Below are 72089 nucleotides of genomic sequence, written 5' to 3' on the forward strand. Positions count from 1 at the left end.
TGCTTCTGATCCTGGGAGGGATGAGGTGAGTGGGTGCCATACCCACTGGCTCTGGAGGGGGCATCGTGCACTGTGCTTCTGATCCTGGGGAGTGCAAGGTCACAGTCTCTCAGCTAGATGTCATACCCACAGGATTTGCAGGGGGCAGGCCGTACAACAGCCCATGGAGACTGGTCTAAAGAATGTCCGCTGGTGGTGACCGCTGCTCAGTGGTAGTAGTGGTGCTGCTGGTGGTGGTTGTGGGGGGAAGCTCCAGCCCATCCCACGCAGCCTTGGACAGCTGCCCACTGCTGGTGGCGTTGCTGCTGGTGGTTGTGGGGGCGAAGCTCCAGCCCATCCCCTGCAGCCTCGGACACCTGCACATCCATGGTTGTTGGTGGGGGCTCGACTGAGTCCCTGCACCAGGCCCCTTCTCCTTCTTGCCTGCTGGTACAGGCCCCTTGCCCTTCCTGGCTGCAACTGGGGATCGCTGCTTGCTCTTCAGGGCAGCAGCTGGTGCAGGCCCCTTACCCTTCCTGTCAGCAGGTTGGGGTGGCCCCTTGCCCTTCCTGGCAGCAGCTGGGGATGGCTCCTTGCCCTTCCTGGGAGCAGCTAGGGATGGCCTCTTGCCCTACCTTGCAGCAGCTGGGGATGCCTCCTTGCCCTTCCGGGCAGCACCTGGGGCAGGCACCCTTTCCATGTGGCTGGCTGGTGGCCTGGATCCTTTACCACCATGAGTTGCTGTGGACACTACAGTGCCCGCGGACTGGGTGGCTGAGGTCCTTGCCTGGGTTTAACCCACCCTGGCCAGACATGAAGGACAGGGAGAGGGGTAGGAAAGAGGTCAATGGTGGAGAGGAAAAACTTCTTAGGGACATTGGGGCAGGAAGAGGGAGAAGGTTTGGGAGTGGAGGAAGAGGGAGTGGTTGTGGGAGGTGTCTGTCTGCTGTGTTTGGGTGCAGGTGCATGGGCTGGATGCTGTTGTGAGGTGGATGGCTGTTGGTGTCTGAGTGCTTGTGTTTGTGTACCTTGGGAGGGAGGGGCACGGACACAGTGGGAGAGGACACAGGGTACGTGTGCATGGATGTTGGGGTGGTGACTGCCAGTGAGGTGTGTGTTCTGATAGGTGTGGTGGTGATGGCGGTAGTGAATGTGGTTGTAGTACATGCAGGTGTGAGTGTAGATGCAACTTGGAGGGAGGCGGAGGAGGAGGGGACACAGTGGAGGCAGTGGATGTTAGTATGTCTGCATCTAGATGGTGTTTCTGTGAGTGCCTGTGGGATGAAGTGTGGTGCTTGTGTTTGCCTGAACAACTCTTGTGTGTTGTCTTGTGTGCATGCTGGTCTGCCTGTGTGCTTGGGATAGGTTGGGGTTGAGGGGAATGGGATTGGGTAGAGGAAGATGGAGGGGTGAGGGCGGAAACAGGGACAATGGCTGCCATCAGAGAGCAGGCCAGAGCCTGGATTGATCTCTGTTGGGCCGCCAAGCCAGTGTGAATGCCCTCCAGAAAAGCAATGGTTTGTTGCATTTGGGCTGCCAGCCCCTGGATGGCATTCACAATGGTTGACTGCCCTACATAGATGGATCTGAGGAGGTCAGTAGCCTCCTCACTCAGGGCAGCAGGGCTTACTGGGGAAGGGTCTGAAGTGGCTGGGGCGAAGGAGGTGCCCACCCTCCTGGGTGAGCGGGCACGGGCAACTCAATGGGGGGCTGCTGGGAGGGCGGTGCTGGTATGGGGGTGGTGACTGTACCTGTAGCTGGGTTGGTCACAGGTGTCCACCACCACCAGGGAGCTTCCATCGGAGGAGGTATCTGTGTATATACTGTCCCCTCCAGTATCCGCCGTGGTGCTCCCCTCGCCCTCCATCCCACTGGTGCCCTCACCGTCAGTGGACTCTGCCTCCTGGGTCAGCTCCCTCCGTCCCCAGTGCCTCTGCTCCTCCACCAGATGATGCTAATTCACATAAGGACAGGGTGACAAAACAAAAAGGGGGGGAGAGAGAAAACACTTGGTCAATGGCTGCACCAACACCACCGTTGGTGTACACAGCACCCTATGTACAATGGAGTGCACCAGGGCATGGGGAGGGACACATACCGCCGACTGCAGCATACCTGGGACCCACACAGCCCTGCCCAGTGATGGATGCCTAGTAGCTAGGCAGGAGAAATATCACATCAGAACACTTCCCAACATGGGACCTACTCTGCAATGTCAGGCCTGGCCTAGAGGCACCCACAGACACACATCCACCACCCGGATACCACCCTACCATGTGTAAGTTGTAATGATTGACACTGTACTCACCCCCTTGTGGCTGCCGTGATGCCCAGAAGCGCCCATCTAGCTCTGGATAGGCCACCACCAGTATGCGGGCCATCAGGGGGGTCAGGGTTCGATGGGCACCCCTTCCTCATTGGGAGGCCTTCCCCAGCTGGGCCTCCGCCGTCTTCCGTGCCCAGCGTCTCAGGTCCTCCCACCGTTTCCGACAGAGGGTGCTCCGCCTGTCGTAGACCCCAAGGTCTGCACATCCTTGGTGATGGCATGCCATATACCCTTCCTTTGATGGGCGCTGACCTGCAGAGAAAATACACACAGGGAAAGGTATTACTCAGACCGTCCTGCGTGTTACACTTATGGCCCACCATACCCCTTCCCATCCCCATTTCCACAGACATGGCCTAGCACACAAGCTGCACGTCGCTCAGGGGACATCCACCAACCCCCCCACACGAGGCCTTCACACACACCACTCCATGCATTCATGCCCCGTGCATTGTGCTCACATTGTACTCACCTGATGGTCTGGAGGCCCATACAGCAGTCCGTGCTGGGGTAGGGCCCCATCCACCAGTCGCTCCAACTCCTCCGCTGAGGTGAAGGCAGGAGCCCTTTCCCCAGTTACACGAGCCATGGTAGGTTCCAGACACAGGTCACAGCAGCACTTGCAGTGTAAGTCCTCTCCTGTTGAAGGTCAGATAGCAAGTGATTGAAAAGATAGACAATGGCGGTGACGTCCACGGCGGTGCATGTCGTCACCACCAGCGTATATCACCATTGGCCACTGTACCCCATGGGGCCAATATTATCCAATGGGGCGTTGCACTGCAATTCCCGATTGCCTCCAACAACGGCGCACAACGTCAGCGAATTACCTCACTTCCACCTGTCTATCCACACAGGACAGGCGGATGTCATTTCGGAGGGGGGCAGGCCCTGGATTACATTTTGCGTCACAGTTCACAATTGTACAATCTGGACAAATGCACATATATATTTCAAAATAACATCATGCATTGTACTGTTGTGGCTACCACGTACATATTATGACTGGCTCCTCACTCTTTTGCGGAGATGGAGACATACCCCCATATACAGACCCCTGGTAGACTTGGCAACAATGGAGGACAAGCACATTATGCTCACCTACAGACTTGACAGGGCCACAATCACAGAGCTGTGTGCCCAACTAGAACCTGACCTGATATCTGCTATCTGTTGCCCCACTGGGATCCCCCCTCTTGTGCAAGTCCTATCTGTGCTCCATTTCTTGGCAACTGGTTCTTTCCAAGTGACAGTGGGCTTGGCAGCAGGAATGTTACACCCATTGTTCTCAATAGTGCTGACAACATTGTTGTCTGCCCTGATTAAACACATGTGCAGCTACATTGTTTTCCCCCAAGTGGATGATTTGGCACATTGAAGGCTGACTTCTATGCAATGGGTTATATCCCCAACATAATTGGGGCGATTGATGGAACACATATTGCATTCCCTCCCACCCTCCTGGCAAAATGAGCAGGTCTACAGAAATTGAAAGGGTTTTCATTCCATGAAGGTCCAGATGGTTTGCCTGGCTGACCAGTACATCTCCCACATCAATGCAAAGTATCCTGGGTATGTGAATGATGCCTTTATCCTGAGGAATAACAGCATCCCAAATGTGATGGCCCAACTACAGAGCACTGTGTGTGACAAATAGGTGAGTCCTGGTTCCCACCCAATGGATGTTGGTGTATGGGTATGATGTGGGCCATAAGGGATAGTGTGTGCTTAAATGTGGTTCCTTGATATTTGCAGGTGACTCTGGTTACCCCAACCTATCATGGCTACTGAACCCTGGGAGGACTCCCAGGACAAGGGCAGAGGAACATTACAATGAGGCACATGGGCGAACAAGAAGGATCGTTGAACGTACCTGTGGCCTCCTGAAGGCCAGGTTTCGGTGCCTCCATCTAACAGGTGGATCCCTGTGCTACTCACCCAAGAAGGTCTGCCAGATAATTGTGGCATGCTGCATATTGCATAATCTTGCCTTGAGACGCCATATGCCTTTTCTGCAGGAGGAGGAGGCTGGAGATGCCCGTGTGGTAGCAGTGGACCCTGTGGACAGTGAAGATGAGGAGGCAGAGGATGAGGACAACAGAACCGCAGTGATTCAGCAATATTTCCAATGACACACAGGCAAGACAGTGGTACTTTACATTTCATTGTAATTTTTTTGTTTGAGATTGTCACTGGCTGGCTGTGATTTCCCACTTCTATGCCCACTCACTGTACCATCTGTAAAGTCTTTTTGCAGATGTTGGTGTACCACTATCGCTCCTGGTGTGTTCACTGCAGCCAACTGCAGGTCTATCCTATGTGCTCATTACTGTACAGTTGAATTGCAATGTTTGAACCTTGTTAAACTAATACATACCTAAATCATTTGACATACTCCATACTTGTATTTTTTGCAGTGCTAAGAAGAAAAGGGGGAAGTGCAATGGGCTAGGGTGATGATGGAGGAAAGTCCAGGGTATAGTTCCAGTCTATTTGCAGCACAGGTTCATTGTCCAAGGGGGCATAGGAAGGAGGGCAATGGCAGTTCAAGGTGGACAGGGTGACAGAGTAGGACACAATGGTGACAATCAGGAGAGTCTTTTTTCCTGGCCGGGGTCTTGGCAATAGTCTCTGGCTTCTGCCTAGATCGCAGGGAATGTTTGTGGGGGTGGTTCTTCTTCTGCAGGGGGAGGGGTGCTGGGGGCCTGTTGGTCCTGTGGCGGGGCCTCCTCTTCACTAGCGGCAGCGGAGGTGGAAGGATGTTCAATTGTCTGGCTAGTGGCAGGGGCCTGCTGTTAGGAGGCTTCCTCCCTCATAATGTTGGCCATGTCTGCCTGCACCCCTGCAATGGAGACCAGGGTGGTGTTAATGGAGTGCAATCCTCCCCTGATCCCCTGGTACTGTCCCTCCTGCAGCCGCCTGTTCTCCTGCACGTTGGCCAGGAACTGGCCCAGGGTATCCTGGGAATGTTGTTATGCTCCAGAAACTCAGTGAGTGCCTCCTGGATAGTTGGTTACCTGGGCCTGTCCTCCCCCTGGCACACAGCAGTCCTCCCATCTTCCCTGTTGCCCTGTGCCTCTGTCCCCTGAACCATGTTCCCACTGCCACTGACCCCAGGTCCCTGATTGTCTTGGGTGCGAGGTGTGCCCTCGGGTCCCTGTAGAGGTGGACACACTGCTGATTGACGTGTCCTAGGGACTGAGGTATAGGTACGCTGGGTGGGTGCTGTGGTGGTGTTTCCAGATGGGGGAGGATCTGTGGTGGTGGGTGACTGTCCCTGGGTAACCAACTGTCCGTAGGTCCCTGATGGGCCAAGTTGGTCATCCAGATCCAGGCGAGCCGAGTCGCTGTCATCACTGTGGGCCTCTTCTGTGGGGGGACTGGCTAGTGCTGGCACCTCTTCTCCTGTGACATTGGCTGGGCTACCTGTGGGGATGTAAATGCAGTGTTAATGTTTCTGTGTGTGACATTTTGTGCATGGGTGGGTTGCCCTCTTAGGTTATATTTGCCTTGGCAGCTTTAACTTGTGTAAATTGGTATGTGGTGTTCTAGCTGATTCTCTCCAGTGTGCATGCTTTAGTGATAATTGTCCATGCTGGTCTGTGAGTGGTGGTCCATTCATTGGTGGTGCATGCAGGGCTTGGCATTGGGATGGGTGAGATGTGATGGTGGGGTGTGTGGGTAGTGGTGGAGTGATGGGAGTGAGGGTGGGGGTATGTGATGACATGCACGGTCACAAAGCACTGCAGAACACCGGACCAGAATACCTCAACAGACAACTCTCCTCCTACACCCCAACCCGGCATCACTGCTCCATCCCACACATCCACAAAACTGGGGGTGATAGAAATAGAGTTGACTTACCTGAGTCCAGACCTCCTGCTACTCTTGTCAGGCCCTCGGGATGCATGATTGCCAAGATTTGCTCCTCCCATGTTGTTAGTTGTGGGGGAGGAGGTGGGGGTCCGCCTCCAGTCCTCTGTACAACTAGTTGGTGTCTTGCTGTAATGGTTCGTACCTTCCCCCGTAGGCCGTTCCACCTCTTCCTGATGTCATCCCTTGTTCTGGGGTGCTGTCCCATCGTGTTGACAGTGTCCACGATCCTCCGCCATAGCTCCATCTTCCTAGCAATGGAAATGTGCTGCACCTGTGCTCCAAACAGCTGTGGCTATACCCAGATGATTTTCTCCACCATGACCCTTAGCTCCTCCTCAGAGAATCTGTGGTGTTGTTTTGGTGCCATGGGTGTTGTCTGAGTAGTGTGGTTGGGGGTGTTTAGGGTGATGTGTTGGGGTGTGTGTTATGAGGTGAGTGCTTGGTGTATAGGTGATGTTGGTGTGTGGCTATGGTCTTGCCTGTGGTCTTGCTGTCTCTCTCTGGTGGCAATTGTTTGTAAAGGTACAGGATTGTGGGTAATTGGGGTGTTTGTTTTATAGTGGTGTGGTTGTTTGGGTGTGGTGTGTGAATCAGTGTCAGGTGTGTGTTATTTAAATTGATCAATGTAGTGGTGTTTTGTTTCAGTGTGTGTATTTTGAGCGCGGCAGTATGTACCACCAATGGTTTACCGCCATTGAATGTCCACCATGGTGATTCATGGGTCATAATGTGATGGGCGTAGTTCTGTTGGCGTAACGGTGTGGGTTTTTAAACCACCAGTTTATCGCTGACCTTTGGTGTGGCGGATTTGTGTGTGTGGCTGAGTAGTGACGGATTGGTGTGTGTGTGTGTGTGTGTCATAATATGGTGAACGGATATCCGCGGCGGCGGCGGTATGTTGGCGGCAGTCAGCATGGTGATAAGTGGGATTTACCGCCAATGTCATACAGTAATAAGGGCCAAAGTTTTAAACAACGTAAAGAGAGTTATCCAAGTATTCTCTTGTCCTTATGCTTAGTAAGGGCTACATTCCCAACATCTGGAAGTATTGAGAGCTACATAGGACACTCAAATGTGCGAATCTTGAAAACGTTCAGCTTGTGTATACTAAACTTTTATTTCTTGGTCGTTGCCCAAAATGACAACTCCTACCAGCCTATTTATTTTCAAGAAGCTGACACCATTTATCATCAAGCACAGTCATATTCATTTATTAAATAACTGTAGCTCCTCATTGTTATGTGTCAACATAGTAAACTACTTGTTGATTTTATCTATACTACCTTAGAATGCAATGTAATCAAGAGGCTAAAGAGGTAAATAAATCAGTCTCATCCTCTAGAAAAATAAAGAATGAGTGATTGTAAAAAAACATACAGGCTAGGGCCCCAAAAATGATGGTTTCCACCCCTTTGTGTGCTGTTGTTAAAATGAGCATGTGTCATAATTGCCCCATATAAAGGAAAATAAATATTGATGTGCCCCAAATATGTGTCATCAAAAGAGAAAAAGATCAATTAAATTGGGTAGGAGAATACGTAAAATGTGTAAGTCTGACCATGAGGACCTTAAAATTTGAGGTCCTGTGTTCAAGAGAGATGGTCGCTATAGATCGTTAATAACCAGATCACTAATAATATGCAACAAATTTCACAGATCCTGCTCTGTTACAATAAATATTTGCGATAACAAAATGTTTCTCAAGGCAGGGTCACACTTTTGGCAACAGAACACAATAATATGACTTCATAATTATGACAGACCCAGCCAACACTTCTGACCATGGGGTCCTTAAAATACAAGGTCTGGTGTTTGAGAGAGATCGTCACTATAGATCGTTAATAACCATATCACTAAAAGTATGCCCCTATTTGTCAGCTCCTGCCCTTTTGCAATAACAAAATGTTTCGCAAGGCAGGGTCACACTTTTAGCAGCAGAACACGTTAATATGGCTTCATAATTATGACAGCCCCCGCCAAGTCGTCTGACCATGAGGACACTAAAATGCTAGGTCCTGTGTTCGAGAGAGATTGGCACTACAGGGAGTGCAGAATTATTAGGCAAATGAGTATTTTGACCACATCATCCTCTTTATGCATGTTGTCTTACTCCAAGCTGTATAGGCTCGAAAGCCTACTACCAATTAAGCATATTAGGTGATGTGCATCTCTGTAATGAGAAGGGGTGTGGTCTAATGACATCAACACCCTATATCAGGTGTGCATAATTATTAGGCAACTTCCTTTCCTTTGGCAAAATGGGTCAAAAGAAGGACTTGACAGGCTCAGAAAAGTCAAAAATAGTGAGATATCTTGCAGAGGGATGCAGCACTCTTAAAATTGCAAAGCTTCTGAAGCGTGATCATCGAACAATCAAGCGTTTCATTCAAAATAGTCAACAGGGTCGCAAGAAGCGTGTGGAAAAACCAAGGCGCAAAATAACTGCCCATGAACTGAGAAAAGTCAAACGTGCAGCTGCCACGATGCCACTTGCCACCAGTTTGGCCATATTTCAGAGCTGCAACATCACTGGAGTGCCCAAAAGCACAAGGTGTGCAATACTCAGAGACATGGCCAAGGTAAGAAAGGCTGAAAGACGACCACCACTGAACAAGACACACAAGCTGAAACGTCAAGACTGGGCCAAGAAATATCTCAAGACTGATTTTTCTAAGGTTTTATGGACTGATGAAATGAGTGAGTCTTGATGGGCCAGATGGATGGGCCCGTGGCTGGATTGGTAAAGGGCAGAGAGCTCCAGTCCGACTCAGACGCCAGCAAGGTGGAGGTGGAGTACTGGTTTGGGCTGGTATCATCAAAGATGAGCTTCTGGGGCCTTTTCGGGTTGAGGATGGAGTCAAGCTCAACTCCCAGTCCTACTGCCAGTTCCTGGAAGACACCTTCTTCAAGCAGTGGTACAGGAAGAAGTCTGCATCCTTCAAGAAAAACATGGTTTTCATGCAGGACAATGCTCCATCACACGCGTCCAAGTACTCCACAGCGTGGCTGGCAAGAAAGGGTATAAAAGAAGGAAATCTAATGACATGGCCTCCTTGTTCACCTGATCTGAACCCCATTGAGAACCTGTGGTCCATCATCAAATGTGAGATTTACAAGGAGGGAAAACAGTACACCTCTCTGAACAGTGTCTGGGAGGCTGTAATTGCTGCTGCACGCAATGTTGATGGTGAACAGATCAAAACACTGACAGAATCCATGGATGGGAGGCTTTTGAGTGACCTTGCAAAGAAAGGTGGCTATATTGGTCACTGATTTGTTTTTGTTTTGTTTTTGAATGTCAGAAATGTATATTTGTGAATGTTGAGATGTTATATTGGTTTCACTGGTAATAATAAATAATTGAAATGGGTATATATTTTTTTTTGTTAAGTTGCCTAATAATTATGCACAGAAATAGTCACCTGCACACACAGATATCCCCCTAACATAGCTAAAACTAAAAACAAACTAAAAACTACTTCCAAAAATATTCAGCTTTGATATTAATGAGTTTTTTGGGTTCATTGAGAACATGGTTGTTGTTCAATAATAAAATTAATCCTCAAAAATACAACTTGCCTAATAATTCTGCACTCCCTGTATAGATCGCTAATAACCAAATCATTAACAGCATGTCCCCAATTTGACAGCTCCTTCCCTGTTATAATAAACAAACCACAAGGCAGGGTCACACTTTTGGCAATATAACTAGTTATTATGGCTTCATAATATGACAGCCCCCACCAGGATGTCATTCAATTCAGTTAGCAAAAGAAAGGCATCCTTACCAGCTTCAAACAGTCCACCAGGCTCTCTCCTACATCTGAGTGTCTCGCAGGCATAAGTGCTGCCCCAATAAGATATGGTACTCACTTGACCTAGGAACGCCATGGTCAGCATGAACTACCCTCTCTCCAGGATTCCCAAGATAGTTCAGAGCTGGAGAGAGCTGGTTTTACATCCCCACAAATAAAGGGAATTGGGATGTCCTTAAAAATAAAGAAAGGGCATGAAAGTTTAGTCAGAGTATGGTGGCCATCTTTGTGTGCAGATCTGTATTTTAAAACAATTAAAATAGAGGAAGGACAAGAACAACAGAATACAGTCTGTATATGACAGCCATCTTTGAGTGTAGAACTATATTTAAAAAAAGGTCTCTGGTGTGAGGGATCCGTGTCCCAAAATAAAATGAACAGACTATAGTCCCCATGATAAGCTACCACATAATTGAAAGCAAAAGTAACTTTATTTAATAGCCACATTGAGCATTCAAATAATATAATAGTGGATGATTCTCATGAAGCAGATGTTATACTGCTTGTTAGGACAGGCATCCTTGGTGTGGTCTCCCCTAACTTTTTGCCTCTGCTTCGCAGGTTGTTGATTGTGTGCTGGACTCTGGCTTTGCTGCTTTTGTTACTCTGAGCATGTTACCACTGCTGTGTTTTGGATTCACTTCCGGGCTCAGACCAACTACAGGCCTCTCAGATGGGTAATGCAGTTGAGGGGTAAAAATCCAAATCTGTTGAGGTGGTTCATTTCCCTACAGGGGGTGGACTTTATGGTGGAACACCGCCCTGAAACAGAACACACCAGTGCTGATGGTCTGTCCAGATTCTTCCAGCTTAGTGAAGAGAACCTCAATGAGGTTGGGTAGTTCTCCCCACTTTTAGCTGGGGGGGACAGATGTTACACCTGACATTCTTGGCATGGTCTCCTCTAACTTTTTGTCTCTACGTCCCAGGTTGTTGCTGTGTGCTAGACTTTTTGCTGCTTTTGTTACACTGGACACTTTACCACTGCTGACCAGTGCTAAAGTGCAAGTGCTCCCTATGTGAAATTGTATGGGTAATCGTCTTTTACCTGATTGGCATATTTGATTTAATAGTAAGTCCTAGTAAAGTGCACTACAGGTGCCTATGGCCTGTAAATCAAATGCTACTAGTGGGCCTGCAGCACTGATTGTGCCACCCATGAGTAGCCCTGTAAACGTGGCTCAGACTTGCCACTGCAGTGTCTGTGGGTGCAGGTTGAAACTGCCAATTCGACTTGGCAAGTGTACCTACTTACCTACTTGCCAGGCCTAAGCCTTCCCTGTTCATGTATGTAAGACACCCCTAAGGTAGGCCCTAGGTATCCCCATGGGCAGGGTGCAGTGTATGTTAAAGGTGGGACATGTATTGGTGTGTTTTCCATTTCCTAACAGTGAGTGAAATACTGCCAACTTTGGTTTTCACCATTGCAAGGCCTAACTCTCTCATAGGTTAACATGGGGCTACCTTTAAACATTCTTAAAGTGCAGTTTCCCTTCGAGAGCAGATAGAAATATGGAGTTTGGGGTTTGTGAACTCAAAATTTAAAAATACATCTGTTAGTGAATTTGGGTTTTAGATTGTTAGTTTGAAAATACCACTTTTAGAAAGCAGGCATTTTCTTGCTTTAACCATTCTGTGACTCTGCCAGTTTGTGGATTCCCTGTCTGGGTCAGACTGACAGTTGGGCTGTTTGTGAATCTCCTCTAGACAGTGACACAAAGGGGTGTAGCCTGCATATCCTGATGAGCCATCTGGGCTAGAGTGAAGGGGGGGGAGTGGTCACTTACACCTGAATGGGCTGTGCCTGCCCTTACACAATGCAGTCTCCAACCCCCTGCTGTGTGTCTGGGACCTGGCCTGGGCAAGGCACGATCCTCTAAACAACAGAGACATTCCTTTGAAGTTTGCCTATTTCAAAGGTAGAAAGGGGTATAAGTATTGGACCCAAACCCCCAGATTTTTAGATCACTTTCTGGATTCAAGAGTAACCTCTACCAAGGAGAAGAGCTGAGGAGAAGTGCTGCCCTTGCCTGTGACTGTGCTTTGTTGGGCTATCCTGCAGTTGCTGCTTTTGCCTGTGGAAAAGGACAAAGACTTGACTTTGTTGTGCATTCCTGCTTGAGACAAATCTCCAAGGGCTTGAACTGAGCTTGCCTCCTCTTTTGAAGTCTCAGAGCCATCAAAGACTTCTTCTGGCAACGCCTAGGCTCTCTGCTGAGATTACTGTCCTGCCAAATGGTGCCTTATCCAGCCTCTGGGCCCTTGAAAGGTGAAGTTGGCACAACAAGTAGTAAAATCAACGCATAGAACACAGTGTGGAGGAATTTCTGAAGCACCATGTGCACCGCGGCTGATAAACAACGTGCCACCCGCTTCGCGGCTGAAACCGACGCTCCACCTGCCTTGTAGCTGAGAAATCAATGCTTTGCGGCTAAGTAAATGAAACAACACCCACTTGTGGCTGCTGATAACAATGCAAACCCCATGCAGTGTGGTTTTCTAACACCCTGCAACCGCATTTCTTTGCCGCTGGGCGTCAAAGTTATCGTGAACCTGCGCACATCTGATGTGCCCTGTCCAGAAATTGACGCATCGCTCTCTTGTAAGGGAGAAAACCGACGCATTGCCTACCCAACCAGAGAAGGAACGATGCATGGCCTCACTTGCGAGTAAGGAATCAACGCATCGACAACTTTTCTGACACATGCTCTCCTGTACATCTTTATTTTTCACACAAACCAAGTACGTTACGTAAAATCAACCTTTCCCTTGTTTTCTATGGAGTAAGACTCTTATTCTTTTGAAAATTCATATCTTGACTTGTATATGTTGGATTTTTGTGGTTTTGGTCTTGTTGATTTAGATAAATATGACTTATTTTTCTAAACTGGTATGGTGTCCATTTTGTAGTGTTTTCACTGTATTACTGTGTGTGTTGGTACAAATACTTGAAACATTGCCCTTGAGATAAGCCTGACTGCTTGTGCCAAGCTACCAAGGTGGTGAGCAGGGTTTGTTATCTTAAGTATGTATTTCCATTGCCCTGACTAGAGTGAGGGTCTCTGCTTGGACAGAGTGCAAACTGACTGCCAACCAGAGACCCCATTTCTAACACTGCTATATTAGGGTACCCCATTATGGTCATATTCTATCCATTAATATTGGTCTGCAGCCTAAGGAACCGCTGCTGTTCCTTTTCAAACAGCTTATGTGCTAGGGCCTGGGAATCTTTCATGGTATCTAGAATCACCCATTTTAGTTCATCTGGTGAGTGTTTTTGATTTATAAAGTGGGTGCTGACTTTCGTGGTAGTGGGATGACATCTGACTGACAGCGATGTTCATTAATATGTGCTGTGATCATTCTAGTGGTCATTCCTACATAAAGGAGACTGCATGGACACTTTATCAGGTAAACAAAGTTGTTAGTGCAGCAATTCTTTTGTTTATTGAGATGCCAGGTCAATGATTCTCCTAAATCTACTAATGTCATGTTCATTGATAAGCAGCAGACATTGCAACGGCTGCAGGGGTGGTGACCTTGCATCAGATGTAGAATCCTGGCAACCATTACGGTAGTGTTATTGTCAGGTACTGTTCTTCTAGGTTGAGTGTGGACTAACAAGTCCTTGATGTTCTTGGTCTTTTGAAAGCAAATAAAGGTTAGCCGATGGTCCCACCCGGAGCTGTCAGAATGGACCACCTTTCGTTTATGATCTTCTTCACTTGATTAGAGAGGGGCGTAAATGACATAACACCCGTTAGTCTAGTTTTTTGAGATTTTAGAAAAGTCATCAACAGTGTTTCAGTATTCTGCTCTCGTTTTCTGGTTGGATTGACTACACGGGGTGGGTAGTGTCAATTACTCAGTTTCTGTCACAAAGTATCTGCATGTCCATTGAAATCTGCATTCTCACTACAATTTCACCTGAGCCTTAGAAATTGCCTGTAGGTTAGATTCATCCAAAGAGCTCAAGGATGGTGGATCTCAAACAGATGTGAACTGTTCCCATCTGTGGTCTTCTGGAAGATAGATGAATACAGAGCTCCCTCTGGTAAGGTGAACCGTAGGTCCAAAATGGAAATACCCACACACAGTTTCTCAATACATATACCATTAATTGGAGCACTAGATACGCACTTACCCATCTCATAAGGAACCAGACCTTTCTACTCTGTGGTTTTCCATTCTTTTGTTTTTAATTTTGGCATTGGTCTCAGATCAGAGTAAAGATAGTTTCCTTGGGCACCTGTACCCAATTTCAGTGATTTTTTTTGTTCAAGTCCCTCACACATACACTCACCTCAAGCAATTTTCTTCAAAAGATCTCCGGAAAAGAGTCCTCTAGCAGGGCCTGTCAGGCATTGCAGTGTTGTTCAGACAAGGAGCATTGCCCAATGATGAAGCATGCCACCTAATGGTGAGTGAGGGCCATTGTTTCTAATATTACAGAGACTGAAAGGACTCCTGCCACAATAGGTAGAGCTGAGTCTTTCTCTCTTGGAACAGTGCATCTTAGTTTACATATAGGTTCATGTAGGGAGACTGATTCACTGTACCATATAACAACCCCTGTTTTTCGTTTCCCCCTTCTTTGTTTTGGTGTCATTCATATATTCTCATCCATATGTGAAGGGGAATTGTTTCTGGTTGCTGTTGGAAAGTGGATTATTGTTAAGTGCAGGTAAGTACCGACACTGAGCAATAGGCCACTAGCCCCCACTTAGGTCCAGTTATATCTGAATACATTAAACCCAGCTCAACACTTGTTAGCTTGGCAGCGAGCGACAAAGCTTAACTTAGAAGACAAGTGTGTAAAGCATTCAAAAATCACAAAACACAATACAAATCCATCACAATTTATACAAATAGATTATATTGTTATCTTTAAAATGACACAAAAAATTATTAAAATTGGATAAGGGGTACCAGAGATATGAATTGTTAAAGAATTAATGTTTTCTAGTGCTTAGAAGCAACTAGCGCTCAAAGGGTTAAAAAAAGGTCACACTAGACAAGGACAAAGTCCAGAGTTGAGGCCACCCATGAGGTAACACTGTTACACTTACTTTCAGGAGTGTTTTTTGATTCAGGAAAGTGGTCAACAGCACCAGCCAAGGGTTCGGAGGCTCTAGTTTGCCTCTTGAGGTCTGGGACTACAACTCCCACAATGCATCTCTTCAACTTATGGAGTTGCTCCAAACGCCTCCAAACTTCTAGATCTTCTTCCAGAAGTCCTTTTTGGGTCCTTGAAGTGTCCACAACTTGATCCAAAGTTCCAGAAGCTCAGAGTTTCTCCTTGGGAGTTGGGATTACAATTCTCAGAATGCACCTGGTCAGAATCCTCAAATGGCCACTGGACGCAGGTCAGCTTGGCTTTGCTTGCAGGACTTGATGCAGGGGACTCTGCATTACTTTTGTACATGTGGCAACAGCCCCTTCTTGAAGCAGTAGAAGACAGTCAAAGTCCTTTTAGTAGTGAACCCAAAGTGTGCAGCTGGTGCAATCCTTCAGAGTGCAGTGTACAGGTGCAGGTCAGGGGTCCAGCAGGGCAGTCCTTTTTCTTCTTTGTCTTGTTCCTTGTCGAGATCTGACGTGTGGGTGCAGCTCTGCCATATTTATCCTTGCTCCTGGGGTGAAAAGCAAGGGGGCCTGACTGTCTAGTCATAGGCAAGTCACTTCCCCCTTAGATGACCAATTCCTGTTATGTATGGCAAAAATCAATCCCAGAGAGCAACATTCTTCAAAACTCCAACATAGCTGAAACTGATTTTTGGAGATTAGATCTGGTTAAGCCCACCCACTGGCGTGGCTAAAAATCCTAAACACACCCCTCTCCTGCTCTCAACTAATCTAATCAAGAGGGCAGCCAATTGTCTGGGATTGCAGGAAAAGGTGGAGGTCATGAGCCTCTTCAAATGTCCTTCCCTGCCTTTGAAGACCAGTTTGGCTGCTCTCTCCCCATCCTGTTTCACCATCTGCTGAGGCAGATCTCCTCCCCAGGCACATCCTTTGTGTTCAGCCCAGGCCACTTCACACCTCATCAAGGCAGCCTGGCCAATCAGAGAAGGTCACTATAGAGCTGAAGTTGGCAACTTTCAGGTACAGTTTTAAAACTCTTTACTGGAACTATTTATATTATGTCCAACAATGGAAAGTTGTCTGATTTATTATAAAAAATAATTTGATAACAAACTCTAGGTATCTGTGTCTTATGGGGACTTTGTTAATTAAAATAATGTCTCCCCATTTTAGCCTATGGTGGCCATTCACTACAGTGAGGGAAAAACACATTTGGCTATTTTACCTCACCAGGGCTTATAAAAAATTTTTATAAGGTCCCTGCTTATAGTTACATGGCACCCAACCCGAAAGGCACTTAGGGCACACCTTAGGGGTGACCTATATGTAAAAATAAGGTAATTTAAGACTTTGGAAGTACTTGTAATTCCAAAATGTAATTTGCATATAACTTTAATTTAAAAGCAGCCAGCAAGACAGGCCTGCCTTTAAAATTGCACGGGGCACCTCATCAGTGCACCACCTATGCTAGAGTCCCTCAACTTACATGCCCTACAATATCCTAGGGACTTATAGATAGGTTGACATAGCCAATTATAATTAGCCTAATTTGCATACTAATTTTACACAGAGCACAGGTCCTGGGGCTGATCAGCAGTACCAAGGGCACCATCAGAGTCAGGAAAACACCACCAAAATGTAAATAAATGGGGGCAAAACGTTAGGGGGCATCTGCAGTCGGCCCTATTTTCTCACAATTGCCATTTAATTGATTCATCTGGTTTTGAAATTGAGAACGCTTCAGGGGGAGCCAGTGTAATCTCTTCAGTACTATGGTTGTGTGTTTGAACTTCTTCATGTCATCACTGAGCATCAAGCAGGCTTCCTTTGCCATTGTCACTGCCATTGTCATGTCTGAAAGTCAATGATCATAGTGTTGCTTCCATCCAGGTGAGAGATGACTAAGGCTTGTAGTGCTGATCTAAAGTTGGTTTTATTGTGGGGCGGGTTAACTGTTTTTCAGAGGTATAGCTGATGCCATGCTCTCTTGTGTTTTTGACAATGTGTCCATTGAAGGGAAGTTCTATTTGTAGGGTGAATCTAAGTGATTTCTTTTTTACTTTTAGCTGAATGGTCAAGCTGTAAAAATTCATATTAAATAGCCAGGCTTGAATTGGTGCCGTGGAGATGAGAAGGATACCTGTCTTTCTCTAATTAATGTTTAGTTAGAAACGTAATGTCTAGCTCTGGAATAGAGGCAGGTTTTGATTTTGTTGACTATTGTGATTATATGATAGATTTTGAGATACAGCTGTGTTGATGGCATGTTCATGGATCATGGTGCTGATGTCGATGAATAAGGGTTCAAGTTGTATCATGCAGCAATTATCCTCTACTTTCTGTCTCTTGTTGCGTAGTGCATGCTTCGGTTGTTTTGGCATCCCTACTGATATTGGAGTACTGGGTTATGATTTAACAGGGGTATAAAGCAATTCTTAATGAGGAGGTCTGACATTAGTTGTGAGCCTCTCAACTTTCTTCCAGTGTCGTCCCAAGTGTCTTAGCCTTCTCTAGATGTTCACATGTTTTTAAGTCAGTGTATTTTGCCAACCCAGGACTCTGTATCAAATGGAAGAAGAGGGAAAATCAGTTTTAGTTTTCTCAGTGTGTCAGCTTGGACAGTCTGAAGTCTGGGTTGAGAACTCTTTTCCTTGATTTGAATATTAGGGTTAATATCATCCCAAAACATAAGAGCAAAAGTGGTTTCGCCTTCAAACTTCAATTGTCACTTCTCTTTCTGATCCTGTAATGACAGTGGGAGCATTATATTTTCTCATTTCTGCTTTTTTATCAGTGGCTGTCTAGTTATGTGCTGAATCTGATACTATTTCTTGATTTTCTGGAAACCTGCTTAGACTTTCTTCAGGAATACATTTTGATTTGAGGGGATGTAAAATTTGTGGTTGATGCTGCATTTTGATATTGCTTGCTTTTCCTGCAGATCATTGACATTTTCTGCAACTTTTAAGAGAACAAGGAAACGTAGGTCCCCTTGTATTTCTGTTATTCTGCGTTTGTACTACAGCTTGATTTATGGATTGCCTGATTTTTTGCAAAACAAAGGATCAGTGGTACTTTCCCATGGTTTATCTAGACTTAGCAGGTATTTCTGAGGTCCACCCTGTTCATAATTGTGTCTGCTGTAAGGATTGATTTGTCTTGTACAATGTTTTCTATTTTGTGTTTAGTGTGGTTAATGAAATGCCCTCATCCTCATCTCACAACGGGATATCTATTATTTCTCATCTTTCTTTGTTTTTCAGTTAGATTCCCCCTAAGCCCTTTGCCTTCAGATATACCTTTTTTTAGTTCCCTTGGCTCTCACTGAAAATGTTTCCTTTGCTTGGCTAGAGATTAACAGAGTGACTGCAAAGGTAAATCATTCACACTGTAATTATCCAGCTGAACTGATGCTTTACAGGTTTGACAAGTTGGTTAATTCTGTCACTAGAAAGTGATTTTGGAAAACAACTGGGTTCTTTCCCATAATGTGGGTTTTCTGCAGTAGCTTGTTTATATACTGATGTGGTGATATCCTCAAAGACTTTGCTTGTGGGAGCCTGTTCCTGCTCTGTGAGTTTCTCATTTGGCCTCACAGACCAATTTATTTGTTGGTCAACAAAGAACACTGCTTTCCTGGCTCCCTTGTCGTCCTCACCCCAAATGGTCTACCCACTCTTAACTGAGCTTGGGGCTCAGTTCTCCTGTCCCTCCTGACACCATCTCTGAGACCCTTGTGTGCTTTCAGCCAAGAGCAAGTCTATTATGTCACAAAAATCCGGCTTCATGCCTCAAGATCATCCAAACACATGCCTGCTTTTTGTGGTGGAAGCAAATCCTTCTGACCTCTCTTCTGACTGATGCTTACTCCAAAGCTCTCTTTTGAGCCACACAGCTGTCGCAGGTTAAAGGGGCCCCTCTCCCACAAGAGCAGCAGGGTTGTGGGCCTTTGTGTGGTGTCAAGGCTAAAATGCTGTCGTGTTCTGCACGCCTAGCCAATAACCAGCACTTTGCCTCTGGGGCTGCTTCTATCTCCACCCCTGGCTGCTACATTGAACGTTGCTCACCTACACCTGTGACGCCTGTAAGGTAAGCTTCAGCGTCGGTCTCTTCAGAAGGAGGCTCCAGCTACCTCAGTGACGCCCCTAGAGTGACTCCCCAAACATCGGATGAACTGGCATAAGTGTCTTCCCGACTGGCACTGGAGGATAACAATACTTTATTGAAGAGGCCTCGACGACCTTGCAGCCACCCCCTCAACCTTTTTCTCGGCCATTCACTCGGAATGGCGAGAACTCAAACTGACTTGTTGTTATTACTGCACTGTTGCAATGTTAACTGGGCAACCTACAGTTTGAGAGGTGCCCTGGGGTTGGGGCGTTGGGGTTTACAATTTAGTTCCTTGATGGTGGCACTGAGGTTACAATTTACTCACATTAAACTTAACGAGGAGGGTAGGGAACTAAGGCACGGGAAGGAAGGGGGGAGCAATGCGGTTCACCACACACCGACATGGCTAGTTATTCATTCTTGACCTGGAACGTCAAGGGACTAGGTTCGCCCTCTAAGAGACATCGTGTACTCTTGTACTTGAAACGGAGGGGGGTACATGTCGGCCTGCTGCAAGAAACCCACCTCACAGCTAATGAGATTAATAAATTGAAGTGCAGATGGAGGGGTCAGATCTTTGCTACTAAATACTCAGCCTACGCCAGGGGAGCATTAGTGTGGATAAGAGCGGGGGTTCCTTTTGAGGTTACATCCACCAAAATTGACCACAAAGGTAGGTTTGTGATGGTAGGGGGCCTCCTACACGGTGTACCGACTACCCTATGCAGCATTTACGCCCCCAATCAGGACCAAATCCCCTTTTTACAGCAATTGTCTAGACATCTTACTCATATAAACGGGGAGGAATTATTAATCGGAGGATATTTCAACAGTGTGGTAGATGTGGACATGGACCGCTCCACCCCCCACTTAAGGGGGCGATAACACATAAAATAGCCAGCCATTCCAAAGATTGGATGCTGAGTTGGGGACTGATAGACGCTTGGCGTGCCCAACACCCGGACAGACAGGGACTACTGATACTATTCTAGCTTACACCGCCTACACACTAGGATAGATAGGATCCTTTGCTCTGCACAGGCTACACAAAATGTAACTCACACGAAATACCTAGGTCGCACCCTGTCCGATCATAACCCCTTATTACTGGTATGGAAGGCAACTGAGGATAGGCCCCCCATTCCGTTGTGGAGATTACATCCGTCGGCCCTGGAGGACCAGTCATACAGAGAGTCACTCTGCTCCCACATAACAGATCATGTCACCCTTAATGCCAGATAAGCTACATCTAGGGGCATAGAATGGGAAACCCTCAAGGTAGCAGTGAGAGGCCAATGCATGAGCCAGACAGCTGGAATCCAGCGCACACTAGAGAGGGAGCTGGTTAAGCTAGAAAAGACCATCCATGAAGTAGAAAGGAACAGTAACGGTACAGAAACAGAGGAAGACAGATTAAAAGAAGCTAGGTCCTCGCATTCCCGAATTGAAGAACAATTAAGATTACATAGCGCACGAAGATACTGGGCCTCGGTACAAGCAGAAGAGGGTAGATCTGGGAGAATGCTGGCCTGGCTGGTGAGACCGGGAAGCGAAGGGGCACCTATAGTAAATGTGCATGACATGAAGGGGAGGACTCACCACGCACCTAGAGAAGTCAGTGAGGCTTTCCTAGAGTACTATACCTTTTTATACAGGCAGCCAGACCCAATCGAACTAGAGCAGGTCAATGCATACTTAAGCAGCTGGGAAAACCCCAGGTACTGATGGGCTGCCGATGGACTTCTATAAAAAGTACTCTTCACTGCTTCACATTCACAGAGGCATTCCAACGGGGTATACTTCCCGGCTCTATGAGGGAGGCACTGGTAATCCCCCTGCCTAAGCGAGACACAGGCGAATTATCGGTGACCGACTTCCGCCCACTCTCAATGCTAAATTGTGACTTCAAAATCCTCAGTAAGCTTATGGCCAATCGGATCCTTCAACATATCCCTAATCTGATACACCAGGATCAAAATGGTTTTATTCCAGCACGGAACACATCCCTAAATCTGAGGTGCCTGTTATCCATTTTACACATGCCACACACTGAGAAGCCCCCGGGTGCAACCCTGCTGGCAATTGACTTCGAGAAGGCATTTGACTCCCTAAGATGGGATTTCCTACGGGCAGTGATGCTCAGAACGGGGCTGGGAACCAACTGGGTGCGCTGGGTGGACCTATTATATGCATCCCCCCTTGCGAGAGTGAAGACCGGAAAATCGGTCTCGGAGGCATATCCAGTTTACAGGGGCACTAGGCAGGGATGTCCTCTGTCCCCTCTGTTGTTCGCCCTGGCTATTGAGCCCCTGGCTGCTCAGTTCCGCTCTGCTGGCTTGGGCAAGGGTATAATGCTAGGACAAACTGAAAATATTATCTCACTTTACGCAGATGATGTCCTAATATATTTGAGGGAGGGCGAAACAGGCCTGCCCTGGGCACTAGAGGAGCTAGATAATTTCGGAGCCCTTTCAGGACTCCGATTAAATAGAAGTAAGACCTTTGTCTTCCCAATGGAATCAGGCGGAGTACGCCCATCGACGTGTCCTCCAGACGTTGTGTGGGCCCCACGCACCTTTAAATATCTGGACATCCAGGTGTTCCACGACCTAAGAGACTTACGCTAGGGTAACATAGGTAAGGCAGTCCGAGCGCTCCGCTCCTAAGTGGGATTTTGGAGATCTCTGAAACTGACCATATCAGCTAGGATATCCCTATCAAAAATGATAATGCTCCCACGCCTCCTGTATTTCTTTACTAATCTGCCAGTAGTGATTCCCTCAACTTGGTTCCACGAGTTAAACACCCTACTCAGAGAGCTTATATGGGATGGAGGCCGCAGACGCGCCTCGCTCCCTGTCCTCTGTAGGCCGGTGATCGTGGGGGGCCTCGGGGTGCCAGATTTTGAATCCTATTATTTGGCCTGTCAGTTGCAGTGGGTGGCCGGATGGCTGGTGGAAATCGGATGCACGGAGGAGCTCACCGCAGGCGGGGGGAGTGGCGGAAATCGGATGCTGGCGTTCATGCTAGCCCGAACAGTGAAGTGTAAAGTAGAGAGTACATTACTGAAAACAGCGTTAGAATGCTGGAAGAGATGCTCACGCAGAACGGGAGTAGTTACACCATATTCCACGGTCCTTCCATTACAGTGGCTGGTGCTTGACCCATTGGACGGATCGAGGACTTGCGGTGGACTAGGGATATGGGCGAGTAAAGGGGTTGGACCTCTTGGAGACTTCTTTCAGGGAGGAATACTGAGATCATTCACGGATCTGGTCGAAAGAAATCAAATACCGACTGGGCAGTTCTTAACCTACCAACACCTGACTCACCGTATTAAAATAAACTGGGGAACGATCAATGCAGAACCAGAGACACACAATATCATACATATCCTCCTGACTATGGGCGAGGATACCCTGTACAGGGCCCAAATTGATTGCACTCTGACCCCCCTCCAAGCCCTTCGTGAGAGATGGGAAAGGGCACTGGGTAATACCCTGACAGAGGCTGAGTGGAAGAAAGCAATGGCATACCCTAGGACAGTAACTAGGAACACACGTCTAAGATATATACAGTTTAATTATTTGCACAGAACATATCTCACACCGCATAGACTAAACATAATTTATGGGGGAGACCCCAGAACATGCCCCAGATGCAACGAACTAGATGCAGACCTGGACCATATGCTATGGCATTGGCCGGATATCCGGCGGGCCTTGGAGGTGATATTGGGCGAACCTGAGAAATCACTGGGTGTCAAACTGCTGCAGACCCCGTCGCTGTGCTTGTTGGGACTGCATTCGGGATTGGCGCTGGGTGCAGTAACTAACAGATTTCTGGACCTGGCACTGGCACTCTACAGGAGACAAATAACACTAAACTGGAAAGCTTCTAGCTCCCCCCCATTAGACGTCTGGCGACGTGAAGTCACGAAATGGGCCAGAGCGGAACTCCAGGTCTTGGAGCGCGAAGAATTGAGGGGCTGCGCCAGAAACCCATTGCCCCGTATGGGAGGAAATATTAAGAGGATGGGAATCTCGAGATAGCGACGAGGAAACACAAGGAGAGTAGCTGAGACACCATCTGGCCAAGTGTAGTTAGATAGACCAGAACACATAAACATGCACTACGAACAGAAGGGGAAGATTGGTGGACCTAGCACAGAACGTAGGATAGCCAAGGAGGGCAGCAGCCACAAGAGAGTGAGCGACACTATATAACTCTGATCAGGAGCCAGCCCAGGTACACACACGCACAAGGCCAATAACCCCTGAGTAGACAGCTGAGTTTAAACTTAACAATAGAACTCCAGTCCCCAGCTGTCTAGTCCTTAACCCACCCTACTAGGAGCTTTCACCTTAACTAACCACCATCATGTAAATAGTTATTATGAATATCTATTGAGAAGCTGCATAGACCACGAATATGCTCATGCAAGTACTATCCACAGATTGGAACAGTACATTAACTGTTGGTAATAATTAATGTGGACTACTGTACAAGTTATAATTGTATTAATAATGTAATAAAATAAAATGACAATAAAATATTGTTAAAAAAAAAAAAAAAAGAGGTGCCCGTCTGCAATGTGGTCGGAAGCCGGTTAACAAGTCGTAGTGGAAGAAATCGTCTTGGTCCAGCCTAGATTTTATTACTAGGTGGAACTGGCCTTTTTAGCGGGTGTCTGCAAGTGCTTATGCTTTGGAGTTCTTGTCCCAATCATCATGCATTTGCAAAATTATCTTTCGTAAATCTGCTACATAAATGTCAAGGCATCTAAGCAGAGCAAAGCACGAAAGCTCAACATATACCCACAGTGAAAAAAAAAATACAGACCATACAGTTTGTGTTTTTAAATATATTAATGTGAGTGTTGAGTGCTGTTGGCTAAAACTTCGCAATGCTTTGTGAAAAGAACAGCTGACGGCACATGGATTTAGATAATCTGCTTCCTGGAAGGCTCTCAACCAATGTATAAAATGGGTATTAATGCTTCGAAAAGCGTTCAGCCAATGTATACAATTGTCACTAACGCTTGTATAAAGCGTCTAACCAATGTATAAAATTGAAGTAATGCTTGGGTAAACACAAATTGGTAATACGTTTATTCTGTGTCACATTCTACAGGGCAGTGTAAAATGTGATGAGAAAGACAAGAATTTTCAGAAAAAGCAAAGCCTGCACAACGTCGAAGGTAAAAAATGGCTGCTGTCAGCTAGAGTATTTATGTAAATTATTTGCCTTTCGTAGTTTAGACAGTTCTGCATGCATCATAATATCTCTTTCCTTATACAGCTTCAGCTTCTGCAATATTTATGGATAAAGTGAAATTTGATTCAGACAGCCGCCTGCTTTCATGCACATTATCTCAGTTGTAAGTATATGAAAGCGTGACACAGCAGATGTATTTTTAGATCTTCAGAATGTGAAAGTGGGAAATGGATATGCATATCGTAGAGGACAGACAGACAAACATAATAATGCAATCCATGCATGTTTTCTGGTACCATGTACCATGTACTTCAACCACTATTATGGTTTATTTTAAATGTAGATGTAAACAGCATTTAGTTTAGTGCTTTGATGCAAACACATGCCAGCATTTCTTAGATGTCATGGATTTGTTTTTGACTGTGTGATGTTACAAACTCTGCACCCTATGCTCCTGATTCCACGTCTGTCATGGGTGTTCCGATGTTGCGTTACATGTAGATCATGATTGCATAAAGGGCTATCTATTATGCTTTTTTCCCAAGTTTAACCCCAAATCGTAATTGATTTGTACCCTGATCTACTAGCAGTGATGTGAATCGATTTCTGAATTCTCTTCTGCTATTCGAGTTATGTTACAAAAGTAAGGGCAAAGTCCACTGCTAAATATAATATGGGAGTCGAAACATCCACGCATACTGTGGTACAAAGCCGCAAACATAACTTAACATCACATGATTGCATGCAATGGAGTCCCAAGAAAATCTTATAAAGCATAAGTTTATAGAAGAAGTACAAACAGGGCAGCTCCTCCATTTGACCTGAGGAGTGTCACCCCGCCAGGAATGAGTTTCAGGATGGGGCAGGACCTGCTGAGCAGCAGCAATGGTGGGAAGGCTGTGCACTAATTTATAGTAGGAATGTCACTTCAGCCGGGCGTCTTGCGACGGCCTGCTTGACATGCACAACATAAACCTCTCAACCCACTGTCTTAGAGAGCGGGGTTGATAGCCTGCAGAGCCTGCAGTGTGCTCGGGAGCACCGAGAGAGGCCACTTCCTCCAATCTCGGTGCTTCTCTCATGCTGGTTAACAGCATGAGAGGAGCAACAGGATTGATTAAGTAGGCTAGCTGGGGCCCTGGACGTGCCGTCAGGAAAAGAAGAGGACCGGAGTGTGGAGGATGTGTCTGCGCAAGCAGGTAAGTGACCTTTTATAAACTATGTATTTTACGCAACTGCCCCTCCACTGCCATAGTTGCCAGCCTCCACTGAGTACAAATGTCTGTGCAGCCTTTGCAAAACTTATGTAATCACCCGTGACAGTGTAATTAGTTATGTTATGAGGGAGATTTTTCGAGAACTGAGTAGCAGTATGAAACCAGCTTCCCATTCTGATGCAACAACCTATTGGTATGAAAAGTGGGGGGGGGGGAGGGAGGGAGGGGGCGTTGAGATGAACAAGCGTTTGCATTGACAAGTTCTTGACAAATGTGTGGATGAAGAAGCTTGTGTGAATGTCCTGAAACACTCTGGCCAAGATTTACTGATACTTGACACAAACCGGTGCAGTAGCCAAAGCTGCCTTGTGTCAAAGAGTGCGGGAGAGAGGAGAATGTGCTATAAGTTATTTATATACAGCACTTTTTTTTCTCTCCCCCTATGCTGGCTCACTTATGGCTGCCAGGGGCCAAGGCACACATCCTTGCGCCATAGTGCAAGGGTGTATTCATTCTCTAAAGGATACCTTTTTACTGAACCCTTCCTTTAATACTTTTCCTACTTTGCATGTGTGCTGTAATATAAAGCACATATACAAAGTTTAACAAATAGAGAAAATGAAAAAATGTCTCCATGGTACGCCTGCCTCAAGGAAGCATACAGTTATGATGGAAATCCCTGTCTACGAATGTTAGTAGATAGGGTTTTGCACCAAAACTCATGGGTGGTTGCATGAGAACGTCCATGTACTTCCTATAGAACACCATCATGATGTAATGTACCACATAGCTCAACTTTGCATTACTTTTGGGTATGTTTCCTTGAAAATCCAGGTTTGCGTCGAAGAATGCATCCTACTGAACACTTTGTATTGGTTTGCATCACAAATCTGATGTAAGCCTGGCGCAAAATGTTAGTAAGTCTGGGTCTTAGTGCGCTAAACATGGTGCCTTTGATACGTCCTCCTCACAGTGAAACTTCTATGGGAATAATATATTGGTGCAAGTATTCAGTATGCTCGTAGCTAAACTGGTGACCTTGCAATGCAGGTAGCATTGTTTAATGTGTGATGGTGATTGCGGTTAAAGGGCAACGGCATTCACTTTTGTGGATTGGAACTTATTTTATATGATTTTTATCATCAGACTTTGCCACAGAGCAAGAGAGGGCGGGGCAGAAGATGGACAAAGATGGACTAAGAGAAAGATAGCAAAACAGGAAAAAAAAGAGAATGAAAGTAGGGATGCAAAAAACACCTGAAAATGTGAGATAAAGAGACAGGCAGCACATGGTAGTGGAAGAAGTGAGCAAAGCAAGACAACTCCAGCATTTGCTGCTCTAGAGGCTCACTTCTAAGTGAAAGTTTAAGTCCATACACTTAATTATTTTTTCAACCAAGCATTGGCAGGTAGATCTTTTTCAAATATATCAATGTATTAATCTCTCACAATGGACTTCTCTGTAGATTTCGTACAGTTTGCAAATTGGTCAGTTTCACTTGATAAAGTATTATATTTGACTGACTTTTGGCAACTTGCTTTACAATGTACCTCTAAAACAATCTAGTATTATGTCAAAGCAAAAGGCAACTAGGCATCATAAATATGCATGTCTGTATCAATATACGTCATCACACGGATATTTGGTCACCTTATTAGTGAGGGAACTCAGCAGATAAAACATCATGACCTCCTACTTCTCTTTGAGAGAATAAATTTAACAATGTGCCCTGAAAGCCATGCAGTTTACCTTCACACAATGGCATCTCTTGTCCTGTCTGATCTCCATTTTAATTGAATATGCAGTATTTGTTAAAATGCAAGACTAATCTATTCCTTATGCTCATCGCTGTTCTTGAGAGGGAGTTAATGTGGTAATAAAAGCTTAGTTGCAGTATTAACAAAGCTAGTGAATATTGCCAGCGGTGGCTCCTCTGCTATGGCGGAGGAACGTCACCCCCATGTCAGTAGTTGCAAAGCTTTAAAAATAAAACGATAATAAACAATGTTTATTACAGTTTTCTTTTTCTAGGGGGCTGGGCAAAGGAGGATGACAGGCAGGGAGGAGGAGTGGTGGCACTGCTCTCAGTGTGCATGTGGGCTTGGCTGGCTGTTTCAGGATGGCCATACCCACATGCGCACTGAACTCTCTCTAACCCAAGCTGTGATGCTGGGTTTGAGACAGCAGGCACAGGTACAGGCACAGTCTGTCTGTTAGGGCAAAGTGAGGGCACTCACGCCAATCCTGATGCTGCCAGCAGCATGAGAGCAGCCTTAGGATTGGCCACACAGCAGTTTGGGAGCCTGTGCCCGATGAGCAGCGATCCACATGAGTGGCGATGTGGATGCAGCTGGGATTCAAGTAAGTTTTGTTCACCTCCCCGCCACTTTACCCAACCACCAGACACAACTGTATATTGCACAATTTTAGGTGTACTGTTGTATTACTCGTCCAGCTAACAAACATGGTCTTTATCGATATCTATAGTGAAGAAAGATAAGCTTTAAAATATCAGTGTAGTAAATTTAAAAAAAAAACAAGTACTCTAGGAATCCTAGCTTGAAACGTATAATTTTCTAAAGTTATTCATTTCTAGCCCCAGACAAACTTTTATCATGCAAACTACATCTTGCTTGTTTCCAAGTTATAGAGTTTCACATATTTTGCATTTTTTGTATAAGCAATTATGCATTTGCTTAAAAAAAATTGTCCCTTTATGTGTCTACTGTTTAAAGTGAGATTCAAGGTGTTCCTGAAACTTAACTTTTTTCTCTTTTTTCTATGAATGTCAGCTCTAAGTTCTAAGTTTGAAAACAAAAGCTCAAAGCTTCAAATTTTTGGTGTTGTACTTTGAGTTCAAAATTTAACAACAGCCTATGTGTTTTGCATCAAATTTCAAATCTAAACATTTTCATTTTTTAAAATATCATTTGTGATTTTCCAGCAATCTCCATTTCACTTATGTGTGTTTTCAATAAAAAACACTGAATTTCCCTGAAACCATCCCATAATCGTCAACTTACTTTAATAGTATCAGTAATCCCTCAACTAACTGCATAACTCTAAACTTTATCCTAAAAAAAATAACCTCACACTGCCTTCTATCTTTCAGTAACGTCATCATTGTCACTATGACTCGTAGTGCCCTTACTCTAAAGCCTAACTGGTATCCATAACACTACTGCAGTCACATTCTCTTTCTTAGTCCCTTACCCAACCTCTCTATACAGTAGGCAAGGCTTCATCTTCACCTTCTCACTGGATGTATCCCTCACACGTAAACTAACCCTTACCTGAGCCCTAACTTTTAGCCTAACTTATTCCTATCCTTAAGACTATAACTGACACTAACTTTTTTCAGGCCTAAGCAAAACCTTTGGATTCCTATTCCAAACCTCTGTTCTGATTCTGAACATTTTTTGTAGCTGTTGGATTTGGCCCTTCTTGCAGGGTTGTCCTCACATTTTTTGCCTTCTTCCTCCTATGTTTTTCAGGTCTGTTTTTGCTGGTTTATTGTTTCTGCGCACTTTACCACTGCTAATCAGTGGTAAAGTGCAAGTGCTTCCTAGGTAAATTGTACTGTATGTCCCTAGTAAAGTGCACCAGAGGTGCCCAGGGCCTGTACATCAAATGCTACTAGTCAGACTGCAGCACTGATTGTGCCACTCACATAAATAGCCCTGTAAACATGGCTCAGACCTACCACTGCAGTGTGTGTGTGTCTGTGTCTGCAGTTTTAAACAGCCAATTCGACCTGGCAAGTGTACCCACTTGCCAGGGACAAATCTTCCCTTTTTGAGAATGTAAAGCACCTCTAAGGTAGGCCCTAGGTAGGCCCATGGGCAGGGTGCAGTGTATTTAAAAGATAGGACATGTACTGGTGTGTTTTACTCGTCCTAACAGTGAAATACTGTAAACCCGGGTTTCAATGTTGCAAGACCTATCTCTCTCTCTCATAGGTTAACATGGGGGCTGCCTTTAAATGGCTTTAAAGCATAGATTCCATTGGAGAGCTGATAGAAATATGGAGTTTAGGGTCTCTGAACTCACAATTTAAAAATACATCTTTTAGTGAAGTTGGTTTTTTGATTGTGAGTGGGAAAATGCTACTTTCGTGCTTATACCATTCTGTGACTCTGCCTGTTTATGGATTCCCCATTTGGGTCAGTTTGACAGTTAGGCTGTGTACACCTCTTCTCCAGACAGTGACACAAAGGGAGCTGGGGCGTAGCCTGCATCTCCTGATGAGCCGTCTGAGCTAAAGTGGAGGGGGGGAGTGATCGCTTGCACCTGAAAGGACTGTACCTGCCCTCACACAATGCAGTCTCCAACCCCCTAGTTTGTCTGTGGCCTGGTCTGGATAAGGAAGGATCTTGCAAACTCTTGAGACTTTGCTTTGAAGTTTGCCAACTTCAAAGGCAGAAAGGGGTATAAGAAGAGGCCCCAAAATCCCTGACTTTTAGAATCTTTCTGGAATCAAGAGGAACATCTGCTAAGGAGAAGAGCTGGAGAGCTGGAAGAGGAGTACTGTACTTTGTTGTGTTGCTTTGTTGGATTGGCCTGCAGTTGCTGCTTCTGCCTTAAAAGAGTGCAAAGGGTGAAATTTGCTGTGTATCCTGCTTGAGAAAGTTCTCCAAGGGCTTGGAGTAGAGCTTGCTTCCTGTTGGAAGTCTCAAGGACCCCAAAAACTTTCCTCGAGCTGCAGCACTGGGAACAATGTGTTTTGTGCTGTTCAAGAGGAGAAACCACTGTGCCACCGCCAATGAAGCCACTGGCCAGCAGCATGACCTGCCAACGCCACACAGAGCCGCACTGCCCTGCTTCACACTGCGACCCTGGTCTCACCGGCGCCTTCCTCAGACGACTTCACCGAGCCGCTGCTCGCACCACGACCTGTGGGCTCTGCACTCAAGTATCGCCTTGCTCACACCGCACCCTGGGCATCCCGGGTGCCGCTGCTCCTGCTGTCATCGACGCTGATGCCTGCACCGTGACCTGCGGACACTGCTCGTGAGGTACACAAAGCACCATCCCATCACGCACGGCAGCCCCATCCACCGATGCCAGCGCCATCGACTCCAGTGTCGTCACCAGGCATCTCTGCCTGCACCGTGACCTGCGGACACCCCTCATGAGGGTCATGAAGCACTGTCCCGTCCCACTGGCTTTTGCCTACCGATGACATTGCTTCAGCAACGACAACACCCCTGTCTGTATCATGGCATGGTGACACCGCACATCGCACCACACCACTTCACACCACAGCCCTGTTCTCACCGACGCTGCTGGATGCCATCACCGAGCCGCTGCCTGCACCGTGACCGGTGAGCACCGCAAATCGCATCATCCTGCTTCACACTGCATCCCCAATCCTTCCACGCCAGCGCTCCTAACTTCATCAGCCCAGAGTTCAATCTGAAACACGTGAAACTTCAAGGGCCCGATGACTCCCGCACCGAGTCCAGAACCGACACTGTGATGCCAACGACGCCGCTCTCCGGAGCTCACCGCAAGGATGACAATGCCCTGCAAATCCAAAGGTACTGTTTGCGGATCTTTCCAACACCGTAGCTGGCCTGCGACATCATGGCTGGCCTGAACTGTTGGCTTTGTTGATCAGGATGCAGTGATAGCCCCAGGTGGAGCTATTGACTTCAAGGAACTATATTTTTGAGTAAATCTTGCAGAATTCATATTTTTATTATTGTATGTTGGATTTTTATCATATTTGGTCTTATTTTATATGGATAAATATTTGCTATTTTTCTAAAACTGGTGTGGTGTCATTTTGTAGTTTTTTTTACTTATTACAGTGTGTTGTGTGCAAATGCTTTACACATTGCTTCAGAGATAAGCCTGACTGATTGCGCCAACCTACCAAGTAGGTGAGCAGGGGTTATCTGAGCTGCTATCTCCCTTATCCTGACTAGAGTGAGGGTCCCTACTTGGACAGGGTTCAAACTGACTGCCAACTAGAGACCCCAATTCAAACAGTTACCTTATTTAGAAACTTTTTAAAAAATAATCAAAAACACATTTTCAAAGTAAGGGCCTCATTACAAGTTTGTTGGGCCATGGACCGTACTGGCAACATTAGCAGTTCAACCACCGTTGGGTTGGCACTTGGACCGCCGTGTTATGAGTCATGCAGGCCTATGGAGCAAAGATTGCCGCGGTCCCGCCAGCACCACCAGGCAGCACAGACTGGCACTGTCACGAGGCAGCACAAACAGGCCGCGAAGCCTGTGTTGCTGCCAGACACATTAAGAGGTTGCACACCACCAATGTGACCTTAGCAGTCCAACCACCACATCTCAGCAGGCAGAAACAAACAGTATAAAGGGAGACACTTACCAGCAGGCAGCCTCACATGTTCAGTGCCTCCATGGAGCCCATCACATATGTCCTGCCGCTGCTGATGTTCATCGATTGAGCACAAAATCCATGTCGCCACGGGCACAACTGACTGTAAGTATACACACACACACACCTATCTGCGTCATTACTCTCAACAATAGATTTCCGTGCCATCATCCACATCATATGGGGGCATGCTACTGGCACCAAGTACACTTGTCATTGTGTCACACATCAGAATCAGACACAAAGAAGCACACATTCCTAGTCACAATACACCCCCTTTTGGCAGGTCACTCACACTGCACCGCAACACTGCACACACATGTCTGCTCATCTCAGGCATAGGGACAGTGAGGTGTACACAACATTGTCTCACACAACACCAACAACACAGCAACATCACATACACAAATACAACTAACACACTCACATTCCTCATATCCCATTGACTGTTGTCACATTCAACACACATATGTATGGATGTGGCATGGGCTAACAGCACCACTACCAGTAAACAGCCCTGTAATGGACACACACATCACCCACATTGCAACACAATGGAAGGACAATGGGATGCACAATAGACAGAGAGACAAATATTCAAAATTCGCTATGCAAGCAATACCTGTACAATAGGGATGGGTTCATCAGGGGCACTCATGGAACAAGGCTACACTGGGCCACATATCACTTTGCACATGCCTCTTAAACAACATTTGTACAGGAACTGGCCCTACATGTATCTCAGGGACAAACAATACTAGACCCAAATGACATGCCTATCTTCGCAATGTGGAATTGCAAGTCATCAAAGCACATAGAACTCCAACTGCAATGGACATACATCTACATGAAGTAGCTGCATGGTACACACAGCTAAATGGACACATGCTCAGTCAAATGCAAGCAAAGGTAGCACAAGTGAACCCACTCCATGTATGCACAAACCAAACTCAAGCTGCCACCATTAGATGAATCCATAATCCATATCAGAATTATAGGTTTAACATCATACATGCTCACATTGGACAACACAAGATGAAATACTTACCATACCAAACAGTACACAATGCCATGACACCACCATTGCATTTACACTCACATATCCATACCATCAACATTTACCCTTGTCTTGGGGGAAAACAGCAGTTCCCACAAAGACAGATACTGCAAACAACAGCAAATTCATCAGCTAGCAGGCTGAAACACATACAACTGCAGGCAGGCAGCACAATTCACGCAGACAAGGAATTGCAGGAAATATGTATTCCAAAAAACACAACTAGTTGGGCTTATTAAATTCAAACTTGAAAGGTCCAAGGCCATTGGCCAGTTCATTTTGTTCTACATAGGCACATCACTGTGCTGTCACTTGACTCCTAACTGCCAGGGAACCTTCACAGGGAGGGACATTAAGTGGGCAGGCAGGCACCTCAGGGATCATCTTTGGGGAGGGAGGCTCAGATTTGGGAGGGCTCGATTTGGTTTTGGAAGGGGTAGACTGCTGGGCTTCTTGGGTTTGGGACAGGATGGAAGGAACAGGGGAAAAGTTAAGGTCAAACAAAAAATCTTAAGAGCACAGGGATCAGTGGAAGGGGTGGGTATGTGGAGGTTGAGGGGGTGGTTGCCTGCTGTGTCGGTGGCCATGTCATGAGTGTGTGTGTGTTAGAGATATGCTTTTGTTTGGGTGGTGTCTGTTGCATGGCTGACTGTGTGTGTTTGTGTGTCTTGGGAGGTGGAGGTGCTGGGGATGGAGTGGTGTATGTGTGTGTGTGTCCGATTGGTTGATGTCTGCAGGTATGCTGGAGGTGGTTAATGTCTGTGTATCTGTTTGGGTGGTCACTGTGAGTATGGTGGTTGTGGTGCTTATGTGTGTGTCTGTTGGTGTGGTGTCTGCGGGTTTTCTGGGTATGGTGGGTGTGTCACCAACTGTTGTGGTGGTGCGTTTGGGTCCGCCTGATGTCATGTGTGGGCCTGTGGGGATGGTGGGGGTGTCTGGACAAGTGTTGACTGATGTGTGTGTGGGTGTCTGTTGTATTTTTCTAGGGGGCTGGGCCAAGGAGGATGACAGGCAGGGAGGAGGAGTGGTGGCACTGCTCTCAGTGTGCATGTGGGCTTGGCTGGCTGTTTCGGGATGGCCAAACCCACATGCGCACTGAACTCTCTCTAACCCAAGCTGTGATGCTGGGTTTGAGACAGCAGGCACAGTCTCTATGTTAGCGCAAAGTGAGGGCACTCAGGCCAATCCTGATGCTGCCAGCAGCATGAGAGCAGCCTTAGGATTGGCCACACAGCAGTTTGGGGGCCTGTGCCTGGTGGATCTAGATGAGCGGCGATGCGGATGCAGCTGGGATTCAGGTACGTTTTGATCACCTCCCCGCCACTTTACCCCGCCACCAGACACAACTGTATATTGCACAATTTTAGGTGGATTGGTGTACTACTCGGCCAGCTAACAAACATGGCTTTTATCTATATCTATAGTGAAGAAGATAAGCTTTAAAATATCAGTGTAAAAATAAAACAAGAACTCTAGGAATCCTAGCCTGAAACGTATAATTTTCTAAAGTTACTCATTTCAAGGCCCGGACACACCTTTATCATGCAAACTGCATCTTGCTTGTTTCCAAGTTATAGAGTTTCACATATTTTACATTTATTTTATAAGCAATTATGCATTTGCTTATAAAAAAATGGTCCTTCTTGTGCCTACTGTTTAAAGTGAGATTCAAGGTGTTCCTGAAACTTACATTTTTCTCTTTTTTCAATGAATGTCAGCTCTAAGTTTGAAAACAAAACCTCAAAGCTTTGAATTCTTTGGGTTGTACTTTGAGTTCAAAATTTAACAACAGCCTATGTGTTTTGCATCAAATTTGAAAGCTAATCATTTTAATTTTTTAAATATCATTTGTGATTTTCCAGCAATCTCCATTTCACTTATGTGTGTTTTCAATAAAAAACACTGAATTTCCCTGAAACCATCCCATAATCGTCAACTTACTTTAATAGTATCAGTAATCCCTCAACTAACTGCATAACTCTAAACTTTATCGTAAAAAATAAATCTCACACTGTGCCTTCTATCTTTCATTGATGTCATCATTGTCATTATGCTTCGTAGTGCCCTTACTCTAAAGCCTAACTGGTATCCATAACACTACTGCAGTCACATTCTCTTTCTTAGTCCCTTACCCAACCTCTCTATACAGTAGGCAAGGCTTCATCTTCACCTTCTCACTGGATGTATCCCTCACACTTAAACTAACCCTTACCCGAGCCCTAACTTTTAGCCTAACTTATTCCTATCATTAACTCTATAACTGACACTAACTTTTTTCAGGCCTAAGCAAAACCTTTGGAATTCCTATTCCAAACCTCTGTTCTGATTCTGAACATTTTTTGGAACTGTTGGAAATGGCCCTTCTTGCAGGGTTGTCCTCAAACTTTTTGCCTTCTTCGTCCTATGTTTTTCAGGTCTATTTTTGCTGGTTTATTGTCTCTGCACACTTTACCACTGCTAATCAGTGGTAAAGTGCAAGTGCTTCCTAGGTAAATTGTACTGTTGATTTGATTTACTGGTATGTCCCTAGTAAAGTGCACCAGAGGTGCCCAGGGCCTGTACATCAAATGCTACTAGTGGGAATACAGCACTGATTGTGCCACTCACATAAATAGCCCTGTAAACATGCTCAGACCTACCACTGCAGTGTGTGTGTGTGTGTCTGTGTGTGCAGTTTTAAACAACCAATTCGACCTGGCAAGTGTACCCACTTGCCAGGCCCAAACCTTCCCTTTTTGAGAATGTAAAGCACCTCTAAGGTAGGCCCCAGGTAGGCTCATGGGCAGGGTGCAGTGTATTTAAAAGATAGGACATATACTGGTGTGTTTTACATGTCCTAACAGTGAATATACTATAAACCCGGGTTTCAATGTTGCAAGGCCTATCTCGCTCTCTCATAGGTTAACATGGGGGCTGCTTTTAAATGGCTTTAAAGCACGGATTCTCTTTGAGAGCTAATAGAAATATGGAGTTTAGGGTCTCTGAACTCACAATTTAAAAATACATCTTTTAGTGAAGTTGGTTTTTGGATTGTGAGTGTGAAAATGCTACTTTCTTGCTTATACCAGTCTGTGACTCTGCCTGTTTATGGATTCCCCGTTTGGGTCAGTTTGACAGTTGGGCTGTGCACACCTCTCCTCTAGACAGTGATACAAAGGGAGTTGGGGTGTAGCCTGCATCTCCTGATGAGCCATCTGATCTCAAGTGGAGGGGGGAGTGGTCGCTTGCACCTGAAAGGACTGTACCTGTCCTCACACAATGCAGTCTCCAACCCCCTGGTTTGTCTGGGGCCTGGCCTGGACAAGGAAGGATCTTGCAAACTCTTGAGACTTTGCTTTAAAGTTTGCCAACTTCAGAGGCAGAAAGGGGTATAAGATGAGGACCCAAAACCCCTGACTTTTAGAATCTTTCTGGAATCAAGAGGAACTTCTGCCAAGGAGAAGAGCTGGAGAGCTGGAGGAGGAGTACTGTTCCCTTGTTGTGTTGCTTTGTTGGATTGGCCTGCAGTTGCTGCTTCTGCCTTAAGAGAGTGCAAAGGGTGAACTTTGCTCTGTATCTTGCTTGAGAAAGTTCTCCAAGGGCTTGGAATAAGCTTGCTTCCTGTTGGAAGTCTCAAGGACCCCAAAGACTTTCCTCGACCTGCAGCACTGGGAACAATGTGTTTTGTGCTGTTCAAGATGAGAAACCACTGTGCCGTCACCAACAAAGCCACTGGCCAGCACCATGACCTTCCAACGCCGCATAGAGCCGCACTGCCATTTTTCACACTGCGACCCTGGTCTCACCGGCGCCTTCCTCAGACGACTTCACCGAGCCGCTGCTCGCACCACGACCTGTGGGCCCTGCACTCAAGTATCGCCTTGCTCACACCGCACCCTGGGCATCCCGGGTGCTGCTGCTCCTGCTGACATCGACGCGGATGCCTGCACCGTGACCTGCGGACACTGCTCGTGAGGTACACAAAGCACCATCCCATCACGCATGGCAGCCCCGTCCACCGATGCCAGCGCCATCGACTCCAGTGTTGTCACCAGGAATCTCTGCCTGCACCGTGGCGTGTGGACACCCCTCGTGAGGGTCATGAAGCACCGTCCCGCTGGCTTTTGCCTACCGATGACATTGCTTCAGCAACGACAACACCCCTGTCTGTATCATGGCCTGGTGACACCGCACATCGCACCACACCACTTCACACCACAGCCCTGTTCTCACCGACACTGCTGGATGCCATCACCGAGCCGCTGCCTGCACCGTGACCTGTGAGCACCGAAAATCACATCATCCTGCTTCACACTGCAGCCCCAATCCTTCCATGCCAGCGCTTCTGACTTCATCAGCCCAGAGTTCAGTCTGAAACACGTGTAACTTCAAGGGCCCGATGACTCCCGCACCGAGTCCAGAACCGACACTGCGATGCCAACGACGCCGCTTTCCGGAGCTCACCGCAAGGATGACAATGCCCTGCAAATCCAAAGGTACTGTTTGCGGATCTTTCCAACACTGTAGCTGGCCTGCGACATCGTGGCTGGCCTGAACTGTTGGCTTTGTTGATCAGGATGCAGTGATAGCCCGAGGTGGAGCTATTGACTTCAAGGAACTATATTTTTGAGTAAATCTTGCAGAATTCATATTTTTATTATTGTATGTTGGATTTTTATCATATTTGGTCTTATTTTATACAGATAAATATTGGCTATTTTTCTAAAACTGGTGTGGTGTCATTTTGTAGTTTTTTTCATTTATTACAGTGTGTTTTGTGCAAATGCTTTACACATTGCTTCTGAGATAAGCCTTAATGATTGTGCCAAGCTACCAAGCAGGTGAGCAGGGGTTATCTGAGCAGATATCTCCCTTATCCTGATTAGAGTAAGGGTCCCTACTTCAACAGGGTTCAAACTGACTGCCAACTAGAGACCCCAATTCTAGCAGTTACCTTATTTTGAAACTCTTTTAAATTTTTTCAAAAACACATTTTCAAAGTAAGGGCCTCATTACAAGTTTGTTGGGCCATGGACCGTCATGTCAACGTTGGCAGTTCGACTACCGTTGGGTTGGCGCTTGGACCGCCGTGTTATGAGTCATGCAGGCCTATGGAACAGACTGCTGTGGTCCCGCCAGCACCACCAGGCAGCACAGACTGTCACTGTCACAAGGCAGCACAAACAAGCCGATGAAGCCTGTGTTGCTGGCAGACACATTAAGAGGTTGCACACCTCCAATGTGACCTTAGCAGTCCAACCACCACATCTCAGCAGGCAGAAACAAACAGTATAAAGGGAGACACTTACCAGCAGGCAACCTCACATGTTCGATGCCTCCATGGAGCCCATCACATATGTCCTGCCGCTGCTGATGTTCATCGATTGAGCACAAAATCCACGTCGGCATGGGCACAGCCGACTGTAAGTACACACACACACACACACACACCTATCTGGGTCATTACTCTCAACAATAGATTGCCGCGCCATCATCCACATCATATGGGGGCATGCTACTGGCACCAAGTACACTTGTCATTGTGTCACACATCAGAATCAGACACAAAGAAGGACACATTCACAGTCACAATACACCCCTTTTGGGCAGGTCACTCACACTGCACCGCAACACTACATACACATGTCTGCTCATCTCAGGCACAGTGACATTGAAGTGTACACAACATTGTCTCACACGACACCAACAACACAGCAACATCACATACACAAATACAACTCACACACTTACATTCCTCATATGCCATTGACTGTTCTCACATTCAACACACATATGTATGGATGTGGCATGGGCCAACAGCACCACTACCAGTAAACAGCCCTGTAATGGACACACACATCACCCACATTGCAACACAATGGAAGGACAATGGGATGCACAATAGACAGAGAGACAAATATACAAAGTTCGCTATGCAAACAATACCTATACAATAGGGATGGGTTAATCAGGGGCACTCATGGAACAAGGCTACACTGGGCCACATATCACTTTGCACATGCCTCTTAAACAACATTTGTACAGGAACTGGCCCTACATGTATCTCAGGGACAAACAATACTAGACCCAAATGACATGACTATCTGCACAATGTGGAATTGCAAGTCATCAAAGCACATAGAACTCCAGCTGCAATGGACATACATCTACATGAAGTAGCTGCATGGTACACACAGCTAAATGGACACTTGCTTAGTCAAATTGAAGCAAAGGTAGCACAAGTGAACCCACTCCATGTATGCACAAATCAAACTCAAGCTGCCACCATTAAATGAATCCATAATCCATATCAGAATTATATGTTTACCATCATGCATGCTCACATTGGACAACACAAGATGAAATCCTTACCATACCAAACAGTACACAATGCCATGACACCACCATTGCATTTACACTCGCATATCCATACCGTCAACATATACCCTTGTCTTGGGGGACAACAGCACTTCCCACAAAGACAGATACTGCAAACAACAGCAAATTTATCAGCTAGCAGGCTGAAACAAATACAACTGCAGGCAGGCAGGACAATTCACTCAGACAAGGAATTGCAGGAAATATGTATTCCAAAAAAACACAACTGGTTGGGTTTATTAAATTCAAACTTGAAAGGTCCAAGGCCATTGGCCAGTTCATTTTGTTCTACATAGGTACATCACTGTGCTGTCACTTGACTCCTAACTGCCAGGGAACCTTCGCAGGAAGGGACATTAAGTGGGCAGGCAAGCACCTCAGGGATCATCTTTGGGGAGGGAGGCTCAGATTTGGGAGAGCTCGATTTGGTTTTGGAAGGGGTAGACTGCTGGGCTTCCTGGGTTTGGGACAGGGTGGAGGGAACATGGGAAAGGTCAAGGCCAAACAAAAAATCTTAAGAACACAGGGATCAGTGGAAGGGGTGGGTATGTGGAGGTCGAGGGGGTGGTTGTCTGCTGTGTCGGTGGCCATGTCATGAGTGTGTGTGTGTTAGTGATATGCTTTTGTTTGGGTGGGATCTGTTGCATGGCTACTGACTGTGTATGTTTGTGTGTCTTTGGAGGCTGGGAGGTGGAGGTGCTGGGGATGGAGTGGTGGATGTGTGTGTGTCCGATTCGTTGATGTCTGCAGGTATGCTGGAGGTGGTTATTGTCTGTGTATCTGTTTGGGTGGTCACTGTGACTACAGTGGTTGTGGTGCTTATCTGTGTGACTGTTGGTGTGGTGTCTGCTGGTTTGCTGGGTATGGTGGGTGTGTCACCAACTGTTGTGGTGGTGCCTTTGGGTCCGCCTGATGTCATGTGTGGGCTTGTGGGGATGGTGGGGGTGTCTGGACAAGTGTTGACTGATGTATGTGTGGGTGTCTGTTGTTTGCTTGCACGCAGGTGTGTTTTGTGGTTATGGCTGTTTGTATTGAGGTGGGTGCTTGTGGATCGATCTGTATGCTTGGGGTGGGCAGCTGAATGGGGGATTTGGATTGAGAAGAGGGAGCCGGAAGGCGGGGGTGACTGGCTGCTGTCAATGTGGAGGCCAGAGCCTGAAAAGATCTCTGTAGGCCAGATATTGTAAAATGAATGCCTTCCAGGAATGCATCAATCTGCTGCAGTTGGGTTGTCAATCCCTGGATGGCATTCACAATGGCTGTCTGACCTACAGAGACACTCCTCAGGAGGTCAATAGCCTCCTCACTGAAGGTAGCTGGGGTAACAGGGGCTAGGGCGGAGGTGCCTGTGGCAAAGGAGACGCCCACCCTTTTGGATGAGCTAGGAAAGGCCAACTGGGTGGAGAGCAATGGGAAGGGTAGTTATAAAACGGGGGTGGCAGACAAATATGGTACAGGGGTGTTAGAAATGAGATCTCTGGTTGGCAGTCTGTTTATACTCTGTCCAAGCAGGGACCCTCACTCTAGCCAGCACAAAGGAGAAACAAACCTGGTTAACCCCTACTCACCCCCTTGGTAGCTTGGCACGAGCAGAAAGGCTTAAACCAGAAGCAATATGTAAATTATTTGAACCAACATACAGTAAAAACAGTAGAAAATGGACACCGCACCAGCTTAGAAAAATAGGCAATATTTATCTAACTCAAACAAGACAAAAATGACAAATATCCAACATACACAAGTCAAGATATGAATTTTCATAAGAATAAGAGTATTGCTCCATAGAAAACAATGGAAACAATGGAAATGTTGATTTTACACAAAGTACCTGGTTTCCGTCAAAAATAAAGCCATGGGTGTGCGACGGAAAATTAAGTGATGCATCTATTTCTTACTCGCAAGTCAAACCATGCATCATTTTCTTCTCTGGTCGGGTCGGCGATGGGTCGTTTTTCTCCCTCACCAGAAAGCGATGCATCGATTTCCGGATGGGGCACCTCAGATCCGTGCAGGATCATGATGACTTTGACAGCAAAGATGCGTGTGAAATCCAGTGGCACAGTGCTGGAAAACTGCACTGCATGGGGTTTGCGTCATTATCACTAGCCGCAAGCGGGTATTGCGTTGTTTCTCCAGCCATGATGCACCGATCTCCCAGCTGCAATGCAGTCGGAGCGTCGATTTTAGCTGCAAAGCGGGTGGCAATTTGTTTATCAGCGGCGTTGCAGGTGGTGCATTAAAAATTTCCCCTTACAATGTTCTGTACGTGGATGTCAGTCCTTGTTCTGCCAACTTCACCTTTCGAGGGACTAGGAACTGGATAGGGCACCACTTGGCAGGGCAGGAGTCTCAGCAAAGAGTCCAGGTGCTGGCACGGGAAATCTTTGATGGCCCTGAGAATTAAAAACAGGAGGCAAGCTCAGTTCAAGCCCTTGGAGATTCTTCTCAAGCAGGAATGCACAATAAAGTCCAGTCTTTGTCTCCTTTTACAGGCAGAAGCCGACACTGCAGGATAGTCTAACAAAGCACAGACATAGGCAGGGGCAGCACTTATCCTCAGCTCTTCAGCTCTTCTCCTTGGCAGAGGTTCCTCTTGGTTCCAGGAGTAATTTAAAGTCTGGGGTTTTGTGTCCAATACCTTTTCTGCCTTTGAAGTAGGCAAACTTCAAAGGAAAGTCTCTGTTGTTTACAGGATCCTGCCTTGCCGAGGCCAGGCCCCAGACACACATCAAGGGGTGGGAGACTGCATTGTGTGAGGGCAGGCACAGCCCATTCAGGTGTAAGTGACCACTCCTCCCTCTACTCTAGCCCAGATGGCTCATCAGGATATGCAGGCTTTGCCCCAGCTCCCTTTGTGCCACTGTCTAGAGGATATTCACAAATAGTCCAACTGTCAGTCTGACCCAGACAGGGAATCCACAAACTGGCAGAGTCACAGAATGGTTATAGCAAGAAAATGCCCACTTTCTAAAAGTGGCATTTTCAAACTAACAATCTAAAAACCAACTTCACTAACAAATGTATTTTTAAATTGTGAGTACAGATACCCCAAACTCCATATTTCAATCTGTTCCAAAGAGAAACTGCACTTTAAGAATATTTAAAGGCAGCCCCTATGTTATTCTATGAGAGAGATAGGCCTTGCAAGAGTAAAAACTGAATTTGGCAGTATTTCGCTGTTAAGACATGTACAACACACCAGTACATATCCCACCTTTAACATACACTGCACCCTGCCCATGGAGATACCTAGGGCCTACCTTAGGGGTGCCTTACATGTATAGAAATTGATGTTTTGGGCCTGTCAAGTGGGTACACTTGCCAAGTCAAATTAGCAGTGATAAGACTGCACCCACAGACACTTCAGTGGCAGGTCTGAGCAATGTTTAAGGGGCTACTCCTGTGGGTGGCACAATCAGTGCTGGCTGCAGACCTACTAGTAACATTTGATTTACAGGCCCTATGCACCTCTAGTGCACTTTACTAGGGACTTACTGGTAAATAAAATATGGCAGTCATGGAGAAGACAATTGCACATACAATTTCACATAGGGAGCACTTGCACTTTAGCACTGGTCAGCAGTGGTAAAGTGCCCAGAGTAACAAAAACAGCAAAAAAAAGTCCAGCACACAGCGACAACCTGGGAAGTAGAGCCAAAAAGTTAGGGGAGACCACGGCAAGGATGCCAGATCTAACAGATGTACAGTCAAAGTCATGACATCTCATGACATACTTTTACTCAAGACAAGAAGCTGTCGATGATATCTTGTCGTAAGTCATCTCCATGCTCTTCACCACTATCATCTTCATTTGGCATTTCAGGATTCTCACCCAGCGGCACCGCAGGCTCCCCCTCCTCTGGGATATAAGGGATATTCCTAGACAGGGTGATGTAATGGAGCATGCAGCACGCCACAGTGATCTGACACACTTTCCCTTGTGAGCAGAGGAGGGCTCCCCAGGCCTATCCAGACAGTGAAATCTGGCCTTCATGAGCACAAAATCCCACTCTACTGCCCACTGTGTTCTTGCACGGGCGTCTTTGAAGGGGACTTCCCCTCGTGTAGTTGGATCCTCAGTGGAGTCAATAACCAAGGATGGTTTGGATATGCTGAGTCTCCTGTTTAGGGTGAGAGAAAAGTGCTACAATGAGTCATTCACTTCATGATTGTAGCACCTAACATTGCACACACAAAATCAGGACAGGTGTGACTTCTGAATCATCCAGACCCTCTCTGGTTGCAGGTTTGACATCATCTGGGGAATGGTGCTATTCCACAGTATAAAGGAATCATGGGCTGAACCTGGGAACCAGGCATTGATGTTTGTGATATAGAGATCTGACAAGGAGACAACTTGCATGTTCATAGAAAGGAAGTGCTTCCTGTTGCAATAGACTTGTTAATTGGCCTGTGGTGGCATCAAGGCAACATGTGTGCCATCGATGGCTCCCAGCACATGTGGGAGGCAAGCAAAATCATAGCAGTTAGCCTTCCCATTTGCTAAATCCTCACTTCTGGGGAACCTGACATAGCTATCAATGTGTTTCATTATTGCTGTTAGGATGTCTCTTAAAACGCCACTGAACCTAGAGTGTGACATACCACAATATATGGCCACTGTATATTGGAAGGACCTGTGGCCAGGAAGTGTATCACTGCCCTGAGTTGAAAATGGGTGGTATGCATGCTAGATTAGTGTTGTTAGGCATCAGATCTGGCTCAAATTGACAACATAAATCCACAATTATTTGCTTATTCTGAGAGTACTGTTTGATGATTTGATATTCTTCCATGGTTTGAATGTCTGGCAATGAAAGGTACATTGGAGGTTGTCGCCTCCTTCCTCTCCCAGGGTACCTACCTGTGAAATAACATGCATTGGAGCATTAGTCACTGTCTCCACACACACATACATGATGTATAGCACCAAAATCATTTGACAAAGCATTTCTGACTTGAAATACATTACATCCATTACACATCACAGCTGTCAACTACAGAATGGCCAAATGTGACACCCATAGTTTTCTACACATGTCCACAGCATGGAATGAGCCAACACCTAGCTATCTCAATATCCCTTGAAATGTAATAGTCTGTTCCAACTGCCAAAAATACTGTTAGCAGTGGTGGACATTGCACCACTGTAATATGCCATTTGTGCCCAGCAACACACTATATTGGTGATTGTGTAGTGGAACCTACATAACAAGTCTGCTTTAGAATGTTTTTAATGATCAGGCACATATATTGGTGTTTTGATGGATTTATCAGGGCCCAACACTGTATTTCCAACTGCCAAAATGGCGGATGACTGACCTACTTCACTGGAACATGCCGCAGGCGGAAGCTGACTATGTGGTGGGCGGTTTCAACAGTGGCAGACACAGCCATAGGCTAACGTTGCGTGTGACAGTCGCGGGCCAACAGCTGTGCATGTCGGCGGTGATGACCGTGCATATGGCATATATGTATGCCACGTTTTCCTAATTCACTCACTTGACTCCTGGCACTGATGCCATAAACACCTCCAGCACTTCAGCTGCTGTGTGCCACCTCTGGGAGCAAGCATGCCAGGCCAAGCAGGTGAAAGAGCCCTTGCCTTCTCTCTTGAAGAGGTGGTTAGGCTCATTGAGTAGGTCCTTCCCCTGAATGGTAAGTTCTATGGCTCACCAGAGGAGCAGGTAAGAATCTCATAGGCATATTTGAACACCATATTTTCCTTCCTCATAGGCTACAATGTGCCTCTGTGTGCCAGTTATACTTTTTGGGTGCTTGTTGACACATTTTGTGTGCCATACATGGTATGTACATGGCACAGGTAGTGGAGAAAAGTACTCTATGTAGTCCACATTAACATTTTGCTGTGTGATAAGGCCTAGATCCTCCTTCTATTGCATTGATGTATCTATGCAAGGAGACTTTACAGCCATCCAATGCCATAGCTTTGGATATTGTGGTTGGATATGTCAAACAACACATATGTGCATCGCAGCATGAGCTGTGTATGTATACTGTTTGAGTCATTTGAGGATCTTGAAAGCAATTTGTATAGTCGCACAGATCACTCAATCCACATCTGGCCTTGCCAAACTGTTGTACGAGAAACATATAAAACTCACTGTGCTCTTCAGAGTGGTACACAAGCCACAACCCACATAGAGGAAGGGCACATGATGTACTGCCATACATGGAAGTGATAGAAATGTGGGTGTAATGTAGGTTCTGTATGCTCAGCCTCCAGAGACCATGTTTCTCCCAGTGTGGGACATACGCCAGGCTGGGGTAGTGTTACTGTAGCTATACAACTGTGACACCAGGCACACTCCCTGTAGACCTGCAGATCCTGGCATGTGGCCAAAATGAGTCTTCATTGGCAAGAATTGGCCTGAAGGCCTTTGTCCATGGACTGCATTAAGAATGGGTTCTGAGGTAACTTCCTGCCATAGTACATAGGTGCATTTTGCATCATTTCCAATGTGTGTCATTGACTTATGACAGCTCCCTTACTCCCACAGCTCTGTTGTAACCTTTACCTAAGTCATATTTTCCAGTATGGTCATATTGCACAAGTGACAAACCAACAATGTTGATTCCAGGGGAGTGCATGGCATGTGACTCATTAACTCGGTTACATGCAAACAAGCTGACCAAAAATACTTAAGTATGTTGGATGCCATCTCTGTAGGATTGCCACATATGGTAAAAAGTATGTTCTTTGCTACAAGTACATTCCACACAAACCAACCCTGAAGTGGTCTGAGTATACAATGTGTAGGCCACATGTCTACACATGCACAGGGAAGAGACCGTCCGTGCCACCTATGGCAGCCCCATTGTGACTTAAGTCTTAGGGTGAAGTCTGTACTATGGTACTTGCCTTTAGAGACCTATGTGACTGGATGTAAATGTCTCTGTTTAGTCAGGCCCAAAGAGTTTATAATTCAGAAGGCCACAATGGTGTGTTGTGTTTCATTGTCGCTCACATCATAGTACATGTTGCTTGAGGATAAGCTACCTGATGTCAGTAGGTTTGCTTAGTCAGTGTAGGCCATGAGCAGGGTAGTGGGTTAGGCTGCAGATGACTCCAAAAGTGTGTAGCCATGTCCCTGTACTAAAAAACATGTGTGGTTTAGACTTGTGGTGTGTTGACAATTGCAACATTTTTGTGCTTGGTGTTTCTGAAGTGTGTGTGACAACCACTTGGCCACAAAAATTGATTTGTAACCTTGTGATATGTTTCTTGCATCCATATAGATCAATGCCCATCAGAAGAAAGGGATATGGAGAGCCCACGCCTGGAAGGTGCGGCCCGGGTGGTCCATACCTGGCAGAATGCCCACTGTCGGAAGAGGTGGGAAACAGAGATGCTGGGCCTGGAAGGTCTCACAGGTCCAGATGGGGCAGTCCTTCCAACGTAGGCGGTGCATCCATTGGATCCTAGTTGTGGCCTACCCCGAGCGTGATGGGCATTTGAGGGGAACACAGCAGTTACAAGGGGGTGAGTCCTAAGCATATCCATGCCTGTTACATTGCCACATTAGTATGTTAGGGTGTACCATCTGCCCCTGAAGACTGGAGATGGGCCATGTATGACGCACAAGATGAGTAATTGTTTGTGTAGGAATGGAAGTTGATGCATGCTGATGTGCCTTGCCTATTTACCTATTGATCTTGGACACAACAGAGTAAAGTCCACTACCAATTAACTATCCAGGGCCAACACAAGGCTGAATACAGTGATCACTCAAGTTATATTGGTTGTTGTTGCGGGTGTCATTTGTACCCATCAGTCCTCTTGTCTTCAGTGTGTCAGCCCAAGCAACATGAAGTAATAGATCACTGTACTCAGTCATGTGTTTGCTCAAGTAAGTATATTGACATCTGTCCCCCACAGGTCACTTGTCATCAGTGGTTCACAAGTGCTGGTGCCTCACTACTGTCTGTCATGTGAACGTGAATGTGCCCTTTGGGTGCAGTCACAGATCAATACTTTCCCTTGGTAAGTAGTGAATGTCAAGTGACATGATTTTGGTGACATCACTGTTGTCATCATTCCATGTGCCTACATGTTAGCATGTGTACCTTTCACTTTTGCCATATCATTTTCACTGCTGTTTCATGCATGGTCTAACAGTCTTCATGGGATGATGTCTGATTCCTTCACATACGTGTGCATTCCAGCATGTTTTGAATAGGACATATGTGATGGGACTACAGTTCATGTGGTGCCACAGACAGGAGTGTGCCACAATTCATTGGTGATTACACATACTCTCACCCATCAGTCCATGTAACTGGATATGTACAAATGAAGAAGCTATGAAGGACATGACAGATAGGATTATCGTTTTTACCCTCAATGTGCATTTCCATGCCATTGACGTAGAATCATTTAGCAAAGCGCTTAGCACATGTTAAATTGTGAAGGTTCATTATCCAACTGTTGACATGCATCAGGGAGTGACTTGCAGTAATGTGGGGATCATATATGGTTGTATGCAATCATTCATTCAAGGACATCTATGTTTTCATGACAAAAAGGGACAGTGATTTGCCTTTCCATTAAGCAACAAGTTAACGTCCTTCTACAAGTACTTGAGTATCTCTGTGCCTCTACAATATTCAAAAGATTATTGGCATTTACTTATGCAATCTGAGTATTCCCAGGAGTACCAATCAAGTCAGGTGATTTTCCTGGGGCTAGCTGATTCACTGTGGTGTGGATATTTGTATACAAATCTCCCTGACTTTTTGCTCCAGTGTACATTTTCGTGCAAGATGTGTTATCCATCTGAGCAATATTAGTACAACATGAGCCTATTTAGACAATGCACATATACTGAAGTGGCCATTGGTTTTTTTCCAGTGTGATATGGGTGTTTCAATGTCACCTTTTTCCAGCTACTGTACGTTTTTCAGCAGCATGGCTGGATTATTTACTCATCATGATGTGGCATTGGGTATATGAAGATTAGCTGGATGCATGACCTTGTGCAGAATCTGTGAGAATGAAATTGGCATTGCCATACTACTTTGCGAGAACCGGTTACTGAGGGATGATACATAAGGCAAACCATTTAAGGTGATAAGGTCTCCTACTTGCTCCATGGTTATCGTGATTGCACAATTTCACCCATGGAATTGGAGTTGTCTGTGATTCTAAATTTCCTGTGGGCAACTGTTCACAGTTCATGTATCATGCATGCGTATGTCATGGCAAACGTTGGACACCACCACAACACCCACAGACCCACACACCACAGATGCCAGATCGCCAGACACCACCCCAACACCCACAGACACAGACACCACACGGGCCATCAATCATATTGATCAATCATAGATTATATAATGCAACGACTCACCCGTAAGGGTTTTAAGGTGCTGAGGGGTTGGTCATCTCTTCTTCGGTCACAGAGCCAGGTCTTACGGTTCTTCCATAATTGAGGCAGAAATTGTGACTGCCTGAGGTGAAGAGGCGAGGAGTTCCAGCTCTTTGCCATGAGGATCTTCCTCCGACTGATGTCTTCTGTATGTGGTGTACAGTGGCTAGTGCCTGTGGAGCAGAGCAGAGAGGTCTGGCGGGGGAGTAGAGGGTGATTCAGTGGCTGAGGAAGGAGGGACCTAGGTCGCAGAGTGCCTTGTATGTGTGGATGAAGAGTTTAAAGTTGATTCATTTTTCAACAGGAAGGCAGTGGAGGTCCCTTAGGTGTCTGGTTATGTATTCGGGGTGGGGAACGTCCAGGATGAGTCTGGTAGAGGTGTTTTGGATGTGCTGTAGTTTCTTCAGGTTCGTCTGGGTAGTGCCGGCACAGACAGCGTTGCCATAGTCAAGTCTGCTGTGGACTAGGTCATGGGTTACGGTTTTGCAGCACTCGTTTGGGATCCATTTGAAGATCTTCCAGATAAGTCGAAGTGTGTGAAAACAGGAGGATGCGAGTGAGTTGACTTGGTGGGTCATGGTGAGCGATGAATCTAGGATGAAGCAGAGTTGAAGAATGTGGGGCTCAGGGAGAAGCCCTGTGGAACTCTGCAGCTGATCTCTGTAGGTTCTGACATAAGGCTGGAGTCTGACTCTCTGTGTTCTGCTGGTCAAGAAAGAGCGTATCCATTGCAGGGCCTCTCTGCGGATGCCAGCTGCGTGGAGTCTGGAGCAGAGGGTGTGATGTGAGACTGTGTAAGAGGTGGCCGATAGGTTCAGTAGGTTGAGCGCTGCTGTTTCGCCATGGTTGAGGAGTGAGCGGATGACATCTGTGGCAGCGAGCAAGGTTGTCTCCATGCTTTGGTTGCTCCTGAACCCTGATTGGGTGATGTCCTCAATGTGTTTGCGGAGTTGTGTGTTAATGGCCTTTTCAATGACCATGGCTGGGAAAGGCAGCAGAGAGATGGGGCTGTAGTTCTTGAGGGAGCGGGTGAGTTTCTTCGGGAGCGGGTGAATCTCAGCATGTTTCCAATCCTCGGGTAAGGTGGCAATCTCCATGGAGCACTTGAGAGTGCGGCAGAGCGCGGGTGCGATGGAGGTGTTGGCTTTGTTGAAAATGTGGTGAGGGTGGTCTAGCAGTACAGGATCTGTGAAGGTTTGGAGGGTCTGAGCTAGAGGTTTGTTGGTGGGCTCAGAAGGTCTTGGGGTCCGAAGCTATTGTATATGTCTTACATTTTTTGGTGGAAGAAAGGGGCTAGTCTGTTGCAGAGGTTCTGAGATGGAGGGATGTTTGCTGCTTCTGATTGGGGTTGGGCAAACTCCTTGACCACAGCAAAGAGCTCTTTGGTGTTGTGTGAAGTAGCACTTATACAGTTCTGCAGGGTGATTTTCCTGGTGGATCTGATGAGGTGGCGTGGGATTTGATGGCAGATTTGAAGGCCAGTAGGTCTTCCTGGGACTTGCTGTGTCTCCATCTTTTTTGTAGCCATCTGCAGGTGCCCCTGGAGTCCTGGAGTGTGGGGAAGAACCAGCTGGCCTTCTTGAAGTTGTGTTTTACTGAGGTCTTTTGGAGTGGTGCTAAGGTGTTGGCGCATTCAGGGATCCAATGGTGGAAGTTCCGTGCAGAGATGTTTCCAATTGTGGCGAGAGGAGGAAGAGACTTGCTGAGGGTGTTAGTGAGCTGTTCCTCTGTGATCTGGTTCCATTTCCTGCTTGGGGAGCTGGGTGTGTGGGGGTGGATGGTCAGTGTGGTGATGGAGAAATGAATGCAGTGGTAGTCGGTCCAGTGTAGCGTGGAGGTGTTGTTGATGGTCATGTTATTGCTGGCGGAAAAGATAGGGCTGAGTGTGTGTCCAGTGATGTGAGTTGGCGAGGTGACCAGTTGCTTGAGGCTTATTGTGGTGGGGTCCTCGAGCAGGTAAGCGGTGGTAATGTTGCAGCAGCTGTCGGTGTGGTAGTTGAGGTCGCCGACAAGAATGTAGGTTGTGGAAGTGAGTGCGTGGGGAGATACATTGGGTTCACTGTAGGCTGGGTGGGAGCCCGGTGGCCTGCAGATGAGGATGCCATGGAAGGTGAACTTGGGGGTGAGGTGGATCTGGAAATGGAGGTATCCATTAGAGTGGAGTGTTCTTCTGTGTTTGTTGTCAGGCGGAGGGTGGATTTGTGTAAGATGACCAGGCCACCACTTGGTCAAGAGGGCCTCTCTTTGTCGAGCAGTTTGTAGTCGCTGGGGATGGTGATGTGGATGTCCGGTGGTGATGCTGGGTTTGTCCATGTTTGGGTGAGCAAGGTGGTGTCTGTGAGAGTGGAGTCTAGCAGGTCTAAAGCATGTTTGTGGAGGGAACATATGTAAAGGAGGATGCAACTTAGGTGCTCCAGGTGGGTGTTCAATGGCCTAATGGCAAGCATTTGGTGTAGGGTGAAGGTGCGGTGGCAGTGGAAGCAGGAGAACAGTCCATGGGCGTGTTCAGCCCCAGATACTACTCTAACACCCACAGACCCACACACCACAGGCACCATACCCCCAGACACCATCCCAACAGCCACTACACACACCATACCTCCAGACACCACCCAAAAACCCTCAGACACAGCCACCACACACATCATACCCCATGCACCACTTCAACACCCACAGACAGAGCCACCACACACACACCATTACCCAGACATCACCCCTAAACCCACAAACATAGCCACCACTCCCACATTACCCAGTACCTCCGCCTCAAAGCCCCCCCAAGAAATGATAACACCTACACACACATGCAACAGACACCACCCAAGCACAGCATGCCTCGGACACGCACATACCAGCAGCATCAATACCCACAGCCAACACAACCTGTTCCTTAACCTCCCAAACCCAATCCCTTTGAAGTCCCTACCCATTTTCCCAAAGAGTTTCCTTTTTTACCTTGCCCTTACCTCTGTGATCCCCACCCCCTCCCAAAATCAAAATAACCCCACCCACATCCTGACCCATCCATTCCACATCCTCCCCTGTTGTACCTGCTTCCCTGAAACCAGTCATACCGCTCTCACCCGAAGAAGTCCATCCCTCCAGATGTTAAGCCAACCCCTCTCAAAGTTAGGTCCAGCCATCCCAAAGTGAAGCCCACCCCTCCCAACACAAACCCACCCATCCCAACTCTGACCCCACCTCACCTAAAGATAATCCATGAGGTGTCTGTATGCCCACTTCATGTGAACCTGTGGAGGTTCTTTGGCAGTAATCAGAGTCAAGCTTGTGCACAGCACTGTGTGGAGACTTTCTAATGGACTGGCCAATGGCCTTTAATTCTCCTTACTCTTGAGTTAATAAAACCAAAGTGTTTTTTTGGGTACATATTTGTCCTGCTATTACTTTTCTACCTTTTTGCTGTTCTTGAGTAATTTGTAATGTATGCCTACGGTTGTGTATGATTCATCCTGTTTGCAATTTCATTTGCTGTGGTTGGTAAGATTTTACTTTGGGGCAGTGCTGGTGTCAGCCAGGACAAGGGTAAATGTTCTCTTGGTGGATATGTATATTTACATTGGGGTCTAATTGCACTGTATGCTTGATACAGTAAGTATTTCATCTTGGCTTGGCCATTGTCAACATGAATTGTGTTAGATCTGTCCCCCTGCTCTCGGTTGTACATTTGTATCATGTATACAAGCTAGAGTTTTGTTTGTCCACACATGAAGGGTGTACAATTGCAAAGCAGACAGTGAACATTCTGAGAACTCTGGGCTGGTTGGTCCCTGCACTGAGCACCACACGGTTGGGGCAGTGCAGCCCCCCTCCCCAGTGGCCCCCAGAACTTTCTTTCCACCAGCCTTTTCATGGCAGCTAAGCCACCATGAAAAGGCTGAGGGAAAGGGGACTTGTGATCAGCACAGCAGTGCTGAACTCAGCACCTCCTTGACTGACCACAAGGTTGACTGTCATTAGCCTGCCTGGAACCATGTTTCTGGCAGGTACGGAGGTCTCCTGGGTGTCCAACCTCCAGAGTCATAATGAGGCCATTAGTCTTTCTTCTTTAGCTAAAAATCTTCGATTGAGCCAAGCTGGAAGCTGTATCCGACGACATGTGGACAACTTTGTTGCAAGATCACTATGAAGCTCTGGAGGTCTTGAAAGTAAAAAACGTTTCTGTTAGAAATGGGGTTTCTGGTTGGCTAGGGTATGCACCTAAGCCAGGCAGAACCCACTCACTCTAGTCAGGGCAAGGGAGTTACATGTCCAAGATAACCCCTGCTCACCCCCTTGGTAGCTTGGCACAAGCAGTCAGGCCTAACCCAGAGGCAATGTGTACAGCGTTTGCACAACACACGCAACTCACGTGATGCAAGATGTACACCACAAAGTAAACACAACACTAAGCTATGTAAAAATAAACTGCACTGCACAAAACATAATTAGACCACATAAGTAATAACCTGCTACCTTAGCAGTTGTCAGAATGTTACACAAGTTACTAATATTCTACAGGAATAAGCAGTTGTCACATTGGAACACGTAAGTACTGAGGATTCTACAACATAAGCAGTAGTCAGGAATCACAGTCAAGAACTAAATGCACTTGTCATAAAAGTATCATAAAGGCCTATATAAGGAACACTTTAAACCATATGTCAAGTCAGGGCATCAGATCAGCGTATGATGTCCATAAAAGAAACATCAACACATGTATGTCTAATTACACCCAAAACAGGTTATCCCACCAGCCCTCTCAAACCCCTAAAAGAAACATCCAGAGAGAGTTTTGCGGCAAGAGTACCTGTTCTGAATTTTAAGGGCACCTCCAGTGCCACGAAGCACACAAGGGGGACCCTGGCACTCCTTGCGCACAACAGGGGCCTCGTGGTGATAGTTACGAGGAGGGGGTAGCATGCACACCCTCTGCTTCATATATCAGGCCCCTCTAGGGACCCGCAATCTTGTGGGTGGCCCCCGGGCCTTCACTGGCCCTTCAACCAAGGGGGGTGGGTGAAATAGGAGGCCTGCGGCATGGGGGTCCCTGTCGAGGCTTCCGCCCCGCCCGCGGTCTCTAGGGGCCACAAGGAATGCAGCGCAAAGATATGGAGCGTCCCACTCCTAAGGCAGTGACTGGGGGTGGGAGGGGCGTTCCCCTCACCTCCCCCGAGTCCTGCTCTTCAGTGCGGCCCTGGGATCCAGAAGAGAGGTCTCCTCACCCTTGCTGTCCACTTCCTGCACCAGATTTGGTGCATGAGTGTATATCAGTCTTCCCGGGCCTCAGCGGTGATCGGATAGTGTGAAAGCTTGTTGGTGCCCCGGGGGCGCTCCATAGAGTGTGCTCTGCCCAGGGGGCATGATAGGAGTGTGCTCGCTCCTTTCTGTTCTCCTGGTGGTGTCCTGGGGGCACTGAAGATAGCGCGACTCTCGCGATTTGCCGGCAACAGCCCGGTCACGGCGGTGATTGTCATAAAGGCAAAAACAGCGTGCTTATGAGCGCAGGGGCATTCTTAAGGAGCTCGGGCCACAGTGGTGAATCTCCTGCAGGATAAGCTGCTTAGAAGCACAAAGGGGCACACTGAAGCGCTCTCCAAGCGCTAAGCTATTGAAACAGCACTCCTCGTGCTGGGGATGGTTACAGGGGCCAGGGGCCACAGCACCCTTCCTCTGGAGACAACAGGGAGGGTAGCACAGTGCTAACTGGCGTCAACAACAGGCCAGCACAAGGGATGCAGACGGTGGCAGTTCCTCCTAGTGACCAGTCAGGTCATAGGTCAGCACAGCAGCAGCAATCCAAGGTGGGTCCTGGTGAGTCCATCCAGCAGCATCCTCTGTCCAGTTTCTAGTAAGTCTCTGGAGTCAAGAATGTCAAAATTGTGGGGAAAATTCCCCTGTACTTATACTCAGTTTACGGTGTCTTTGTCAATGAGGAGGAGAGGGGGTTCCAACCAGTAACAACTGGTTCTGGGGAGTGCCCCTTCTCTCCTCCAGCACAGGCTCCAAACATCAGTAGGGGGTAAACAACCCTATTGTGCGAGGCCAGGGGACAGCCTTTACAAACCCAGGTGTGCCTCACCTCTCCCTCCTCTCAGCCCAGAAAGACATTACAATATGTAGATGCACCTTTGTGACACCTCCACCCTCCCTGTGTACAGGCTGTCTGAAAAGTATGCACAAAGCCCCAACTGTGAGTCTGCCTAATGAGGATTGGAGTCAAGCTGCAAAAACACCAATCATAAGCACAGATATATGCGCACTTTCTAGAAGTAGCATTTCCGTGATAGTGAGAAAACATACACTCACTCCAGTGAGCAGCATTTCTTATCACTATCATAACCATACCAAACATGCCTACGCTACCCCTCATAAATCAGACAATACCCCTTACACATAAGGCAGGGCATTTCTAATGCAATCCTATGAGAAGGCAGCACTCACAGCAATGAGACAACAAATAGGCTGTTTGTCACTACCAGGACAGGCCACGTAACCTGGCACATGTCCTGCCTTCTACATACATGGCACCCTGCTCATAGGGCTAGCTAGGGCGTACCTTAGAGGTGATTTACATGTAGCAAAAGGGGAGTTCTGGGCCTGGTAAGTAGATTTAGATGCCAGGTCCCTGTGGCAGAAAACTGGGCACGCAGGCCCTGCGCTAGCATGTCTGAGTTAGGTTTGAAAGGCTACTTCAGTGGGTGGTGCAAGCAGCGCTGCAGGTCCACTAGTAGCATTTAATTTACTGGCCCTGGGTATAGGGATACCACCTTACAAGGGACTTATAGGTAATTTTAAATATGCCAATTAGGTATAAGCCAATCATACCAATTTTACAAGGGAAAGCACATGCACTTTAGCACTTGTTAGCAGTGAAAAAGTGCTCAGAGTAATAACGTCAGCCAACAAAGGTCAGAAAAATAAAGAGGCAAAAGGCAAAAAGTCTGGGGAATCACCCTGTAAAAGGGCCAGGTCCAACAGTTTCTAAGACCAGGCTTTTCAGAGTTTCTTCGGCAGCTCCTATGTGTTACTTCTAAGGGTCACAGAACCTCAACAACAGCACTTAGGGGCCAGAGTTCGCTCCAGCGGAGGCCACCAGAGCCCAGTGCAGGACCAGTTCAAACTGGTAAACTGACCAGTACGGTAAAAGCCTCATAGCTTTTGTGTCCTTGTCACTACAGAGTAGACCAGCCAACGGAACCTTGAAGTCCACCTCTTCAGGCCTGTTCTCAGGTTACACATCAAGCAAGGTCAGTTCCTTTTCTTATCTTCCATGGGTCCAGTAGGTGTTCTGAAAAGGGTTCCTTGGGGTGCCAATTTTATGGTTTGTACTGGCTAGGTGGTGCAAATGACTCCTGGTCCCTCCCTAATCAAGGTGGTAAAGGTTCCCAGGGGTAACTGTAGTCAATTTTGCAACAGTTTTGGTTTGCCCTACCACACAAAATCCCACAGTTCACCTTATTGCTAAGATCCAAAATAGGGGAACCCTTTCTCCCTTTTCTCCCCTCCCATTCACCTAGATTTGTGGCCAGAGAATGAGTAGTCCCCTCCCACCATGTGTCTGCCCCAAACTGGATCTGGGGTAGTCACATTCTCATTGGGTTTGTAGTCAGCCTGGCTAGTGTGTGCACATTGGGCAAAGGTTTGCACTTTTCCATGTTTAATTTTTCATTAAACTATGAATGGGCAGGCCTTGCCTATGTCTGCTTTCACAATAATGAAGTTCCTAGAACTACCTTTGCTGCCCTTTCTGAGCTGCTTGGGATCTCAGCTCAATCTGTCACTAGGCCTGAGCTACTGACCGGCTCTGGGGGCAGTTTTCACACGTCATTAAGATCAAGATTTGGCTGGGCAGCTGCTAGCAGGCTAATGCAAATTAGCTTCAGGATCTTCAGGTAAGGAAAAGGTAACTTTCTAAACTTTTTCTAAATAGTAATTAAAATTCTTATTTAACCAATGAATTAGATGTTTAATAAATATGAAAATAAACTTTAAATTAATATTCTAGCTGTCCATTGTTAAAAGGTACAGCTTAAAGTTTATAATCTATTCATTGACAATTTCAAGGCTCCAGCTACAGCCTTTCAAATGACAGTACTTTTGGGGGACTGGTAACTGGAGGAACATGCCAAATTTAATTTTACATGTTCTACTTTTACAAATCTAGCATCCTACCTTATTGGGCAACAAAGAATACACAGGGGTGACTTATTAATGTTTAAAAGTAGGGTATACTGCATGTTGAATAGGATTATTGCAACAGATTTGGCAGCACGTTTTTAGGCTTCCTGCAGTCAGGCTACATTTGATGAGCCTGAATTTATATGTTTCATGCCAACCCTGTAGATAGTACAATATGTGTTGCAGACCATAGGAAGCATTTAACTTTCAGACACTGATACATTTTTTACACCATTTACTAGGGATTTATACAGACGTTTATTTTTTTGATCAAAGGGGACGCAGGCACTCCATTCTAGAAGGGTAAAGTGCACAGAAGTTTCAGTCCAGCAAAAATAAGATCCAGAAAAAGATGAATATTCTGGGGTGTCAATGCAGAAAAGGTGGGTTTGCTGCAGCAACTACTTTAGTGCATCTGTACCTTGGTCTTTTCTATGGTGGTGAAGGAAAAACTCCATGTGGCAAATACATTTTCCTGAGCTCACCATTTTTCACTGGTTTATTCTGCTCCTGACGATCTCCACTGAGTGGGTTTGCCTTCGTGTCTTGAAGGCCTAGTTTATGAAATGCCATTAAAGGAATGTAAGAATGTCCCTTGCGCAACCTACCTCACATGGACATTTTGCCTACTGAGTTAGGGGAAAGGAAATCACCTTCACATTCACTTAGGACATTAGGGGGCTCATTTACAAGCCCCTTGCACCACCCTAGAGTCATTATGTTTACGCAATGGTGGCGCAGAACAGTCTCCCTCCCCGTGGCAATTTACAAACTGGTGCAGTGGGACCACTGCACCAGTTTCTAAAACCTTGCGCCACATTATACCTGTGCCAGGTATAATGTATGCAGGGGAGGTGATCCCCTGCTAAGATGGCCCCAGAAAGGGCACAATGAAATCTGCATCTTTCTAGTGTTATTTTTAATGCCTGCTCAAGGGCAGTAGTTAAATGATGCTAGGCTGTTTCAAATGGGCCTTCCCGAGCTTTACTGGACGGGCATTAACATTTTTGATGCTAGTCCCACAAAGCATCACAACTGCATCAGAAATTCTGACATGGCTGTTGTAACGAATACCATGGGGTGCTGTATTGCAAATACTGTGCTACCGTGGTGTCAATAGGGGGGCGCAGGGTGGCATAAGCAAACTGGTGCATCATGATCGATGCACCAGTTTGTTGTAAATGAGGCCCTATGAGTGCTATTTGATTCTTATCTGTTTTTAGCAATCAAATTGATGCATCCACAAAGGTGACTTATTACCATTTATTTAAGCTATAGAACGAGGCCCCTTTGTTAAGGGCCTTGTACTTCATTCTGTCAGTTCATGGGGTGCTTTCTCTGGATTATATTGTTCAGCTATTTATTTAAATACCTCTAAATACAACTTGAATAAGCTATAAGCTATTCATAACTATTCAATAAGAGTTATGTGCTGCCTTGTAAAATCTGACCATCTATGTGAACATCACAAGACGTTTAGTTGTTTGCAAATAAAGAGAGTATTCCGTTTGACTGCTAGTTTTTATTTGGAAATCTATGAAAGGGTTCAGGCCAAATGTTTTGAATACTTTCCATGAATAAAACACTGCAGAGTACTTTCCTCTACATCTGATCCCAGAAACACTCTAATTAAATGGACATGCAATGGGAGAAATTAATGGAGTTTGCTGGCTCCAAGATGGCTGCACACCAGTGTGAATGAGTGCCTGAGTGGGTCTGTGAGTGGGTCCATAAGTGCCCCAGTGAGTCTGTGAGTGGATGTATGAGTGGCTGATTGGGTCTGTGAGTGGGTGCGTGAGTGCCTGGGTGGGTCTGTTAGTGGGTGCATGAGCGTTCTTCATTGATTGGATGAAGAACGACTGCTTGCAGCTGAACACAGACAAAAGGGAAGTACTGATCTTTGGCAACAGTAGAAACTTGGAATGACTCCTGGTGTGCATCAGACTTAGGACCCACACCCACTCTCTTTGACCATGCCAGAAACCTCAGAGACATCATTGACAACAAGCTCACCATGAAATCACAGATCAACATTGTCTCCTCTGCCTGCTTCCTCACATTGGCCCTGCTACATAAGATCTTCAAGTGGATACCTCTACACATGTGATGCACTGTGACACAGGCCCTCATCACCAGCTGACTGGATTATGTCAATGACCTCTACGTAGGAATCACTGTGCACTTCCCACAGAGACTTCAGACCATACAAAACGCCTCAGCTAAACTCATCCTTAGTCTTCCCTGACAAACCCATCTCAGGCAGCTCCACTGGCTCCCTGTACAGAAGAGACGCCTATTCAAGCTGCTGACCCACACATACAAGGCTCTACATCACCAAGGATCTGTGCCCCTTAGGGCCCCCTAACTCCACCATGTGTGCGCCGTATTTAAAATTCAGCGCACCATGGCAGTAGTTAGGATACTAGCGTCAACATCTTTGGTGCTAGCCTGGTGCTTTGTAGGATCAGCGTAAAAAATGTTGATGCTAATCCTGCAAAGCACCCAAAGGCCCATTGCAACCAATAGAAGCCTCCTATTAACGCCTGCTCTGATCAGGCATTAAAAATGCCAAAAAATGGGGGCTGGCCCCTTTGCATACATTATGCCTGGTGCAGGCATAATGTAGTGCAAAGTGTTACAAAGTAGAACAACTTTGTAAATATAGGGCAGTGTTTTTGGTCTTCTAACGCCACATTAGTGTAAAAAAAAATACCGCTAATGTGGTATTGGAACGGTGATAGGAGCTCTTAAATATGCCTCCTGGTCTGCTGTAAGAGATCCAGATGGGCTCCCTGGGAGATGACTACGAGGCCAAGATGAGGCATGGCCTATGAGCTCAAGTGAAAACTGTGTTTTATACACAAACTATAGTCTTAATAGACCTAAATGAGACATGGTGGGTCTGATCATGTGAAAGCAAATGTGGGGGGAGTTAACCTTATCCTATAGACAGAACTGCACAAGCATGCCACGGCTGGCCTCTGTGGGGTTATCCAGAAACAAGCTGTCTTATTCTGAAGTCCCATTTGAAATGATAACCTGCAATTAACCTAGGTACAGCTACTGTTGGCACTCCCATGTCATCAGGTATTGTGTCACTTTTATTCAAACAAAGCTGAAAACCACACTCATGTAAAAATGAAACAAGGACAAATTACAGCTATGTACTTTCTGATGAGTCATAGAGGTTTTATCAAGAGGCAGCCCGGCCAGAGAACCTACGGGAACTGGTAAGAGTGGGTGAGGAATGCTGCCTGACCTGCAGGGATACTGGTCTTTATTTTTGCCCACTGATTTATCTTCAGCTCACCGAGTGGGGACACCACTTGGTCATGAACAATCTTTAAGACAGAAAAAACAGGCAAAACTATTTTTTAACCCCAAGAGATCCGTCTACATGTCAAAGAGGATGTGTCCCCTGAATACCAAAGACAGACTACTGTGGTATAGAAATATCTAGGACAAAATATTGAATTGAAATAATGAAAGGTAAGTACAGATTTTCTATCACTAATGCAACACATATAAACGTTAATTATATATATATGTCTTCATCAATGTTTGGAGACTCAGAGTTAGGAATAGTAAATCGACACTTCCTCTCTGAGTACTTACCTTTCAATGTTTTGGTGCTTGACATTTTATCCATGATATTCTTACATCACAATATTTCTATTTTCAATATTCAGTAGTACAATTGCCAGAGAAGGACAAATGCTCTCAGAGCTCCTCAGACCCACTATACGAAAATACCTGAGGCAGATCTTGTGTAATATGGATGGGGAGACAAATGTCTTAACAATCCACATGTACCACTCAATGCAGCACCTAGACAATGAGGGATCTGGGATAGGCAAATCAGAGCTCACATATTGGACACAGTGGATGATTTAACTGTGGGCAGTGAAAGATGACTCAAAATGTAGAAGGTGTTGGAGGTGATGAAAGCCAAGAATGTAAATCCTAAAGCAAGATCCAGTTAAAATAACATTCTGAATTATTGGAAAACCAGACTCAACAAATACTGGTAGACTGGAGACATTTATTGAGTGCTTCCCTACAAATTTGTCATCCAGACGCAGTCTCACCAAAGTTTTTTGGAGAGCATGCTCATTTCTCACTGGCACCCAGACCTGTAAAAGGAATGTTGCATATGTTGAGAATTGTTCAATTAAAAATTACAGGGACCCTGATAGGATGGTGGTTGGACGAATTATTAAACAAAAAATATCACAATACAAAAATATTGTGTCAAGAATATCCTGTCTAAAATACCCTGGTCAGAAATATGGAAGACGCCAATACCATTATAAGTGTTGTTTTCAACTTTGTTGTCAACAATATAGTTTTTTTAATTGTCCTTGTGTACAATATAACTTTTATGCTTATTTTATTATGTCACTTTTTGAAGTATTTCATTAGTGTTGCATGTTAAGTTATGGTATTTTATGTGTTATTTTTTATTTGTAATTTCATTAATGTAATATGTAAATATTTTAATTATGTTTTACATTATTAATTAGAGTATTTGTTTTTATAAGTTTTATTGTGTTATAAGATCGGCATGTTAGATTTATAGGGGAAAAGTTAGACTAATTTCTAAAATGTTTGTTTTAATGTTTGTATTTGATTAGCTGTATTAGTGATAAGCTAGTATAATATTAATTTATTTCATACATTTGTTTTTTGTTGTATTTTATGAGAAAATATTTGTCTCAATGTTTGGAAATTTTTTAATTAAACAATTTGTGTTTTGTTTTGTAACACTGAAGTTGTCTTATTTTTTCATATCTCCATAATAATTTTGACATACAACTTGTTAGAAAATATTATTTTTTAAAATATATGTTGACAAAATGTTTAATGTTTGATTTTGAATAATATGTGTAATACATGTGTATAGTGTGAATTTTTAAATATATTTGATTTAATGTTTAAATTTACATTTTATTTATTTAAATATGTAGTAATGTATATTATTTGTGTTCTTATTTCCTTTAATATTTAATTTACATTTTGTAAAATTAAAAATATATTAAATACATTATTTAAAATTGTATATATTAGGTATACAAAATACAACTCAATAATTTTAATGTAGTCGTAGAAATAAAAATTATTTTAAAATATGCTTTTTAAAAGTATAAGCACAGTGCTATGTTAATGTCTTTTAATGGTATCTGAAAGACATTTTTATAAAATTAATACGTTTGTGTACTTTTAATTTTATATTTAAGTTGCCTATATTTTGTTTCCATAGTTATTTGTTTTTTAAATGTGGTATCTTTTCTCTTCAATATGTGTTCAGGAAAATGATTATATTTTCATTATAATTAATACAAAATATCCTTCTTTGTTTTATTACATAATTGAATGAAAATGTATGTGTAACTTAGCTTTTTGTCGATTTTCATTATTATCGAGATAATATTATCCTTTTTTTAAAGTTTTAAGAGTGCATTAAATCGTTGAACACATATCGTGCTATGTTTAGCATTAAACACCTTCCAATAAATTAATTTAGCTTTGATGGGCAATAGGTTAAAGGGAGTCTCTTCCTATTTTATTTGTGAAAGCAGTTATGGGATTTTAACTGTATCATGGTAGGACTTTGTAGGACAACAGACTACCAGTGTCCATTAATGTCAGTCGAAGGCAGCAGCCTTGTATCCTTTAACTTTTTACATTCTTTCCCTGCATATCCTGAGGCTGTGATCTTGGATTCCAAAGTAAGTACTTGAACATTTTCCCTGCAGAACTAGAGAAAAGATACTTTTTCCAACCCCGTTCTTGATCAGTCTGGCGTGACCTTTCATGTAAATGTCTGCCATTTATATAGAAGTCCTCTGGCATCACTGTTTAGTTTCATGGACTTCACATTTTAGTGTTTTATATTGGAGCACCAAAGTGAGCAATCTCTGCATACACATTTCAGGAAGGTACGACAAAATCTTGAAGAACTGTCCCCTAATTGACTTACATTGGAGTAGGATTAGTAGATTTTACCCCTTTAGTGTCCAACACCTTCTCCTAAATGGCTTTGATTGGAGTGGAACTAGTGGATGTGACCCATTTAGTGTCCAGTACTTTTCCCTAAGTACCTTTAATTGGAGTGGGAATAGTAGATGTCACCTACTTTTTGGTGCAAACCTGCGCTACCACAGATTTGTGTCAAAAAGTTTAACATTTAATGCGGGCTACCACCATTCCAAAGCACCAGCTGGGTGGCTTATTTATGGAATGATGGTAGCCGGTGGTGAGGCCTGGTTAGCGTCAAAATAAATGACAGTAACCGGGCAGCGGAGGCGAAGGGAAGTCTGGGGGTTGTGCGCCAAAGAATGGTGCAAGTCAGGTTAGAGTACAAAATATTGGCTCTAACCTGACTAGAGTCATTTTTTGACATACAACCCCCATGGAAATGACTCCTGTCTTAGCAAAGACAGGAGTCATGCCCCCTGCACAATGGCCATGCCCAGGGGGCTTCTGCCATTGGGCACAGTGGCATGTAGGGGGGCCCAAGTTAGGCCCCCCTATGCCACTTCTACGTAAAAAAAAAAAAATACTCACCTTTAATTACCTCTGCTTACCGTAGAGGGGGTCCCCCATCCATGGGTGTCCTCCAGGGGTGGGCGAGGGTGGCAGGAGGTGTCCCTGGGGGCAGGGAAGGGCACCTGTGGACTGCTTCCATGGTCGGAGATCATTGAACTGAGACCACAGGTCCCTTCACACCTGACCTCACCCAGGGGTTAAAAAATGGTGCTCAACCGGTTTAGTAATTTTTTAAGGCCCTCCTGTGCGTCATTTTTCCACTGGAGTATAAATAATGCGCAAGTGCCTTTGAGTCATTTTATCCCGGGAACGCCTGCCTTGCATGTCATTAACACAAGGTAGGGTTCCAAAAATAACACAGCTGACACATTTACACACTCAACACACTCAACACACCTACCAATCACACTATAAAACACACCCTGTCACACACAACAATCCTTTGCATCTATGTCACACACAGAAACATCAGTACAATGAATAGAATAGGTACCACTCCACCTCACAGAAGCCACACATTCTCACTACACCCCCTAACACATATTTAAACCCTATCACAAAATTCACTGCACACCACACACTCATCACATAGCACCTACAATTGTTTTCTTTATTTTCCCACCTTTTATTCAAACACTATAGCCTCATTATGACACTGGTGGTAAATGCCGCTTACGGCCACGCTGATGGCCACCAAATTACTGCGGCAGTGGTGGATATCTGTTCACCATATTATGACACACACACACCAGTCTGACAGAATTCAGCCACATACACAAATCTGCCAGACCAAAGGTCAGTGATACAGTGGCGGTATCAAAACCCACACCGTTACGCCAACAGAACAACGCCCATCACATTATGACTCACGTATCACCACAGCGGACATCCAATGGCGGCAAACCATTGGCGGTACATACTGCCATGCTCACAATGGACACCCACATACAAACCAACACCACATTGGGCAATTCAAACAACACACACCTGACACCCATACATACACCACACCCACACACCCACACCACTATTAAACACATACCCACATTACCCACAACCCTTTATGATTACAAATCATTGCCACCAGAGGGACACCAAGGCCACTGAGACAACTAGAGCCACACATACTCACACCTATACACCACTCACGCACTCCACATCACACACCTCAACACATTACCCAACACACCTCACATAACACCCATGGCATCACAAAGACACCACTGTTTCACAGAGGAGGAGCTAAGGTTCATGGTGGAGCCACAGCTATTTGGAGCACAGGTGCAGCAGATATCAATAGTCAGGAAGATGGAGCTATGGCGGAGAATCGTGGACAGGGTCAACGCCGTGGGACAGCACCCCAGAACTACGGATGACAGGAAGAGGTGGAATGACCTACGTGGGAAGGTACATTCCATAGCAGCAAGCCACCAGCTTGCTATATAGAGGACTGGCGGTGGACTCCCACCTTATCACCCATAACTCTCAGCATGGGAGGAGGAAGTCTTGGCAATACTGCATCCTAAGGGCCTGACCAAAGTCGGCAAAGGACTGGACTCTGATAAGTCAACTCTCTACTATTATTACCCCCCATATCTGCATGCCGTCACATACCCTCACCCTCACTCCAATCACTCCACTCCATCCCACACACTCCACCATCACATCTCACTAATCTCAATGCCAAGCCCTGCATGCTGTACCAATGCATGGACACCTCTCACAGCCCTGCTGGACACTCATGGACAATCATCACTAAAGCATGCACAGCATAGAGAACTAACAATCCCACCATTCACTAACATACATAAGTGAAAGCTGGCAGGGCAAATCCAACCATAGAGGGGAAACCAGGGATGTACAATATGTCATACACATAAACCATAATACACCATTTACATCCCCACAGGTACACCAACCAATGTCACTGGAGAGGAGGTACCAGCACTATCCAGTCCCCCAACAGAAGACGTCCACAGTAATGACAGTAACTCTTGTCTTCAGGATCTGGACGAACTACCTGGCCTATCAGGGAGCACTGGACAGCCGGTTACCCAAGCCCAGTCACAGACCACCACAGAGCCTCCCCCATCAGGAAACAACACCACAGCACCCACCCAGCGTGCCCACACTTCTGTACCCAGGACACGTCAATCAGCAATGTGTCCACCTCTACAGGGACCCCAGGCCACACCTAGCACACAAGACAATCAGGGACCTGGGGTCAATGGCAATTGGCACACGGGTCAGGGGGCAGAGGCACAGGCCAACAGGAAAGCTGTGCACCAGGGGGTTGACAGGCCCAGGGAACCGACTCCCCAGGTGTCACTCTCAGAGATCCTGGGAGCCTACCAACATTCCCAGGACACGATGGGCCGGATCCTGGACAACGTGCAGGAGAACAGGCGGCTGCAGGAGGGACAGTACCAGGGGATCAGGGAGGACTTGCAGGCCATCAACAACACCCTGATCTCCATAGCAGGGGTGCTGGCAGACATGGCCAACATTATGAGGGAGGCAGTTTCACACCAGCGGGCCCCTGCCACTAGCCAGACATCCGAACAACCTTCCACTTCCACTGCTGCTAGTGGCCAGGAGGCCCCGCCACAGGACTCACAGACCACCAACACCCCTCCCCCTGCAGAAGTTGAACCACCCTGCAAACATTCCCTGCGATCCAGACAGAGGCCAGAGACACATGCCAAGACCCCCACCAGGAAATGAGACTCTCCTGATTGTCCTCCTTGTGCCCCACTCAGTCACCCTGTCCACCTTGAACTGCCAATGCCCCCCTTCCTATGTCCCCTTGGACAATGCACCTGTGCTACAAACAGAATGGAACAACACCCTGGACTTTCCTCCATCATCACCCCATCCCATTGCACTTTCCCCCTGTATGTAAGCACTTCAATAAACACCCTTTGAAAAAACTCCATTTGGAGTATGTCATGTATATCAAATATATATTTTTTGAGGTTCAAACATTACAAATGAACTGTACATAGAATGAGCATAGATTAATGACCTCTAGCTGGCTGTAGTGATCACACCAGGATTATTTGTCATATCACCAACATCTGCAAAATGAATTGCCAGAGGGAACATTAAGTGGGCATAGAAGTAGGAAATATCAGCATGCCATTGCCACACAGATTACAACCAAAGTCATTGAAAGGTAAAGTTACACTGTCCTACCTGTGTGTATTTGGAAGTATTGACGGATCACAGATGTTCTGTTGTCCTCATCCTCATCCTCTGCCTCCTCATCCTCACTGTCCACAAGGTCTACTGCTGCCACAGGGGCATCTTCTCTCTCCTCCTCCTGCAGAAAAGGGACATTGCATCTGAGGGCCAGGTTGTGCAACTTGCAGCATGCCACTACTATCTGGCAGACTTTCTTGGGTGAGAAGCACAGGGTGCAGGAGGCACCGGAACCTGGCCTTCAGGAGGCCAAAGGTTCTCTCAATTATCCTTCTGGTTCGCCCATGTGCCTCATTATAACGTTCTTCTGCTATTGTCCTGGCATTTCTCACAGAGGTCAGCAGCCATGATAGGTTTGGGTAACCAGAGTCACCTGCAAATATTGAGGGACACCATTTAGCCACACTCTATGCTATATGACCTACACCATACCCGTACACCAACATATACTGGGTAAGAACCAGAGCTCACCTATTAGCCACACCCTGTACCTCTGTAGCTGGCCCATCACATTTGGGATGCTGCTATTCCTCAGGACAAAGGCATCATGCACTGCCCAGGATACTTAGCATTGACGTAGGAGATGTACCGGTCCGCCAAGCACACCATCTGAACATTCATGGAGTGGAAACTCTTACGATTCCTGAACACCTGTTCATTCTGCCGGGGGAGGGGGCAAATGCAAAATGTGGACCATCAATTGCCCAAATTATGTTGGGGATATGTCCCATTGCATAAAACTAGGCATTCACTGTGGGCAAATCCTAAACCTGGGGAAAAACAATGTAGCTGCACATGTGTTTTATCAGGGCAGACAACACTCTTGTCAGCACATTTGAGAACGTTGGCTGTGACATTCCTGCTGCCAAGCCCACTGTCATTTGGAAAGAACCAGTTGCCAGATAATAGAGTACAGATACCACTTGCACAAGAGGGGGGATCCCAGTGGGATGACAGATAGCTGAGATTAGGTCAGGTTCCAGCTGCGCACACAGCTCTGTGATTGTGGCCCTGTCCACTCTATTTGTGAGTGTAATGTGCCTGTCCTCCAGTGTAGCTACGTCCGCCAGGGATCTCTACACAGGGGGATGTCTCCATCTCCTATTCATCTGCAGAGGTAGGTATATAAGGGATACAAGAGTGAGGGGCTACCACACACTGAACATTGGAGCCACAGCAGTAGTTTGCATTCTATAAACATGTAATGGGTCAATGTGATTTGTCCAGTATATGCCTATTTCTCCTGTGACGCAACATGAATCCATAGGGCTGCCCCCCATGAAATGGCATCCGTCCATTGACCTCTTTCCTAACCCTCCCCACCATCCTGCACCTTTGGACAGGGTATCATGAACCCAGCCAAACACCTCAGCCACACAGTCCACGGGCCCAGTTCCATCCGCACCTACTTGTGGTGGAAAGGATTCCAGGCCACATATACTGGAGGGGAAGGAGCCTGCACCAACCAGTCTAAAGTGGAAGGAGCCAGCATCTGCAATCCAAAAGGGGAAGGAGTCTGCACCAGCAGGCAAGAGGGGCAATGAGGCTGCAACAGCAGGCAAGAAGGGGAAGGAGCCTGTACCTACCACCTGAAAGGGGAAGGAACCTGCACCAGCAGGCAAGAAGGGCAAGGAGCCTGCACCAGCAGGCAAGAAGGGCAAGGAGCCTACAACAGCAGGCAAGAAAGGGAAGGAGCCTGCACCAACAGGCAAGAAGGGAAAGGAGCCTGTGCCAGCAGCTGTCATGGAGCCCCCACCACCAACTGTGGTTGTGCAGCCATCCGATGGTGAAGGAGCTGTGCAGGAGCCTTCAACCACCACCACCAGCACCACCACAGTGCAGCCATCCGAGGGTGCAGGGGCTGTGCAGGAGCCTCCCACTACTACCACCAGCACCACCACAGTGCAGCCGTCACCGTCAGCGGAGGCAATGTGATCCAGTCTCCATGGGCTGCTGTGCAGCCTGTCCCCTCCAGAACCAGTGGGGAAGGCACCTACCTGAGAGACTGTGGCCTTGCACTCCCTCGAACCAAGCACAGGGCATGTTGCCCCCTCCAGAACCAGTGGCGAAGACACCCACTCGAGAGACTGTGGCCTATCACTCCCCAGGACAAAGCACAGGGCATGTTGCCCCCCAAGAACCAGTGGAGAACACACTCACTCAAGAGACTGTGGCCTATCACTCACAGGACCAAGTACGGGGCATGTTGCCCCCTCCAGAACCAGTGGAGAAGACCCCCACTCGAGAGACTGTGGCCTATTACCCTCCAGGACCAAGCACAGGGCATGTTGCCCCCTCCAGAACTAGTGGTCTTATTTCTGCTTCCAGCTGAGGTGCCTCCCTTCCCCCTGAGGTGCCTGCCTATTTGCCAACTGATGCCCCTGCAGTGTTCTCTCTGTATTGATGAAAGTGACAAGTGGGGCCTTGGACTTTGCCCTTTGGCCATGTGGCCCACGTGAACTGAGGACTGGACAGTGTCCCTTTTTCTATACATTTGTAAATATCTGTAGCATTGGCAAAATTAATATTTATTCTGTGTTGATCTTAGTACAATCACTTTGATACATTCCTGTAGTCTTTGGATTATTCAGCCGATTTAGGGGGATTAACTTGTTTTCTTGTGCAGCTGATTGTGTGTATGGTGTGTGTGTGGGGTGTGCATGGTGCGTGTGTGTGTCACTCTCGTTTTCCTCCCCCCTTCCTTGTGTGCTAGGCAGCTGTACTCACCTTTGTCGTTTTTGCCGGTGTTGGTCTTCATGGTGGAGCAGAACTTAGAATATCATCGGAAATACTTGCAGTTCTGGTTGCATGGCGACGTGGTTCTTCCCTGTATCTCCATTGGTGAATCCTTTCACTTCTGTGCAGTGTTTCCACCAGGCTTTTGATGTTGTTGGTACCGCCCCGGAAAAGGTGGCAGATTGTCTGGTCATAATATGGTGGGCCGAACTTTGACTTCCGCCTGGCTGTAGGCAGCTACCGCCGTGGTGCCTATTGTTTCCACCCTGGCGGTCGGTGTGGTACATTGGCTGTCTTTCTGAGATCTTTCTGCCATGGTCATAATTTGGTTGTAGTTACCGCCAGCCTGTTGGTGGTATTACCGCCAATTTATCACCAACCACTAGGGTTGTAATGAGGGCCTATGTCACCCCAAAAACATCTATGATTCACAGATGAGGAGTTAAGGGTCATGGTGGATGAAATCATTAGAGCAGAGCCACATCTATTGGGAGCTCTAGTTCAGCAGACTACTATCACTAGGAAAAAGGAAATGTGGCAAAGAATAGTCGACAGGGTGAATTCTTTTGCCAGCTATGCACGCACAAGGGATGAGATCAGGAAGAGGTGGAACGACCTCAGAGGGAAGGTACGTTCCATGGGACCAACTGGTAGTACACAAGACTGGGGGTGGGCCCCCACCGCCTCCCCCCCAGTTCGCATCATTGGAGAAGAAGATCTTGGCCATCCTGCATCTGGAGGGCTTGACAGGAATACCAGATAGAGTGGAGTTGAGTAAGTCACAATGAAAATGACACCAAAATGTATTGGTATGCATGCTCACTGATCACCTTTTGCTACCTTCACTCTCACCCCACTGAACAGCCCAGTGTCCACCTGCCCTTATATCCTGCTCTGGCCTCCAACATGTTAAGTACACTCTTTTAAGGGAAAAACATCTCTGTATACTTGGTGTACCTCAGGGACTGACAGCACTACAAATCCTAGCAGGCACTGTTTCACTATCACTAATACCAGAACTGTGCATCCTACTACAAATGACCTCCATTGACAACTCTACATTGGAGTGTACCAACCTAATGGGCATTTAAATGTATAGTGTGTGGATAGAACAACCTATTACTGCAATGAGAAAGCCAGCAGGCACTGGTGTCACTCCACTCAGCCATAACAGTGTTCTATCCTACCATGACCATTGCACCTCCGATCAGCTATTCAACTGTACTCACCTGAGGGGATCTCAACTGTATAGTGTGTGGACAGGACAGCCTATGACTGCAATGATAAGGCCAGCAGGCACTAGTAATGCCACTCCACTCAGCCACAACTCTGTTCTCTTTAACTGTGACCATTCTCCCTCTAATCAACTATTCAACTGTACTCACCTGAGGGGATCTCAACTGTATAGTGTGTGGGGAGGACAGCCTATGACTGCAATTATAAGGCCAGCAGGCACTGGTAATGTCCCTCCACTCAGCCACAACTGTGTTCACTCCTACTATGGCCATTCTCCCTCTAATCGGGTATTCAGTTGTACTCACCTGAAAGGTTGTCAACTGTATAGTGTGTGGGGAAGACAGACTATGACTGCAATGAAAGATGTAAAAGCCAATATGTAAAAGTGTGGATAAGAAGGACAACCCAACCTATGTGTAAAATCGATGAAAGACAAACAGAGGTACCAAGATGTCTTATCTAAATACATGTGGCAGTATACAAATTCACAATGCACTGACCATTTGTTGAAAACTAACATATGCTACTACATGGTTCTGGGTCTGCATGCATGGCAGTCTACTAGGTCCCAAGATGACCTAAACCATGTCATGCACAGCCACTGTTTCGTCTGTACTGCTGGAATGATGAGTCCATGATCAGTCATCCAGGTACCAAGATACTCACACAACCTGTAGCAAGGTGACTTGAAATAGAATTGCTCACTACCCCAAACGTCAGGCCATACAGCTGATAGCAGGTGTGCCTCTCACGTAAATGGAAAAATGCAAAGCCAACATGTACTTGAACTTAAGCAAATGTCACTGTAAACTGTTGAAGGTACATGCCACAGTACAACCTGTAACATACTGTCTCTCACTGCAACACGTCTATCTGCCACTGCGAATAAGGAGATCCCTAAAGAGACTGCCACTCCCCCCTTGGATGAAGCCTTTGATGAGGATACATCTCCTGGACATGTGAATGTTGAGGACGGTGCTGGTCTATCAGGGGAACCTGGTCAGACGACACTGGTCAGCCTCACCTGACCACATCGACTCCTCCCAGCACTGTTGCGACAACATCTCAGGCAACCAGTTGCTTCCAAACATGGGTCCCGAGGACAGATTTCACAATTTTGTGCCCCCCGGTCCAGGTACTTTAGTCCTATCTAGACACGTCGGACAATGATGGACCTGGATCCAGTGACCTGGGCTGAACTGTGCCAAAGGTGCAGACATGTAGAGGGTTGGATGCAAGGGAGGGATGGTGTGGGCCAGCAGCATGAGGCTGCTGGGGATGAGTCTGGCCAGGGCACCGTCACCCAAGTCTTGGGAGCCTATCAACAGCCCCAAAGAGGGAAGGGCCAGATACTCACCAAACTCAGGGAGATGAAGCAGCGGCAGGGGGATTTACCACTA

The sequence above is a fragment of the Pleurodeles waltl genome, chromosome 2_2 (genome assembly GCF_031143425.1).
Source record: "Pleurodeles waltl isolate 20211129_DDA chromosome 2_2, aPleWal1.hap1.20221129, whole genome shotgun sequence".
In the NCBI taxonomy this organism is placed as follows: domain Eukaryota; kingdom Metazoa; phylum Chordata; class Amphibia; order Caudata; family Salamandridae; genus Pleurodeles; species Pleurodeles waltl.